This window comes from Phascolarctos cinereus, unplaced genomic scaffold (assembly GCF_003287225.1).
Source record: "Phascolarctos cinereus isolate Bilbo 61053 unplaced genomic scaffold, phaCin_HiC Scaffold_4;HRSCAF=312, whole genome shotgun sequence".
NCBI classification, from domain to species: Eukaryota; Metazoa; Chordata; class Mammalia; order Diprotodontia; family Phascolarctidae; genus Phascolarctos; species Phascolarctos cinereus.
In genome coordinates, this window is record NW_027555847.1 from 367,777,842 (window position 1) to 367,849,930 (window position 72,089).

Here is a 72,089-nt window from a genome sequence, read left to right on the forward strand (position 1 = left end):
TTTGTACATGTGGGTACTTTTCCCATTTGTATGATCTTTTTGGGATACAGCCATAGAAGTGCTATTGCTGGGTCGAAGGGTATGCACATTTTTATAGCCCTTTGGGCATAGTTCCAAATTGCTCTCCAAAATGGTTGGATCATTTCACAACTGCATCAACAATGCATTAGTGTTCCAATTTTCCCACATCTTCTCCAACATTTATAATTTTCCTGTTTTGTCGTGTTGGCCAATCTGATGGGTGTGATGTGGTACCTCAGAGTTGTTTTGTTTTGCATTTCTCTAATCAATAGTGATTTAAAGCATTTTGAAATTTATACGCTCGACAAAATATTTCATGTAAAAGAGCAAAAGATCTAAAATCTCAAAAGAAAAAGGGAAAGGTGGGAATGGGAGGGGAAGAAGGAGAGCATTTTCCAACTTCAAATTATATTGTAAAACAATAATCTTCAAAATGATTTCAAAATAGAAAAGCAGAACAGGAAAACAAACTAGATAAGCAATATTCAAGGAACACTTGAACACCCAAGAGTTCAATAAATCCAAAAACTTAAATTACTCTGGGAAGGATTATCTACTTGGAAAATGGGAGTAGGGACTGGATTTGTGATTTTATTGACATAAGAAATTCTGGCTAAAGAGGTTCCTTCTATTAATTCAGGTCAATGTCATACAGCCAGTAGGTGCAGAAGGCAGGACCTGAACCCAGGTCTTCCTGATATGGAGACTGGCTCTCTATCTACCCTACAACTCTGTCTCTGGGGAAGAGCTGCTGGGAAATCTTGAAAGCATTTTGACTACATATGCATATGGATATATGTATGTAAACACTCTTCTGTGCTTATGGTAAATGCCATAAAATGTTGATTTTCTATACCTGCGTGTCTGACATTTGTGTGTCTGTGTGGTGCATCTCGTGCAATTTACCAGAAGCTCTAAATACATCTTTAAAAAAAAGGCAACTTGACAATGATAGCTTTCACAAGTATAGCTACTGTAACAATTCTTAGCTAAACATGACAGGGAAGTGATCAAAAAAGATAAAATAGACAGTTTTCATAGCAAAAATTAAGCAGCTTTTGCATGAACAAAATCAGTGCAGACAGGATGAAAAAAGACACTCAACTGGGAGAAAAAAACTTTGCTTCAAATATATCAGATGTTTAGTGGAAATTCAACATATATTTGTAATTAGCAAAAGTATATAATCAAGAGGCATTTTCCAATAAATAATTCCTAAAAGGACATAAGCATGGTTCTCAAAAAATGGAAAACTTTTACTAACCATGTGAAAGATTGCTTTTAAATCACTGATAACAACAGAAATGGAAAATTGCCAATGAAACAGTAAAGACAGCAAAAAATGGAAAGTCAATATTAATGGAATTGCAAGAGTATGCGAAAAGGCAAACAAGCTAAAACACTGTTATGGAGTTGCAAATTAGGCTAACCATTTTGGAAAACTGTAGCTTTGTACATGAGGGTTTTGAAATAAATGAATCATCAATATCTGCTTATTAAAATGTCCAAGATATATAACTATGTACAAGACTGAACAAGACTTGTTCCTGACTAAAAACTTTGAAGTGGAAGAAAACCAGAGTTCAAGGAACACTTGAAATATTGTATTAAGGAGAATTATATGAATGTAAACTTTACACAGGTCCTGAGGAAATGGGGCAATGTGCTGCTGACAGATAAGGTGTACTACTTAAAGAGAAGAAATACAGGTTTGAGAAATACTGCCAGTGGTGATGGCTATGGCATGTTGCTGCCAACAGTTCCTCACATGAAAGTAAGAGATCTTGGCTGTTCCAGCCCCAGCCTCTAGCTCTTTTTCCCTATTTATTTATACTATTCTGTTTGTATGCCTAGCTCTTAGTATAGTGCTTATATAGGACAAAAAGGAAAATGAGTTCTTAAATTTTAGTGTGATAAAGGCAATATAAAAAATACACAGTTGTATATGCCCAAAGGGCTACAAAAATGTGCATACCCTTTGATCCAGCAATAGCACCTCTAGGACTATATCCCAAAGAGATCAAGCAAATGGGAAAAGGACCACATGTACAAAAATATTCATAGCAGCTCTTTTTGTGGTGGCAAAGAATTGGAAATTGAGAGGATGCCCATCAACTGGGGAATGGCTGAGCAAGTTGTAGTATATGAATGTAATGGAATACTATTGTGCTATAAGAAGTGATGGACAGGCTGACTTCAGAAAAACCTGGAAAGACTTAATATGGCCTGATGCTGAGTAAAGTGAGCAGAACCAAGAGGACTTTGTACACAATAACAGCCACGTTATGCGATAACTAATATTGTTAAACTGAACCCTTCTCAGCATTACCAGGATCTAAGACATCTCCAGAGGCCTTGGGATAGAAAATGCTGTCCACATCCAAAGAAAGAAGTTGAATCGCTATCACTTATCTTTATCTTCTGTTGAGTTTTGTTTCATCTTTCTGATGGTTCCTCCTATTGGTTTTAATTTTTACTTACAACTTCACTAATGTGAAAATATGTTTAATAGGAATGTAAATGTAAAACCGATATCAGATTGTGTGCCGTCTTGGGAGGGGAAGGGGGAGAAAAATTTTCGATTCAAAAGCATATGGAAGTGATTGTTGATAAATCAAAATAAATTAATAAAATTTAAAAAAAAGAAAAATACACAGTTATATACATAAATAACAGAAGTCTATATCAAAATATTTCTATTTAAACAATCAGTCTTCTCCTACATACATCTTAATAATCTTCACACAGTTGCCGCTGAGAACTTTCTTTGTTCAAGGACATTAGAGATGCAGCCAAACAGTTTACTTTCTTTACTTTTGTTTTTAAACTGAAATTCAAATAAATGCGCTTTCACTGAGCTAGCTGCATGGTTATTTGAAAAGATGAGATGACTTTGTACTTGAAACACTCTAACTGAAACCAAATGTTTCTTAGGAAAGAGGAGTAAAGAAGGAAAAGTAGATGTCAAGTCATCGGTCAGTCTAAGGCAAATTGATGGCTTGATCCTCAGTGAATCTTGGGATCTTCTTAAACTCACTCTGCTTCTTGAAGAAAAGCTGGGCCAAGATGTGGTCAGCTGTTGCATGGATATAGTCATCCGGGTCCAGGGTTTGAAGCTGCCAATGCAAGTCAAAGGACACCACATCAGGACTATCCCAGCTCAAATTTCTCAGATGAACTTTAAAACACGTTAGAGCATGTATTTGGCAAACTGGACAATACAGACACACCTGGCTTTACACAGCTGATGTTTCTGCAAAAAGATATGTAAAGCACCTCTTTCTTTAAATGTGCTGGGACAGGGGTGGGGAACCTGTGGCCCTGAGGTCACATACAGCCCTCTAGGTGCTCAACTCAGCCTTTTGACTGAAAGGGCCATACTTGAGGACCCAGAGGGCCAGATGTGGCCTCAAGGCCACAAGTTTCCCACCCCTCTCCCCTGCCCCAATAGAACCTTAGAGTTGGAAGGAATCTTAGAGGCCATATAGTTTAATTGTAGGAATCCCTTCTATAGCACCCTTGAAAGATGGTTTTTTTTAACCTCTCTTTCATTCCTTCAGTGACAGTGAGCTCACTCTCTGGCACAGCAGCCTATTTTCTTTTTTTTTTTTCAGCCAAAGACAAGGTTTATTAGAACATCCATCATATTGGGCAGAATCTTAAGAAGTCTGAACATTAGTAAGATATTGGCTAGATTTTAAGAGTCTAAGCAGTGGCTAGATTATAAGAATCCGAGCATTGGCAGCCTGTTTTCTTGCTGACAGCCCTAGTTGTTAGAAAGTTCCTTCTTATAGTAAGCCAAAATCTGCCCCCCTAGAACTTCTACCCATTAATCTTAATTCTGCCCTAAGGAGTTGTACAGAACAAGATTACTTCTTTTTCTTATCTGAAACACTCTGAAACATTTGAAAAGAATGATCATGATTTCCCTAAATCTTGGCATTTCTGAGCTTAATATCTTATAAGGTTTTGAGCTATTGCTTGTATGAGATAGTTTTTAGCACCCATCACAGCTCCCTGCACATAAGAGGCATGTAATAAATGTCTGCTGCACTGAGTTGAATCCCTTAAAATCTTGATTGTCTTGGCCTGCACACGCTCCAGTTTGTCAATGTCTCTCTAAAAATGCAGGACCCATATCTAACGTTCTACTCCAGATATGACCTGACCATCGTAGGGTACAACAGGTCAGACACTTCCTGTAACACTGTGATCTAGACACTATATTTCTATTAATGCAACCTTTTTTTCTTTTTTTAAGGAGTCACAATAGGAAACTGTTATTTCTTATTAAAGTTTTGGTGAGCTAAAACCTCTACATTTGGGTGTGTGTGTGTGTGTGTGTGTGTGTGTGTGTGTGTGTGTGTCCCCAGACCTGTGATTTCATCAGAATTCCTAGTAAGGAAACCCCCTCTACCAATACAGATTAATAGTTCTGTAATTTAGTCTTAAGAGAGTTGTCTGGGACTCTGAGAGGTTAAGTGATTTGCCTTGGATCAGTCAGCCAGTCTGTTTCAGAGACAGGATTTGAACACAGTTCATCCTGCCTGGGAAGCCAACTCCCCAGAAACTATATCACACTACTGCCAAGCCAGGTCTATCCTCAGCCCTGTACTTTTTAGTTTTTTAAAAATCAAAATGCAAGCCTTTGCCTTTATTCCTTATTAATGACATTCTGTTGAGTTGGGCTCAGATTTTATCCTGTTTACCTTCTATGGTAAGCATTTTTGTAAAGTAAATAATAGATACACACCCCTTTTAAAAGGCTGCCATTTACATGACCTTAGCCCATCTGAGGCTCACTGTTACAGAGGAGATCATATGTGAATTTCAGTCTGGTATTCATAGCATCATAGGTTTTAGAACTGGCATAGTCTAATGCAATTCCTCCATTTTATTTAATTCAATACAATAAACATTTATTAATCACCTACTATGTGCCAGGCATTTTACTAAGCAATGGGGATACAAAAAGAGACAAAAGAAGGTGCCTCTCCTCAAGGAGCTTACAATCTAATAGGGGAGGCAACATGCAAATAAATATGCACATTTTGATGATGGGATAAATCAAATCAAATCAAATCAAGATGTATAGAAGATAATCAAAAGAGAGAAGGTACTGGAATGCAGGGGTTGGGCAAGGCTTCCTGTAGAAGGTGGGATTTTAGTTGGGACTTAAAGGAAACCAGGAAGGTCAGTGGATTCCAGGTATGGGGGATGGCCAGAGAGAAGTCCTCCAGTCAAGAAATGGAGTGCCTTGTTCATGGAACAGTCAGGAGGCCAATGTTATTGTATTGAAGAGTATGTGTTCAAGAGTAACAAGTAAGAAGCCTGGAAAGTGGAGGGAGCTAGGTGGTGCAGTGGATATAGCACCGGCCCTGAAGTCAGGAGGACCTAAATTTGAATCCGGCCTCAGACCAAACACTTGACACTTACTAGCTGTGAGACCCTGGGCAAGTCACTTAACCCCAATTGCCTAAAAAAAAAAAAAAGAAAGAAAGAAAGAAGGAAGAAGAAGCCTGGAAAGGTAGGAGGGGGCTAGGTTGTGAAAGGCTTCAAATGCCAAACAGAGCAGTGAGGTAGGCAGACCCACCATCAGGCTATTGCAATAGTCCAAGCATGATGAGGGCCTGCATATAGCTTCCACAACTAAGCTGAGGTCCCCCCAAGCTAAGTGATTTACTTGAGCTAACAGAAGTAGTAAGTAGCTAGAACTTTAACCTAGGTCCTCCAACATCAAAGTCGAAGTTTTTTCTACTAGAACAGATTATCTACAGTTTCTTTTGGCCTTTTTTGTTTTTGGCATTAGAGAAGAAATACAAGAAATGTGTTTGCACAATAGTTTTAAGAAATCACCTTTCCACATCCACTGATGACATATCCCATTTCATTAGCGTTAAAATGAAAATGAGGCTGTCTTAAACCATTGGTGTAAATTCTGAGAGTTCCCAGAGTGAGGGAATTTTCATGCTGAAAGCAGAAAGAAATATGGATGTTTTAGTTAGTGTGCTCTATTAAAACATAATAGTCTCTTCAGAGTCACCCAAGTCAGATCACTCAGACCCCAAAATCCAAGGTGAGCCCTGAATTCCCTGCCCACATTGCTCTAATTAAAATGTTAATTGACAAACCTACTATTTCTGTGCACTCTGTGTGTGCACATGTACACTGACATATCTACACATACATCTGTGGGTACACAATACATATATACATGCATGCATGCATGCATGCACACAGCTTGAAAAATGTTTATTTTTAAAAGAGAAATTTGGATCCTACTCTGTTATAAATTCCAGGGCCCATATAAATAACATTCCCCAAATTACCTGATTCAAGGATTCACTGAAAACTTTCTCATTGTCACTTAGTTCACTTCCATTTTTTCGATACCGAGCCCATTGAATTATTCCTCCTGGAAATCGAAATTCTTTTGAACCTGAATAAGAGGAAGTTTGAAAATCACAAGACAAACCAAGAGACTTCCAGCCAGCAATACAAAAGATGGGAGCAACCACAGGACACAGTAAGACGTCAGCTTTGCTGTAGGAGGTCAGGTGACCATTGGATGGAATGATTTGAGGGATGTCACAAGACATCTACTGGGCCCCCAGACGTTGGCCTGCTCTAACACGTGCTACCTAGCCTAAACCTCCCATCATCAAAACCCTGGGAATGAGATCACAAAGGCAGGGTCATTTGTGGCACTGAGGTGCAGCAGGAGGATTTGTTATCAGAGGAACCAAATTCAAATCCCAACTCTGGCACTTAGTACCTATGAGATCCTGGACAAGTCATTTCATTTCTGTGACTTCTTTATTGGCTCATTGACCTCTAAGAAAGCTTCCAGCTCTAAATCTACGCTCCTATGATTGTCCCCAGAGGTTTCTGCTAAAATGCATACCACCCCAGTGGTCATGGGGGGAGAACGAAGATTTAGCCTTTTCCCATTAATAATCTTGCCACCAGTTAAAACATTTGTGTGTGACTGCACAAACCCTTACAAGTCCCAGTGGGGTAAGTAAACATAGAGTAGACTTTCTCCTACAAAAAAAAAGTGGGAGCTAAGGTTTATGTGTGGACTCTGAGAGAATAGAAGGAGGAGAGGAAGGAGGCAAGTAGGGAAAGGAGGGAGGCAGGGATGAGGGTTGGGATTTGCAGGAGCAGGGCAGTGATTCATGAAAGTGGTGGAAAGAAGAGCACAGTAATATTAATAAAAATAAGTATATAGCATTTTAAACCTTACAAGGCACTTTACGAATATTTTCTCATTTTATAGCATCCCAGTAATGTATTGCTGAAAACTGACTCCTATGGATATCATATGTTACAAATCCACATCCTTGGGCACAGTGCTCCTCTTTTGTTACATTCTTTTGTACCGAAGCTCCCCTATATAACCTTCTCAGAGCCTACTAACTCTGTCTTTGTCTATCCATGCAAAGCACAGAAGAATGCAAGGCAGGAAAAAAAGAAATCAAGTTATTGAGAAAAAGCATTTTTTTAAACTGAAATTCATTCATCCCAGAGGCTGCTACTTGGAAAACAGGAAGCCATGAAGCTTAAATTACAATTATATACAACTGTGAGTCACTGACATCCCATTTTGCTTGCACAAAAAAAGACAGAGGTTATTTCATATGTTTCTAAGTCCAAAGAGAAAATCCTACCAGATCTTCACACTGTGAATCTCCTCAATAATATCAGTTTCATAAAATCTTCATTTGTTTCATGTTTGTTGAATATATGGACTATATTACTGTATCTTAGATTAATTGGGTTTGGGCCTCAAGAAAAATATCACGTTGGTTCATCCCGTACCTTTAAGATCATAAAAGTATCGCCACACCAGGCTGTCTGGAGACTGCATGTAGCTGGTGTTCATAACCAGCTCAACCAAATTGGGAGGGAGATTGACAGCCTGATCCTCTTCTTGTTTCTGGAACGTTCTAATGAAATTAACTCCACCTTCAGGCTAAAATGTACAAACAGCAGCCCCATTAGTTATTTATTGTACCTCTTTAAGACATCAAAGACACAAACAGCCCCATCTAAACTCAAAATACAATTAGAGGTTTGGGAAGTATCTCACAAGCATTAAAAGGCCTATCCTAATTTTATGCTAGCCTTATGGGGCCTTTCTCTTGCCCACATTTCTACTAGCCCTTCTATTTCTTTCTCGTTTCATCAGGCCACTGGTGCTCAGAAATGTCAATCTTGAAACTTGACCTCATTGATCTCCCAGCAGGCTACCACTGCTCAGAGCCCTTATTGTCGCACTCTCCAAATCTTACCCCTTCCCTGGAGCAGTATCTGTTTTCTCACTAGTTCTCCACAGGTGATCTTAAGACTTTGGGGATGTCAAAAGTCACTACTCTCCAGCAAAAGAGTAGGGATCCTTGCATCAGACTAAGAGCATACAAACATTTGTGTCAAATATACTGTATTATTGCACACAGCAAGTGCTTAATAAATGCTCAAGTGAATTTCACATTTCTCCCCAGCACACACAGGATTCTATGGAAATCCCCAAGAAAGGAAACAGAAGCAATTCCATTTCTAGCATCAGGTAAGACATACCATAAGGGCTCAGGAAATGCTATCCCAAAGTGGAAAGGTCTGCCTTGAGAGGAAGTGGGTTCCTACCACTGACATTTCTAAGTGGATGCTGGAGGATCGCTTGGGAAGAAAGTTGTAAAAAGCATTTTTGTTCAGGTAGAAATTGTACTGGGAATCCTTCAAGATCCCTTCTCTAAGATCCTGCGGTTCTAGGGCTGATGGCCAGTATAGTGAACTTGAGAAATGTTCATTAAATTAAATGTCCTTAGACTCATTCAGGGCCACATTTCTTCTAGCCCCACCCTGAACACCCTGGCCCAGCTTTCATGGTCCATCTAAGTTAATCCAAATCTTCACGGTGGCATACACTTAAAGACATGGTACAAACCTTGAGGGACCTGGCTGCAATGTCCTCTGGGGTAGAGAAAAACACATCATCAACATCCAGGGTCTGAAGCTCATCATGAGTGGTGAAGAAGAGCAGGAAAAGGCAGTCCTCAGTTCCCACATTCTTTACCCAGTGCAGGATATTTTTAGGAAAGAAGATCACCTGACCAGCAGTAACATTGTATGTGGTGACCACACTGCCTCCATCATCAACTACACCAATCCAGGCAGTCCCCTACAGCACAAAGGGAAGAGCACCATTGGTGTGTGCACAGGTGGATAACTATGTTTTCCAAATGGTAAATTGTCTGGATGCTATATAATATTAATAATAATAATAATAATAATAATAATAATAATAATAATAATAATAATAATAACTTGGGCTTGCGTGGAACTCTATTTTTGAACATGTTTGTACATATTGTAATTCTTTCATTTGCTTCTTACAACGCCTCAGTGATGGGCAGTAGTAATAGCAGTCATAATACTAGTACTAGTAGTAATAGTTGTAATAGTATTAGTTGTAGTAATAGTAGTACCATTTTATAGATGAGGAAATGGAAACAGAGAAGTACACGATCACAGTACTGAAATTTCACAGCCAGCTCAAAAGCTGACCAGGAAGGAAGTTATATTTGCTCTCTTATATTTAATAAAACTCATGAACTGCCAGACAAAAAGGAGCCTGATAATGTAGAGGGAAGACAATGAAATTTTCAGTGTATCCTACTCCAGTGAAGGTGAAACTCAACCACAGTATGATTAAAGGCAGGTTTCAGCCAAAGTTGAAGTAAGACGTGAAAAGGATCTCAGATACCTAGGAGATGTATTCAAATGTATATATACACTTACATGTATACACATATGCACCCATATGTACTCACATGTATTTATTATAAGTATAATGTGTATGTATGTGTATGTATGTATGTATGAAGTGCTGCCTCTAGGAAGCAGCTGGGTGGCTTAGCAGATAGAGTGCTAGGCCTAGAGTCAGGAAGACCTGAGTTCAAATCCAGTCTCGGACACTCACTAGCTGTATTTCCCTGGGCAAGTGACTTAACCTCTTTTTGCCTTGTACTTAATGGCAAACTGCTCCAGTAACTTTGCCAAGAAAACCCCATGGATAGTATTGGTGTGATAGGGTCCACAGGGTCATGAAGAGTCAGCCACAAGTGAAAGACAATGAAGTGCTTTGCAAGTACCAAAGTGCTCAGCCATTTCACATTTTCCCACTGCCTTGTACCTAGCGAATGTTTGGTGAATTGAACAGAGTCCAGACACATCACTCTTCTCATCACTGGCTAACACCCCCGGCTCTCTGCACTGCTTGCCTCAGACAGACAAGGTGTGCTGCACTTTGATGGCCAGAGGAACAGGAGCATTGACAGACATCCCCTAGGGGTCTTCTTGAACTGAAGGGAACTTATGGAAAGGAAGTCAGTCCCAGAACTACCATGAGTCTGAGATCTCTATGAGAGCTCACTTGACCTTTTTCTGAAGCTTTCCTGTAATTGTCCTGTGATTAATATTCATCCTGACTGCAGCAGGATCCTGAGGTTTCCTTGCCTTTGCTTTGTTTTATCAGTCTCCTTCTCACCTGGGGCTTCACAAGTTTTGCTGGATGTATACATACATGTGTGCATGCATGCATGCATGTATATATGTATTGTGTACCTACAGATGTATGTGTAGACATGTCAGTGTATATGTGCACACACAGAGGGCACAGAAATAATAGATGGGGTCATGTTTCTGAGGAACACCAAGCAGGGCAATTTCACTAGGCCATCGCATACATGCAGAAGAGTAATGTGTAATAAGGCTGGCAAGTTAAGATGAGGCCAGGTTGTAAAAAGCTTTAAATGCTTTCGAATTAAAAAAAAAAAAATTATGAGGGGCAGAGCCAAGATGGTAGAGTAAAAGCAAGGACTTGCTTGAGCTTTCCCCCAAACCCCTCCAAATACTTGTAAAACATGACTCTAAACAAATTCTAGAGCGGCAGAACCCACATAAAGACAGAGTGAAACAAATTTCCAGCCCAAGACAGCCTAGGCAAAGACTGGGCCTCAGTAAACATGGAGCAGGCCTCAGGGGACTGAATCACTGGTAGCTGTGGTGGTTTCCAGAGTTCTCAACCCACAAAAGCTAATGACAACTCAGAAGGTCAGTGGGAAAGGTCCATCAGACCTGCATGAGAGAGGAGCGTGGTCCAGCCCTGGCCCTACCGCAGCCCTGGGGCAATGTGCCCAGCAGCAGTGGCTGCTTCTGGAGCTCTTGGCCCACAGATGGTGGGGAGATCAAACAGCTGATCAGAAGAGGAAAGGTAGGGATCTCTTTGCTGGCGCTGAGGCAGGATTCTCTTGCTTTGCCCATGCATGGATCTGCATCCTAGTCCTAGATGGCAGTCCTGGGGTAAGGAGGAGCACTGGCATAGAAAAGCTTGTGGCAGCAGTAGAAAGGTCCTCCTCTCATTTCCGGGACAGAAAAGAGTGCTTGTGGTCACTCACGGACCAGAGCACAAGTCAGGAGAGGAGTAAACACCTCTCCTTAGATTGTGCCACCTTAGAAGAACTGAAAATTTACAGGTCCTTAGAAGTATCTCTGAAAACAGCTGCACAAAACCCCTGAAACTTGGGACAGTACACCCTTCACACTGGAAGCAGAGCCGACCTTAATAAAGAGTTAAAAAGTCAAGTGACTGGCTGGAAAAATGAGCAAATGGAGGGAAAAAACTCGGACTATAGAGTATTACTTTGGTGACAAGGAAGATCAAGACATACAACCAGAAGAAGACAACAAAAATAGGGCTACTACATCCAAAGCCCCCAAGAAAAATGTGAATTGGTTTCAGGCCATGGAAGAGCTCAAAAAGGATTTTGAGAAGCAAGTAAGAGAAGTAGAGGAAAAACTGGAAAGAGAAATGAAAGTGATGCAAGAAAATCATGAAAAAAAAAGTCAATAGCTTGCTAAAGGAGACCCCCCAAAAAATACTGAAGAAAATGACACCTTAAAAAATAGACTAACCAAATGGCAAAAGAGGTCCAAAAAGCTAATGAGGAGAAGAATGCCCTAAAAAGCAGAATTAGCCAAATGGAAAAAGAGGTCCAAAAGCTCACTGAAGAAAATAATTCCTTAAAAATTAGAATAGAGCAAATGAAATTTAATGACTCTGAGAAATCAAGACATTATAAAACAAAACCAAAAGAATGAAAAAATAGAAGACAATGTGAAATATCTCATTGGATAAACAACTAACCTGGAAAATAGATCCAGGAGAGATAATTTTAAAATTATTGGACTACCTGAAAGCTGTGATCAGAAAAAGAACCTAGATATCATCTTTCAAGGAATTATTAAGGAAAACTGCCCTGATATTCTAGAACTGGAACATAAAATAGAAATTGAAAGAATCCACTGATCACCTCCTGAAAGAGATCCCAAAAGGAGAACTCCCAGGAATATTGTAGCCAAATTCCAGACTTCTCAGGTTAAGGAGAAAATGTTGCAAGCAGCCAGAAAGAAACAATTCAAGTATTGTGGAAACACAATCAGGATCACACAAGATTTAGCAGCTTCTACATTAAGGGATTGGAAGTTCTGGAATATGGCATTCCAGAGGTCAAAGGAACTAGGATTAAAACCAAGAATGTTCTACCCAGCAAAACTGAGTGTAATCAATGAGGAGAAAAAATTGATATTCAATGATGTAGAGGAATTTAATGCATTCTTGAGAAGCCAGAGCTAAATAGAAAATTGATTTTAAAATACAAGACTCTAGAGAAGCATGAAGAGGTAAACAGGAAAAAGGAATCACAAGCAACTTATTAAAGTTGAACTGTTTCTATTCCTACATGGAAAGATGATATTTGTAACTCATGGAACCTTTCTCATTATTAGGGTAGTTGGAGAGAATATATATAGACAGAGGGCACACGGTGAGTTGAATATGAAGGGAAGATACCTAAAAAAAGAAAATTAAGGGGTGAGAGAGGAATCTACTGGGAGAAGAAGGAAGGGAGAGGTAGAATGGAGTAAATTATCTCACATAAAAGAGGCAGGAAAAAGCTTTTACAGTGGAGGGGGAGAGAGGGAAGGTGAGAAGGAATGAGTGAACTTTACTCTCATCGGATTTGGCTTAAGGAGAGAATAACATACACATCCAATTGTGTATGAAAATCTGTCTTACTCTACAGGTAAGTAGGGGGGAAGGGGATAAAAGAGGGAGGTATGATAAAAGGGAGGGTAGATTGGGGTAGGGGATAATCAGAAGCAAACACTTTTGAGGAGGGACAAGAACAAAGGAGAGAATAGAATAAATGGGTGGATAGATAGAATGCAGGGAAATATAGTTAGTCTCTCACAACATGACTATTATGTAAGTGTTTCATATGACCACACATGTATAACCTATGTTGAATTGCTTGCGTTCTCAATGAAGGTGGGTGGGGAGGGACGAAGGGAGAGGATTTGGAACTCAAAGTTTTAGAAACGAATGTTAGACATTGTTTTTACATGCAACTGGGAAATCAAATATACAGGCAGAGGGGTATAGAAATCTATCTTACCCTACAGGAAATAGAAGGGGAAGGGGATAAGGGGGGTAATAGATGAGAGAACAGATTGGGTGAAGGGGGAATCAAGAATGCAGGCCATCATGGGGTGGGGAGAGGAGAGGGATGGGGAGAAATTTTGGAACTCAAAATTATGTGGAAGTGAATGTTGAAAACTAAAGATAAATTAAAAAAAAGAATTCTAAAAACATTATGTATATCATAACATACATATGCAGAAATGGCAGTTTGACCTTGGTCCAAGGTCAGATCCTGGCTCTGATATCTATTAACTAAGAGACATTATGGAAATCATTTAACATTTCTAAGACTCAGTTTCCTCATCTGTAAAACGAACATAATGATACACTTGACCTATCTCAATGAGTTGTTATAAAAGTCATTTTGTAAACTTTAAAATTATGTATCTTTATATGTCAGCTATTATTATGAAAGGGACAACTAGGTGGCACAGTGGGTAGAACACTGGGCTTGGAGTCAGGAAGACTCATCTTCCTAAGCTCAAATTGAGCCTTCAACACTGAGTAGCTGTGTGACCCTGGGCTCAGTTTCATCATCATCATCATCATCATCATATGAAGGAATTACCCTAGATGGTCTCAGAGCTCTCTTTTTCTCCAAACCTATGATTCTTTGAATTTCCTTTTTGTGTCTCCATTTTCTTATTTTTAAAATGAAGGGGTTAGAGTAGATGCTCTCTGAAGTGTCTTTCAGTCTTTAGTTTCTGATTAAGATAAATAATTAGAAGGGCACACTAAACATGGTTAGAATCATGAATTGTTTCTCATCATTGGCTGTGTATCCTTTAACCAAACCATCCAGTCACGTAAGTCTGATCTTTTCTAGAAGTGCCTCCCTATGTTCCATCTAAACTAGAAGAGAATTCTCAGGCCCTGACTCACAAAATGATCACTTTGGAATCCCATATCCTTGATCCCAGAGGCTCCAAGTTTCACCTTGGAAAACTTTGGCGCAGTGGATAGAGCATGGGCCTTAGAGTCAGGAGAACCTGAGTTCAAATCCAGCCTTAGATACTTGATGTTTACCAGCTGACCATGGGCAAGTAACTTAACCCAATTGCCTAGCCAAAAAAGAGAAAAGAAAATTCATTCTTTCAGTTACTGCTTTTCCTAGATAGAAATGACATTTTCTTTGGCTGTGTATCAGAATGGGCATTCATTGCTATTGCTGGCAAAAGTGTACTCTGTATAATCCTTTCTTATATCCTAGAAAGAATCAGCATGGAATAGGAAATAGTAATGGGACTTATATAGCACTTTAAAGCTCGCAAAGCCCTTTACAAATAATATCTTGTTTTATCCTCCAAACAACTGTGAGAGATAGGTGCTATTGTCCTCATTTTTTAGATTAGGAAATAGAGGTTAAGTGATTTACCTGTGGTCCTACAGCTATTGAATTCAGATCCTTCTAACTTTGTTTGCAGTGCTCTCTCCACTATATCCCTTAGATAAAATGTTAGATTTTGTGATAGAGTTTGGGTTTGACTTGTGCCTTAGATACTCTCAAAATCATCATGGTCAAGTCAGTTAGCTTCTAAGATCCTTAATATCTTCATCTTTTAAATGGAGATAAAATTAATTTCACTACCTACCAAATGAGGTCTGTTAAAGAGGGGAAGGAAAGGGAATAAGCATTTCTGTAGAGCCTACTATGTGTCAGGCACTGTGCTAAGTAAGCTCTTTACAAGTATTACCTCATTTAATGTCCTTTAATTTATGCATTGTTCTTATGAAGAATAGTATGTGGTAAATGATTTAGCACTTTGGACAAAAGTTCCAATTGCTGCCAGAAGTAATTTAAGCCAGAGGGCTAATGTTAAAGCTCTTAAAATAGATGACCCAAATCAGAGGGCTGACCTGCTTTCTCACGCAACAGGCATCTCAGCAATGAAAACAATACAGATACACATTATGAATGCTTGGTTTCCGGAGAGCAACCCAGACCTACCTGTGCAAGGTAGCCATGTTCATTGGCATTGAAGTGCCAATGTGGGGCATGGAGGCCATTACTTTTTATTCTCAAGGTTTCAAAAGTCATGTATGACCGCTGCTGGTTCAGGCTGGTGCCAAAGGTAGTCCTTGAGATTATTCCGGTATTGTGCCCATTGGATAGCACCACCTGGGGACTCAAATACCTAGAAAACCATGAATAAAGGAAATAACCATCAGTAGGAAGAAGATGATGCTTGAGGGTTAGAGCCACTGCAGGCCTGCATGTTTGGAAGAAGGAGTGGAAGATGACAGATCAAGCCAAAAAAATTCCAAATGTGTACTCTGTTCAAGGCCCTGTGCTAGGCACTGAGGATAGTCTGACACTCTGATGGGTCTGTGAGCTCACTGATATGAGTATTCTTATCCATGATGCAGGGTAAGAACCAAGGTAGGGATTAATTATTTTAGGGACTTGCCTAGGAAGGAAACTGGCCAATCATGAAGGAAAACAAAGTAGCTTGACTTCCTGGTGACTTCTACTTTCCTCAATAGGTCAGAATCCCTACTCTATTTGCTAAGAGATAAAAGGTCATTTAGCATGAGCAAGGGTGATAATGGTGTAACATTTTTGAGAAAAGAGAAGAAAATTTCTGGCTGGGCTACTTGAAGGGCAATTTTTCATGAAAGCAGAAGGATGAACCTTAGGTTCCTCCCTGAATATCTCCCCAACCCCATGATCCTCTACATTAATTAATTAATGCATTGGTGCATATGTGTCTTACATAACATCTATGTAATAGAATTCTTTTCACTCATGAAGAATGAAATCTGTCTATAATATAGCATCTTAAGGTGCTGCCTGAAACACAAAGAGGTTAACTGAACAGCCTATATGTGTCAGGAGAAGAACTTGAACCTATAGCTTCCTGAATCCTTATTCCTAAATCCATATGCCCTGTTGCTTCTATGGGATTCTATGTCAGAGTGCATACACCTCATACACTATGTGTTCAGCATGCTACAATGGATAATTTACCAATCACTTACTTAAGAGTAGATCTGGCAACAATGTGCTTGCTAGGCTCTGTCAATGTTAGGATTCTAGGGCTGTTTTGTTTTGTTTTTGGTTTTTTTATTTCTTTCTTGCTCTATAATGTAGTAATCAACTTCAATTAAAACTGACTCCAGAAAATATAATGATTGCATTAGAGAATGTCTTCTAGGAAAGGGTATATTCTAAACTACTGCTTTAGAGGCAATATGTTTAATTTGTTATAGTTATTCTATATATAAATTGTCAGAGATGCAAAGGACCTTAAAGAATATGTAGTTCACAATCCCTAATTAGGCTGATAAGGAAACTCAGGGGGAGAGACTAAGTGTCCCAAGGTCACACAGCCAGTTAATGGAAGAGCCAGGTCTTTGAACTCCTAATCCAACATTCTTTTCCATTTTTCCACCTGCCACTCTAACATGTTTTAGACATTATTATAATTTATGTTAATATAATCAAATCCAAGTGGTCTCAGGTATAACTTAGAAAATTTACATTTAGGTGTATAAAATATCAGTTATGTATATTTACACATAACAATCCATTCACAGACAATTTAAAAAAAAAATTTCAAAAAGCATTGCCACTACCACTCCCTTTCCCTTGCTCCCTACCCTGGAAACTAATATTTCTTCCTTAATTTAAAAAAAAAATTATTCCTTCTAACACACCCATTTGCACTGCCTACTAAAAAAAATGGGATAGAGATAGGGCTGGCCCTATTCATAGACAGACTAAGCAGGTGCCTGTGTGGCATTTTTTATAGGATGCCAGAGGTGAGACTATGGACGGGTATCTCTTCCACTGTCTTGCCTGAAGCTACTATCATTTGCATTGGTCTTCTGGGTTTAGCTATTGCCTGTTCCAAGAAAATTCCTGGTCAAAGCTCCCCTTTGAGATTTACTAGTTTTTGGTACCCTGCCTGAGTCATTTAGTAGCCTTTAGTCTCACATTACTAATCAATGAAATGTAGCTTATAATTTCTTTAGTACAAATTAGTATAATTTCTTCTTACAAGGTTTCTGAGAGGCTTAAAGGAGAAAATCTATGTAAAGCCTTCATAAATTGTAAAACTGTGTAAGTATTGACTATTGAAATACATAAATAAACAGTTATGGGGCAGGGAGGCCTTTTGGGGGAAGAAAAAGCTCTCAAGCCATTAACCTTACAGCATGGATTTACTGACAGACAGTAGGCCTCTGGAAGAACTAAATTAGAGAACCAAGAAGACAGACCTGGAGAGTGAGGGCCAAGAATGGCCCAAAGTAGGATGGGAGAGGGGTGTAGGGGAGGGGCTGCCTCAATTCAATTTCATTCATTTCAACAAACATTTTTTAAGTACTTTCTCTACAAAATACAGTGTTTGGTGCTGAGAGTGCAAAGACAAAATGAAACAGGCCTTGCCCTCAAGAATCTTACTTTGGGTGGTGGGGAGAGGGGGACTCTACCATAAATAAATGGGGGAGGGGTGAAGAAGAGATTCGAATATTCAAAATATTATCCTAGAAATTTAGAGCTGGAAGGGCCTTAAAAATCATTTAGTTTAACTTTCATTTTACACATAAAGAAAACTGAAGCCTAGTGAGGATGATAATAGCTGACAAATAGCAATTTAAGGTTTGCAAAGACTTAGCATATATTGTTTATTTAAGACTCTTAATAAACCTGTGAGGTGGGTAGTGCAGGTGTTCTACCCATTTATAGATGAGGAAGCTGAGCATGAGAGGTTAAATGACTTTTCCACGGCCCCATGGCTAGAAAATATTGGAGGATGAATTTTAACCCAGGTCATTTTGATCTCATAGACCTGTAAGCATCCCATTCTATAGATGGACAATTTGGCCCTAGTTATTTTGGACCTGCAGCTAGTTGACACAGTGGACAGAATGCCAGGCCTAAAATCAGGAAGACTCATCTTCCTGAGTCAAAATTTGGCTTCAGACACTTACTAGCTATGTGACCCTGGGCAAGTCACTTAACCCTGTACCTTTGCCTATATGTCACAAAGAATCAGACATAAATGAAACATCAACATCATTTTGGACCTAATCACGTTATATATCATGCAATTTCAACCTTACTCAGTGTTTTGTGATTAGGTCAGAAAATCTGAACTTTCATCAAGACATTTTGTCTGTTTAGACTCCCATTTCCTCATTAGTTAAATGAGGAGGCTAAATTAAATGTGATCTCTAACGTCTCTAACAGCTCTAACATTCATTAAGTCCCTACTGGAAAGAAAAAAGTACTAAAAATTATAATGAGTAGCCTACCAGACCAGAAGAGATGTTCACCTTCCCTCTAGATGGGGTAGAGAGGAGGACATTTTCATGCATTTCAAATGCTGAATTTTCCATTGGCCAGAAGATGTGGACTGGATGAATCACTAGAAAACTAAACTACCTGAGTCTGTAGGTGGGTTGAGAGGATTTCTGAGAGGGTAATGTCAGCATTCAAGTGAAGCAGTCTTATATAGTTGAAAGACAAGGAAATGCAATAAACTCCTCATCTCTAGCTCTGAGATAAAACCCTTTGAAAGAGCCAGCAAATGAGAGATGTGAAAAATGATTTCTTTTAGTAATCTATGTCTTGGAAACTCAGAGCTCCCATTCCCCCTGCCAAAAAATTTTCTGTCCAAAGTTCTTCAGAAGAACTTTTCTGATAATGAGATTGCACTGAATCTTCTTATCTTGATAAAAATCCAACCCAGGCCTGAATTAATTTTATCCTACTCAGGTTTGGGTGGAGACAGATTCCCAAGACCAGGGATGATATTTCCACTGTCCAGATGGTGGGTGATACCAGCCCCTGTTAACCAAGATTAAAGTGACCTAAGTCATGTACTCAAGACCTCATTTTAATATAACCCATATCTTAGTATGTCAATAAATCATGGTTGATTGGTATCCCATGAGAATACCTACTCTTTGATGGGAATGTGACTCTATACCCCAAAATCCCCAAACAATGCATATCAAGATAACTTGAGTAAAATTAAACTGTGGACATACCCACACTAATCTCATTTGTCTCTTTCTTAGTACAGACTCTGTAATAAATTGGGGTTCAACATTAAATGATGCCATATCTTCGATTTGGACTGGGATTTTGTACACTTTTAACCCCACCAGTGCTGGGGCTGGGTGCCCACAGGACATTTCTCCTGAAGTCCCAGCTCTGAAGCATGGGTAAGTCTTATCCCCTCTAAATCCTTTCTCCTTATCTATTGGACTTTCCATTTTAGGTTGCAGTCCATTTTTCTCCAAGTGGCTCTGGGGTTGAGGACATCAAAAAAAGGTCTCCTCTGAAGGATATCCTCTGTAATTGGCTAGTGGTCAGTTAGAATAAATCGGCATGTGATACCTACGAATTTTGACCAGTCTAATACAAATTATATTGTCATTTGAATTGGTTGTTCTAATTTTAAATTGGTTTATCTCAAAAACAAACTAAGCCTAAAAAGCCAACAAGAAAATTAGATCCATGCACACTTTGTATTGTCAAGCTATTTCTGTCTCTGTGTGTGTTTGTAAAATGTTTCATGTTTGTGGTGAAAGGTTTAAAATGCATCCAGAAAACTTCTAAGGAACTTCTAAGGTCTGTAATTAGAGAGAACATTAGGAAAGAACTCCCACCTTAGGCTTTCAGTGGGAGATTAAGACTCTTTGCTTTCCAACATTGAGATGTTGGAAAGGAAGTTGGAGATGCAAGATTGAAGTTCAGCAGAAAGCTTGGGGTAAGATAGGCAGATCTGAGAATCACAAGCATAGAAATGGTAATTAAGTCCATGGGAGCTGATGAGATCATCAAATGTAGTGTAGAAAGGAGAGAAGACAAGACAAGACAAGACAAGACAAGACAAGACAAGACAAGACAAGACAAGACAAGGCAAGACAGAACCCTGAGAGACACCTGAAGTTAGAGGGCATGATCTGGAGGACAATCTAGCCAAGAGACTGAGAAGAAGAGAGCAAGTAGGTAGGACGATAACGAGGAAAATACTGTGTCCTGAAAACTAGAAAGAAGGAAGTATCAAGGCGGAGAGCATGATCAGCAATGTCAAAGCCAACAGAGAGAAAGGGAAATGAGGATTAAGAAAAGGCCATTGTATTCATAAACTAAAATATCATTGGTAACTTTAGAGAGAGCAGTTTCAGTGGAATGATAAAATATAAATCCAGGGGCACCCTCCCACAAATCCAAACAGCTTCATGGGAAGAGTGGGCTCAGTAATAATAGCTGTCATTAATGCTGTCATTTAAGATTTGCAAAGTGCTTTACAAATATTGTCTCATTTTATTCTTACAACAACCCTGGGAAATTAGTAATATTATAATCTCACTTTTACAGAAGAAGAAACTGAGGTAGCCAGAAGTTAAATGACTTGCCTGGTAAGTGATTTTTTAAAAATTTTTATTTTTTAAATTTTTTTTCCATATGCTTTTGAGTTGAAAATTTTTCTCCCTTTTTCTCCCCCCCAAGACGGCGCACAATCTGACATAGGCTTTACATTTACATACCCATTAAACATATTTTCACATTAGTGAAGTTGTAAGTAAAAATTAAAACCAATAGGAGGAACCATCAGAAAGATGAAACAAAACTCAACAGAAGGTAAAAATAAGTGAGAGCGATTTGACTTCCATAGTTCTTTCTTTGGATGTGGACAGCATTTTCCATCCCGAGGCCTCTGGAGATGTCTTAGATCCTTGTAATGCTGAGAACGGTTCAGTTTAACATCCTTAGTCATTGCATAATGTGGCTGCTATTGTGTACAAAGTCCTCTTGGTTCTGCTCACTTCACTCAGCATCAGATCATAATAAGTCTTCCCAGGTTTTTCTGAAGTCAGCCTGTTCATCATTTCTTATAGCACAATAGTATTCCATTACATTCATATACCACAACTTGCTCAGCCATTCCCCAATTGATGTTGCCTGGTAAGTGATTGAGGCAGGATTTGAACTAGGATTTTTCTGACTGCAGGTCCAATACTCTTTCCCAGGGGTGGGAAACTTATGTCTCCAAGACCATATGTGGTCTTCTAGGTCATTGTGTGCAGCCTTTTGACTGAGTCCATGTTTTGTTTTCTTTTTTTATTAATTTATTTTGATTTCTCAACTATCACTTCCATAAGCTTTTGAGTTTTAAAATTTTCTCCCCCTCTCTCCCCAAGCTGGCTTGCAATCTGATATAGGCTATACATTCCTATTTAACATATTTTCACATTAGTGATGTTGTAAGGAAGAATGAGAACCAATAGGAGGAACCATAGGAAAGAGGAAACAAAACACAACAGCAGAAAAAAATAGCAAATAGCATGCTTCGATCTGCATTCAAATTCCATAATTCTTTCTTTGGATGTGGATAGCATTTTCCATCATGAGACCTTGCAGATGTCTTAGATTTTTGCATTGCTGGGAAGGGCTAAGTCTATCAACTATCAATGTTTAGTCATTGTACTGTGTACAACATTCTCTTGGTTCTGCTCACTTCACTCAGCATCAGATCATAATAAGTCTTCCCAGGTTTTTCTGAAGTCTACCTGCTCATCATTTCTTATAGCACAGTAGTATTCCATTACATTCATATACCACAACTTGTTCAGCCATTCCCCAACTGATAGGCATTCCCTCAATTTCCAATTCTTGGCCACCACAAAAAGAGCTGCTATAAGTACATGTACATGTGAGTTTTTTTTTTCCCATTTGTATGATCCCTTTGGAATACAGCCCTAGAAGTGCTATTGCTGGGTCAAAGGGTATGCACAGTTTTATAGCCTATTGGGCATAGTTCCAAATTGCTCTCCAAAATGGTTGGATCATTTCACAACTCCGCCAACAATGCATTAGTGTTCCAATTTTTCCACAACTTCTCCAACATTTATCATTTTCCTGTTTTGTCATGTTGGCCAATCTGATAGGTATGATGTGATACCTCAGAGTTGTTTTGATTTGCATTTCTTTAATCAATAGTGACTTAGAGCATTTTTTCATATGACTATAGATGGCTTTAATTTCTTTTTCTGAGAACTGCCTGTTCATATCCTTTGACTATTTATCAATTGGGGAATGACTTGTATTCTTATAAATGATTTAATTCTCTACATAGTTTAGAAATGAGGCCCTCATCAGAGACACTGTTTGTAAAAATTCTTTCACAATTTTCTATTTTCCTTCTAATGTTGGTTACATTGGCTTTGTGCAAAAGCTTTTCAACTTAGTGTAATCAAAATTATCCATTCTGCATTTTGTAATGTTCTTTATCTCCTGTTTGGTCATGACCAAGTCCAAGTTTTACAGAACAAATTCTTTTATTAAGGGGATTATTCTGTGAAGTTTAGTTTCAGTCAAAGGGCCACACTTGAGGACCTAGAGGGTCACATGTGGTCTTGAGGCCTCAGGTTGCCCACCCCTGCTTTAGAGTATGGTCTTTGTGAGATGCCAGCAGCAAACATTTCCATCACCAAGTGGTCCTCTTTTTAGAGATGTCAGAAATGATGCAGTTTGTGGGGTTCAGGGACCCCCCAAGGATTGAAGTAGAGGACAAGGTCATCTGGAATGAATTCACAGACTCAAGCATTCTTTAAGTCTATTTGGCAAAGGTTTATTTTTACAGTATTCAGCAGGCACAAGTTCTTAAGGAACCTGTGACCTTAGAAGGGTATAGTTAAAGATTATATAGGAAAAAACTATAGTAAAACATGTGCCAAGTATATTAATTAGGTGACTCAGCGTGGGCTTAGGTGGGATAACGTTCCTTTAACATGCACTTTTTGTATCTGTTGTGCAGGCATTTTATCCATCGTTCACCAGGAAAAGCCCAAGGTGGGACCATAACGAGGTGTTGTTTTTAGGTCTGCTACGTCACTAAGTTAACTAATAGTCAGGGCTGACCAAGGATTGTCCAGTCCGCCACTAATCAATGTCTTGTTTGATAAGATAGATGTAAGGAGTGTACATATGTCTTAAGTCTAGGATATATGTAATGAGGACTCCAGGATGCATATAATGAGGTAGGAAGCTGGTATAGACAGTCTGGTGGGTACCAAATATTTTTATAAGCCAGTACAAAGCCAGTTTAAACTAATAATTCCTACAGGTGCAGTTTGTTATTGTACCAGGGAGAGAGATAAGTGTTTTGCTGGGAACCACTCATGAGTAATTGCTAGGCATAGTGTCCTTGTGTTGGGGAGAAATTGCCAGGGATAGTATTTTTGAGGCTAAAGGTAAATATGGTCTTGGAATTGGGATCTGAGCAAAGGCACCCAAGCACCCCATCATATCAATCACCTCCAAACCCAGCTATGATAGTACTTAGAAAATAGACACAGTCTATTACTGGGATAAAAAATATAAAACCTTTCCAGTTTTGTTTGCTCTGCCAGGACATGGGGAAAAGGCAAGTAAATATCTTATCTACTTGGCTGATATTCCTAATTCTCATTGCTTTCTTAGAAGCCTGCCAGAGTGAGGGCCTACTACAGGTAGCTGTCCTTTCCCTAGTATTTTTTTTTTACAATTTTATTGATTTGTTGATTTATCAACAATCACTTCCATATACTTTTGAGTTGAAAATTTTTCTCCCCTTCCTCCCCCCCATTCTCCCCAAGATGGCGCACAATCTGATATAGGTTTTATATTTACATTCCTATTAAACATATTTTCACATTAGTGAAGTTGTAAGTAAAAATTAAAACTAATAAGAGGAACCATCAGAAAGATGAAACGAAACTCAGCAGAGGGTTTTCCCCTACTATTTTAGATTGATAGAGTATGATAAGAGGGCTGGATTGTAGAGCTGTGTAAGGTCAACCTACACAGTAGGTTGCTAATTTAAAAAAAAATAGAAAAAGACAGTAGCAATCACTCATAACCCAATTAGGACAGGTCATACCAAACTAATCTCATTTCATTTTTGATAAGTTCACTAGATTAGTGGATAAGAGAATTCCTGTAGATATAGTTTAATCTAGATTTCAACAAAGCATTTAATAGTTTCATACTATCCTTGTGGGTGAGATGAAGAGATGTCAATATAAGATAGCACAGTGAAGTGGATTAAGAATTGATTGAATGACCAAATGCAGGGAGTATTCACAGCTCCGTCAGTTTAGAAGGAAATCTCTAAGTCAGTGCCTTAGGGATTTGTCCTTGGTCCTAGTCTGTTCACCATTTTTGTCATTAATTTGGATGAAAACATGCTTATGAAACTTTCAGATAACACAAGACTAGGAGCAATAGCTAACATATTACATGATAGAATTGGGATCCAAAAATATCTTGAAAGCTTGAAAGGAGCATGGCTAGAATCTACTAGGATGAATAGAATTAATAGATTTTTTAAAAAATCTATTAATTAAATTAATGTAAAATGTAAAGCCCTACAGTTGAATTAAAACTTTTTTTGACATGTACAAGATTGCGGAGAGGGTGTGAGTAAACAGTGATTCATGCAAAAAAACAAACAGAACAGTGGGTTTTCGTGGGCTAAAAACTCAGTATCAGTCAATGGTTCAATGTAGAAACCAGAAAAGTTAATAGAATTTTAGGCACGAGGGCAATAATAATCCAGATATGATATACCCTTATTAGGCACTATTTAGAGTAATTTGTTCAGGTCCATGTATGACATTTTAAAAAAGACAGAGAGTTTGACTAAGATGTTGAGAGACCTTGAAGCTAGACTATATGAGAATCAATTAAAGGAACTGGAAATATTTAGTCTTGAAAAAGAAAGAGAGTAAGGGGCATGATAACTATCTTCAAGTATTTGAAGGGCTGATTTGCTCTAGAGGCCCAAACTAGGAACAGTGAATGGAAGTCAAATAAAGATAGATTTAGGCCTAGTAAAAGAAAAAAAACAACATAACAATTAGTGATATTCAAATATGGGACTATCTTGGAACAGAATAGTCTTCCCTGAATAAGAAGACTTCCAGTGAAATCTACATCCTTTATGGGTGATGATGTAGAAGAGAGATCCTGAACACATAAGGGTTAGATAAACTAGACTTGAGATCCCTTCTACCACTGAGATTCTGTGATTCTATGTTTCACATTCCCATTCTGATCCTGTATGACCTTCAGAGGGTCATTGCTTCTCTGGACCTCAGTTTCCTGAATGCAGGGAATTGGATGAGGTGGGCTTTGATATCTTCCAGCTCTGGATCCTATGGTCCTATGACTGTGCCTTAGTTGTCTTGTATACCCTATGACACAGACACAGCTTTGCATATAATGAGTACTCAATAAACATTCAATGAATGAACGCACTTCTTTGCCCTATGACTCAGGTTCAAATTCTCATGTATTCAAATCCAGAGTTTAAAGGTATATGTAGTACAAAGACAGAAAAGAGTTTCCTCCATCTCACTCTTGGAAAGTGTGCTTTGGTGATGTCATTTGAATGTCAGGATTAGATTGTACATCTTATTTAAAATGGTTCATGATCTGGCTCCATTGACATCAAGATACTAGTGTATCCAATAATTGTAGTGATGTACATTTTAAAAGAACCTAGGCAGCTAGATGGTGCAGTGGATAAAGCACTGGGCCTAGAATAAGGAAGATGAGTTAAAAGCCAGCTTCAGACATTTACTAGCTCTGTGACCCTGGGCGAATCACTTCATTTCTCTCTGCCTCAGGTTCCTCAACTGTAAAATGTGGACAATAACTCCTAGCCCCCAGGGTTGATGTCAAATTAGATCCTGTTTTTAAAGCATCTGGCACATAGTAAGTGCTTAATAAACATTTGTTTCCTTCATTCTTTAACTTCAGCTTAAATCACAGAAGGATATCTGCCAGCATCATATAATGTCAGATTTAGAAGGGCCTTAGAGATCATTTAATTCAACTCTCCCATTTTGTAGATGGGGAGCTGAGGTTTAGATGATTTAAGGGGTTTCCTGAGGTAACACATGTACAAATCATGATGTAGGGTGATGAGTGCTGAATTTGGAGTTAAATGTCCTAGGTTGGAATCTTGGCTCTATTCCTTAATAAATGTGCAATCTTGAACAAGTACACTTGCCCTCTCTGAGACTCAATCTGCCTTCTCTATAATATTTCCACTACTCACCTCACAAGGCTGTGCTGACAATTAAATGAGGTAATGTATATGAAATATTCATATGAATGTGTACAGTTATTATTGGTGGTAGGTATGTGAGTAGAATCCAGGTCTCTGACTACGATTAGCCACAGCAACAAGTATGATAACTCCTGTTTGTATAATGCTTTATAAAGTTTTTGTAGCAAATATGCCTAAATGTGATTCTAAAAAGAGAGGAACACTAAAGCCTATTCTGGAACTGTCCATAGTACTGAAATAAATATTAAACTTGGCTTTCTGGTTATAAAATGCTGTGTAAAAAGTTCCAGCATGCACATTTATCTTAAGGAGGGGATGTTAAATTCTTTTATCATATGCACATGGAATAGCTAGAGACTGATATAAGTATTCCTCTTTGAGTCATGGAGAGGCAGCATGACATTGATTGCAAGCTCCTTGAGGACAGGGACTCTGCCTCTTTATGTATCCCTAGCTTTTAGCACAGTGCTTGGTATATACTAGGTGCTTAATAAATGTTTCTTTAGTTGAACTTATGAAGTTAAAGAGTAGATAACAAGTTGACCTCAGAACTATATAGACCTGGGTTCAGGTCCTGTCTCTGACACAGACTGACTGTGTGAACTTGGGTAAGTCACTCAGCTCCTCTGGCCTAAGGTAGCTCTCTGAGAGTTTAAATTGGAGAGAAGATGCTAGCTTACTTTGGTAAAGGGTGTTCCTCATTTAGAAACCACCTATACTAAAGAAATCACAGGTTCAGGCCCTATCACTACCCTTACAGTCCTGACTTCAAGAAGATTAAATTCTAGTTCACAATATGTATTTTTGTTGTTCAGTCATTTCCAGTCATGTCGGACTCTTTGTGACTCCATCTGGGGTTTTCTGGATGCTGGAGTGGTTTGCCATTTTCTTCTCCAGCTCATTTTACAGATAAAGAAACTGAGGCAAACAAGGGTTAGTGATTTGCCCAAGGTCATACAGCTAGTAAGGGTCTGAGCCTCGATTTGAACTCAGGTCTTCCTGACTCCAAGCCTGACACTCTATCAATGTGCCACTTAGCTTGAAAACATGTATTACATTATATCATCTTTTAATTCTTCTATCTTAATAACAGTAGTGGTAACAACCAACATTTATATAGTGTTTTAAAGTATGTAAAGTATGTTTTATAAATTATCTTATTTGAGTAGATTGGGCATTAGCAATTAAAATAACTTTTTAATATTAGTCCAAATTTAAATGATGTATTTTAGATTATAGACACTGTGATAGCTTGAAGCTGATTCAACTAGAAATTAAGACAATTTCTTCATCTGTAAAATGAGTGGATTGGATTAAATGGCTTCTAAACTTCCTTCTATTGCCTTCTCAATGAGGGGAAGGGTGGGGAGAGAGGAAGGGATGGAATTTGGAACTCAAATTTTTAAAAATGTTTTTACATGAAATTGGGAAAAAATAAAATACTAAATAAAAGAAAAAAATCAAGTCTCTACTAAGCTCTAAATATGTAATAAACTTGTAATACATACCTGTTCTCCAAATTTGAAATTCTGTCTTCTGTCACCATCCCTGGAATGCATTCCCACCTCACCCCTAGCTTCCATCCAGATTCAGCTCAGAAAAGAAACCTTTCTTGATCCTATTCTCCATCCCTGTCCCCTCCCTTCTCCAATTATCTTGAATTTCCTTATCTGTATATGTGTTGTGTCCTCCTCCCTCTATTCCCCCATATATCCTGTCAAATGTAAGATCTTTTTCATTTTTGTCTTTGTATCTCTGGTGCCTAACAAAGAACTTTGCATGTCTTAGGAGCTTAATGAATATTTATTGAATTGAATTAGTCTGTTCATTAAAGCATGTCTCGTTATACTCACACTATGTATGTATCTATTTTAGTTGCTTACTGAGTATTCATAGCACTGTGCATGTGGAAATGTTTCATCTTACTCTCTCTCTCTCTCTCTCTCTCTCTCTCTCTCTCTCTCTGCCATCTCTTTAGTCACTAACAATCCTAGGAAAACCCTCTAGACTTCTCAGGTCCTGCTGAAGGTAGAACACGGAATTCCTGTTAAAGGTGCCATGGTCAGTAGAATAGGCCCAGTGTTTCCTGCCTCCTGACTCCAAGCATATGCTTTTATGGGAAGCTGCTAGTCCTCACTTTAAATGTGGGAGCTCCCTCAAGTGATTCCTTTCAGGTCCAGCCTTAGCCTTGTGTACCACAAGTCCCTATCTATCCAAAAATGTTAACACACTGCTGCCCTTTCCACTGCCACTGGAATTATTTCTATAGGCTTAAAGCATCATGTCTGCAGAAGATCTGTCAAAATGCAGATTTGCTGCATGGACATTACCAAAGTGAAATGCCAATGATGAGCAACAGAGTAAGGATCCTCAACAGGCAGACACAGCATAAGGACCCTAGATACTTGAAGACAAGGATTCCAAGATGAAGGACTGGGGGTGGTATAAAGAAAGGGAGATGAAGAACATTGACCAAAAACAAAACCCTGCTTTTTTCATTCATTACATATGATTCCAATTCCTAGAGCTCTCAGATACCTAGACATTTAGAGATAGAGCTAGGATTTTCCCAGGATTCTTCCTCAACAAATTTGAATAAACTAAAAATGCAGCACTGAAGTCTCTCCCTTCCATATGCACAGTGTTCTGTTAAATGTTGTATAAGCAATTAAAACATGCAGGGTGTGACTATGTGTAGAACATTGCATATACTGTCAGACTTAGTTTTTGTGTTGGTTAATTTTGCTGAAATGTTTCCCACCCCCAATCCCTTTTACACTCTTTGCTAAGGAAGTTAACTCTCAACGTAAATAGGAGAAGGGAAGACAAGAAGTATCCATAAAATCTTTTTTTAAAGTAAATTCTAAAAAAGAAAATCATAAAGAAGGATGATGAGGTTTCTCTGGCTCCAGGGAGACTTACCCAGAATGTTAAACTGCAGTAACAAGGGCTTCTGTTTGGGAAAGTTAGAGTAGTTACTCTGATGATTCAAGAAAGGTACCCTAGGTCTTGGAAGAACCATGATGGTTCTGTAATGAAGAAATAGAAGACTGGCTTAATCTCCACTATTGGCCTAGTTCATATAACAAACCAGGTTTAAAAAAAAAGTCAGAAAGAGAAAAATTCAGTGTAGTAGATGCCCTTAGATGTGGAGTCAAGAGAGACCTCCTAGATTCCAGCACTTAGCACTGTGCCTGACAAGATAGTAGGTGCTAAATAAATGTTGATTGATTGATTGGATTCAAATCTACCCTCTAACATTTACTAACTGTGTGACCAATGGCAAGTTACTTACCTCTTTTCAGTCTTAATTTCCTCATCTGTAAACTGAGTATAATACTTATAATAGACATTTTATAAGTTTGATGTCAGGACCAAATGAGACCATGTATGTAAAGCATTGTATAAATGTCCACTATTATTATTAGAATATCAAATGTGGAGTATATGTCTTATGTGTCAAAAGGCTGTCAGCTTTAAACTTTAGCAGTTATCCAGCTATTATAATGGAAGCACAGACATATAATTTCAATTGCACATAACAAACATAAAGAAGAATAGGTAGAGAGGAGGGAAGAACGAAACAGGGAAGGGACAGGAGAAACTATCATTGGTTTTTTTTTCTTTCTCAAGAGCTGTTTCCTGGGAATGTTGTTGCTTGCAATCTGCTTTTCATCTTGCCTATTTCTCCTGCACAATTAGTCCAAATGCTTGTGAAGCCAATGGGAAGCAAAAAAAGAAGGCCTTGGGGCTGAGAGAATGAAGTGAAGAATAGAGACAGTTTTCCATTAGGAAAGGACCAGAGAATAGCACTCATCCTATACATGAACCAGTTACCTCACACACAGAGCAAGGCAGGACTAACCTAGACATAGTCCCAGACATGACTAGAGCTAGCGTTGTGATCCTGGGTAAGTGATTGCTCTTTGGGCATTAGTTTCTTTATCTATGAAAGAAGAGAGCTAAACTAGGAGTCTAGGAATTCTTTCAGCTCTGAAAGAATCTTTTTTTAAAAAACAGTTTTAACATTTAATTTAAATTTTTTTTGTTACATTTAAAGTTTTAAACTATCTCCGTCTTTCCCTCCTCACCCTGCGCTAGAGCAGAGCTTCTTTAACTTTCTCCACTTGTGACCCCTCTAGGCAGCATTTGTTGGCTTTGTGTGACCTGAAAGCATGTGCAGTGCAAAGTGTGCATGGCTCATTTTCAGAACTAAAGCTGCAAACGCTGGCTGCAAGAAACAAGAAACATGTCAGATTCATTACCCATTTGATTTTGAATTCATTTTTGATTGTTGAATGTTCAGAAACCTTTTGCCATGGCCAAAGTTTTCATGACCCCGAGACCCACAGTTTATGAAGTGCTGCACTAGAGAAAGCCACCATTTGACACAGATTTATAAATATATGTAAAACTATGCTGTGCATACTTCTATTTATCAATTCTTTCTCTGCAGGTGGATAGCATCTTCCTTCACAGGTCATTTATAGTTGATTTGAGTATTTATGTGGCTCAGAATAACTTGATTGTTCACAATTATCCTTCGAACAATATTGCTGTTACTATATACAATGTTCTCTTGGTTCTGTTCACTTCACTTTTCATTATGTCATGCAAGTCTTTCCATGCTTTTTCTAAAATCAACCAGCTCATTTCTTTTTTTTCTTTCTTTTTTCTTTTTCTTTTTAAAAATTTTATTAGTTTATTTTGATTTATCAACAATCACTTCCATATGCTTTTGAGTTTAAAATTTTTCTCTCCCTTCCTCCCCACCACCCTCCCCAAGACAGTGCATAAAATGATATAGGCTATACATTTACATTCCCATTAAGCATATTTTCACATTAGTGAAGCTGTAAGTAAAAATTAAAACCAATAGGAGGAACCATCAGAAAGAGGAAACAAAACTCAACAGAAGAGAAAAAAAATGATAGCAATTCAACTTCCATAGTTCTTTCTTTGGATGTGGATAGCATTTTCCATCACGAGGCCTCTGGGGATGTCTTAGATCCTTGTAATGCTGAGAAGGGTTAAGTTTATCAATATTAGTCATCACACAACGTGGCTGTTGTTGTGTACAAAGTTCTCTTGGTTCTGCTCACTTCACTCAGCATCAGCCCATACAAGTCTTTCCAGGTTTTTTTGAAGTCAGGCTGTTCATCATTTCTTATAGCACGATAGTATTCCATTGCAATCACAACTTGCTCAGCCATTCCCCACTTGATGGGCATCCTCTCAATTTCCAATTCTTTGCCACCACAAAAAGAGCTGCTATGAATAAACCAGCTCATTTCTTACGGCACCACAGTATTCCATTACAATCATATATCACAACATGTTTAGCTATTCCCCAACTGATGTGCATCCCCTCAGTTTCCAGTACTTTGCCACCTAAAACAGAGCTGCTGTAAATATTTTGGAATAATACAGATTCTTTTCCTTTTCCTCTGATCATCTTGGGAAGCAGACCTAATAGTGGTATTGCTGGGTCAAAGGGTATACACAATTTAATAACTCTTTGGGCATAATTCTAGATTGTTCTCCACAATGGTTGCATCAGTTCAAAGTTCCACCGACAATATGTTAATGTCCAAATTTTTCCACATCCCCTCCAACATTTGTTATTTTCCTCTTCTATCATTATAGCCAATATGATAAGTGTGAGATGATATCTCAAAGTAGCATTAATTTGCATTTCTCTAATCAATAATAATTTAGAACATTTTATATGACTATATATTGTTTTGGTTTCTTCATCAAAAAACTTCCTGTTCATATCCTTTGACCTTCATCAATTGGAGAATGACTCATTCTTATAAATTTGACAAAGTTCCCTGTATATTTGAGATATGAGGCTTTTATCCAAAAAACTGTCTACAAAAATGTTTTCCCTATTTTCTGCTGACCTTCTAATCTTGACTGTATTAGTTTTATTTGTAAAAAAAGTTTAGTTTAATGTAACCAAAATTATCTATTTCCCATCTCACAGTGATCTCTATCAGTTCTTTATTCATAAATTCTCCTATCCATAAGTCCAATAGATAATATGTTCCATGTTCTTCTAGTTTTCTTATGATATCTTCCTTTATATCTAGGTGATGTATCCATTTTGACCTTATCTTGGTAAATGGTATAAGATATTGATCTATACACTATTTCTGCCAGACTGCTTTCCAGCTTTCCTAACAAGTTTTTACCAAATAGTGTATTTTTGGGAGGAGGGGAGGTGAGGCAATTGGGGTTAAGTGACTTGCCTTGGGTCACTCAGCTAGTGTCAAGTGTCTGAGACTGGATTTGAACTCAGGTCCTCCTGACACTACAGCCAGTGCTCTATCTACTGCACCACCTAGCTGCCCCCAAATAGTGATTCTTATTCTAAAAGCATAAATCTTTACATTTGTCAAACACAAGGTTACTATAATCATTCACTACTGTGTATTGTATGTCTGCTCTGTTGCACTGATCTACTTTTTTACTTCTTAGCCAGTACCAGATAGTTTTGATAATTACTGGCTTATAATATAGTTTAAAATCTGGTACTGCTAAAACTCCTTTTTTTTTTTTACATTTTTCATTAATTTATTTGATATTCTTAATCTTTTGTTTGTCCAAATGAATTTTTTTTAGCTCAACAAAATAATTTATTGGTTGTTTAACTGGAATGGCATTGAATAAGTAGATCAGTTTAGGCAGTTTTATGTAGTCGTTTTAGTTTAGTCATTTTTATTATAATGGCTCTGCCCACTCATGAACAATTAATTTATTAATTGTTTAAATAATTTAAATATTTAAAATTCAATCCAATTATTTAAATCTGACTTTATTTGTTTGAAAAATGTTTTATAATTGTGTTCATGTAGTTCCTAGATTTGTCTTGCAAATATACTCCCAGGTATTTTATAGAGTCTATGATTATTTTAAATGGGTTATCACTTACTATCTCTTCTTACAGGGTTTTGTTGGTGATATATGGAAATGCAAATGATTTATGTCAGTTTATTTTATATCCCCTGCTACTTTGCTAAAATTATTGTTTCATCTAACCTTTTAATTGAATCTCTAGGATTTTAAAAGTATATTATCATATCATATGCAAAAAGAGACAGTAGTGTTACCTTATAATTGTTTCAAGTTCTTTTTCTTGTCTTCTTGCTAATGCCAGCATTGTTGAATAATGTTGGTGATAATGGGCATCCTTGTTTCTCTCCTGATCTTATTGGGATCAGCTTCTAGCTCATCCTCATTACAAATAATTCTTACTGATGGTTTTAGGTGGATGTTTCTCATCATTTTAGGAAAAAATCTGTTTATTCCTATGCTTTCAAGTGTTTTCAATAGAATAAGTGTGGCATTTTGTCAAAAAGCTTTTTCTACATCTATTGGTATAATCGTATGACTTTTGTTACTTTTGTTATTGATACAGTCAATTATGTTAATAGTTTTCCTTAAGTTAAACTATCCCTGCATTCTTGGCATAAATCCGACTTGGTCACCATGTATAATCTTTGTGATATATTGTTGTAATCTCCTGGCTATTATTTTATTTAGAATTTTTGCACACATATTCATTGATGAAATTGTTCTATAATTTTCTTTCTCTGTTTTTGCTCTTCTTGGCTTAGGTATCAGCACTATATTTGTTTCACAAAAGGAGTTTGTTATGACTCCTTCTTTTCCTATTATTTTAAATAATTTATTTAACATAAATTAGTTGATCTTTAAATGTTCAGTAGAATTCACTTGTAAATCCATCCACTCCTGATGCTTTTTTCTTAGGAAGCTCATTTATAGCCTGTTCAATTTCTTTTTCTAAAATAAACATATTTAGAATGAAATATCATTCTCTATTTTCTCATCTGTTAATCTGAACAGTTTACATTTTTGTAAATATTCTTCTATTTCACCTAAATTGTTATATTTATTGGCATATAACTGGGCAAAATAACTCCTAATAATTGCTCTAATTCCATCTTCATTAGTGATATATTCAACCTTTTCATTTTTGATACTAGTAATTTGGTTTTTTTCTTTCTTTTTTATCATACTGACCAATGGTTTATCTATTTTATTGTGTTATTTTTATAAAACTAACTTTTTAGTTTTATTTATTAACGGTTCCCTAGCATTCAATTTTATTAATCTCACCTTTAATTTTTAGGATTCCCAATTTGGTATTTAATTGGGGATTTTTAATTTGTTCTTTTAAAAAAATTTTTTAATTGTGTATGCAGTTGATTGGTTGGCGCTATGTTATTGATGTAAGCATTTAGAGATATAATTTTTTCTCTAATTACTGCTTTTGCTGCATCCCATAGGTTTTGGTGTTATTTCATTATTATCATTCTCTTTATTAAATTATTTATTGTTTCTATGACTTGTTCTTTAACACACTCATTCTTTAAGATTAGATTATTTAGTATCTAATTAATTATAATGTTTCCATAGTTCCTTATTAAATGTAATTTTTATTTCACTATGATCTAAATGAATGCATTTAATATTTCTGCTTTTCAGCAGTTAGCTATAAAGTTTTGATGCTCTAATATACTGTCAGTTTTTGTAAAGATGTAAGAAAAAGGTGTATTCTTTTCTATTCTCATTCAATTCTCTCCAGATATCTATCATATCTACTTTATCTAAGAGTCTACTCAGCTCCTTGACTTTTTTCTTTTTAATTTTTTTGTTAGGTTTATCTAGTTCTGAGAGGAGAAGATTGAAGTCCCCCACTATTATAGTTTTTTTTCATCTGCTTCCATCTTTAATTCATCCTTTCTTTTAACAATTTGGATGCTATAGTATTGGGTGCACATAGTTTTAGTATTGACAGTGCTTCATTATTGATGATGCCTTTCTAAAGAATTTAGATTCTAATCAAGTGCCCCCTGCCTCTTAATGTTTTACCTTCTCCTCACTTTTTCTGAATTGATAGATTCCTACCTTCATGCTGCTCCAGCCCCACTGATGAACACCATTACACCAAAGTATTAGTAATCTTGGGGGTAGCTCGGTGGCACAGTAGATAGGGTGCCAGGCCTGGAGTTAGGAAGACTCATCTTCCTGAGTTCAAATCCAACCTCAGACACTTGTACTTACTAGCTGTATGACCCTGGGCAAGTCATTTAACACTGTTTGCTTCAGTTTCCTCATCTGTAAAATTAGCTAGGGAAGGAAATGGCAGACCATTCCAGTATCTTTACCAAAAAAAACCCCAAATGGGGTTACAACAATTTGGAAACAACTGAAACAAGTGAACAAAATCAGTAATTCTTAATGTTTTACTTTTCTCCAGAGTATTTGGTCATTATACAGGAGCATGGGAGATGAGAGGTATTTAAAAAAACAACAACAAATCTTACACTTCTGTTTAAAAATCAGTTTCATATGTACAAGATTAAAGATTTATGTCTAGGCAACATTTCATGTGAAAAAGAACCTAGAGATTTTAAGTGGAATACAAGCTCAAACATCAATAGTAGAACATCAGAGCCAAAAAGAAAAAAAGAAAAAGAAAAACCAAGCTAGTGTGATATCAGGCTATATTACTAGAAGCATAAGAAGCCACTGAAGTTTATTAAGGAGGTTAGTGATTTGGTCAGATCTGTGCTTAAGGAAAATCACCTTGACAGCAGTGTGGAGCATAAACTGAAGTGGGGAGAAATGAGAGATACCAATTAGGAAGTTATTGCAATACTCCAGTTCAGAGGTGATGATGGCCTGGAGTAGGCTGGTGGCTGTGAGTAGAGAAAGGGGAATAGATATGAGAGATGTCATTTAGGTAGAAATTATAAGGCATGGCAACTGCTAGTCTGTGAAGTAAGGGAAAGAAAGGAATCAGAGATGACTCAGAGGTTGTGAACCTGGGAGACTAGGAAGGTAATGGTGCCCTAAACACAAATAGTGAAGTTTGGAAGAGGGGTGGGTCTGAGGAAGAATAGAATGGGTTCTGGTTTTGGACATTCCATTTGAATTATCCACTGGGAAGTTGATGATGTAGGGCTGGAATTCAGGTGAGAGACTAAGGCTGGATATATAAATTTGAGAACTATCTGCATAGAAAATATATCTAAGCTGAGCTGATTTAAGTCACCAAATGTTCTAGGAATCCCTCCAGATTGATACAACTTTTCTCTCTTCTTCTAAATGTTTTTCCCCCAGTGGGTAGCATACCCTTATGGTCACAGGTCACTACCACAAGTGTAAAAGGGCTGGACTGATTATTTGGAAGGTTCCCTCCTCCTGAGGGAACCAACTAGTCATTAGGCACATTCAAAAAATGTTTAAGTAAATTATCGAACAATCTTACTTGGCATATAACTTCCTATGCTACATAAAAGCATAGGAAAAAATAACACCCTCATAGAAGAAAGGAAAAATTCAGTCAGTAAACCTTTATTAAGTGTGTCAGCCACTCTGCTAAGCAGTGAGGATACAAAAAGGTAAAAGTCCTAAAAAAAAAAAACCTGGCCTTAAAGTGCTCACAGTCTAATGGAGGGAGACAATATACAAACAACTATACATAAACAAGCTATATATAGGATAAATTGGAGATAATCAATAGAAGGAAGACCCTAGAATTGGGGGATCTAGAAAGGCTTTCTATAGAAAGTGGAATTTTGTATGGGACTCAAAGGAAGCCAAGAGGCTGAGATGAGGAGGGAAGAACATTTCAGGAGTGTGAAATAGCCAGTGAAAATGCGCAGTTGAGAGATGGAGTATCTTGTTTGAAGAACATCAGGGTAACCAGCATCACTGGATCACAGACTAAGTTGAAAAGATAGGGAGAGTAAGATGTAAGAAGGCTGGAAAAGTAGAGGGGCCAACTCATGAAGAGCTTTGAATGCCAAACTAAAGATTTTATATTTGATCCTGGAGGTCATGGGGAGCTATCAGAGTTTATTGAGAAGGGTAGGGTGATACAGTCAGACCAATGCTTTAGGTAGATGATTTTGACAGCAGAGTAGAGAATGAATTGGAGAAGGGAGAGACTTGTGTTAGGGAGACCAGCCAGCAATGAGGTAATGAAGGCCTGCACCAAGGTGGCAGTTGTGTCAGAGGAGAGAAGGGGGTACATGTGAGAGATGTTAGTTACAAAGGTAAAATTGACAGGCGTTGACAGCAGATTTGATATAAAGGGATGGAGAGTCAGAAGTCAAAGATGGTACTGACCTTGTGAGTTTGGATAACTGGGAAGCTGGTGGTATTCTTGACAGCAAAAGGGAAGAAAGAGTTGGAAGGGGAAAACAATGAGTTCAGTTTGGGACATGTGTTTAAGATGGCCTAAAGGCCATCCTGTTTGAAATGTGCAAAAGGACAATTAGAGGTCAGAGGTTGGCAGAGAGGTTAGGAATAGATAAGTAGATTAGAGAATCATCAGCACATGAGATAACTAAGAAATACTTTGGAACCATCTCATAATGCTGGTGCTTGAGGACAAGTCTAGAAACCTATTTGCACATGCCATTATTTAATGTATAGCTAGGAGAGGATTTGGGACTCATGTAGCAAGAACAAAAAATAACAAACAGATTGATAGATGCACATTCAAAAAATTTTTAAAAAGAGGAAAATTTCTAGTGCATGTAGGCAGAGGATTTACAGAAAAGCATCATGATGCTAGTAGTAGAAACAGGAATGGAAGCTATTCCCCCAATAGATAAATAGTTGAAAGATATAAACAAGCCATTTCCAAAAGAACTGCAAGCTTAGCCATATGAAACAATGCTCTAAATCAGTAATGATGAGGGAAATAAAAATCAAAACAACCCTCAGGTTTCATTTCACACCCAGAAAATTGGGGAAAAAAGAGGGGATAGTCAATGTTATAGAGGTAGTAGGAAGATCGACACATAAGTAAATTGTTGTTAGAGCTGTGAATCAGCACAATTTTGGAGAGCATTTTGGAGTAATACAAATAAAGCAACTAAAATTCTCATACAATTTGACCCAGAGATTTCACTACCATAAAAAGATTACTAACAAAAAGAAATTCCCCATATATACCAAAATATTTAAAGCATAATTTTTTTGTGGAAATAAAGATCTGGGGGGGAAAGTAGTTGGTCATTGTGATACATGAACGTAAAAGAATTTTATTGTGCTGTAAGAAAAGATGATGCTGATGAATGCAGAGAAGCATGGAAAAAATTGCATAACTGATACAAAGTGAGGTAAACAGAGCCAAGAAAATAATACACACAATGACTACAACAGTGTAAAGGGAAAGAACAATTACAAAACAATTGAAAATGAATGGTACAAAATTACAAAGAAGGAGTAAGCATGGCTCTGAGAAGAGATATGAGAAGATACCTCCCCTCTCCTTTATAGAGGTGAGAGGTCCCCAGTTGTAGAACATTTCTTTTTTTTTTCCAATGAATTAATTTTTTAAAATTTTTTTTCTCTTCTTACTCTTTTTCTTAAGGAAAAAGTATTTATTATTTGGATAACTCTCTTGAGGCAGGAGGTGAGGGATATGGGGAGAAATTTAGGCAATGTAAAAATAAAACATCAATGAAAATATTTTTGAAAAAGCAATAGATTTGGATTTAGGGGCCCTGGGTTCTAATCCCTGTTCTGCTATTCACTATTTACATGACTTTGGGCAAGCCACTTAGAGCTTCAGTTTCCTCATCTTCAAAATGAAGGGGCTGGGCATGCTCCCCAAGGTCCTTGTTAGCTCTACATGCTATGATCTAGTAAATCACAAGGATACAAGGCATGGAGGGGTTACTCTGCTCTGGAGGATGGTATACCCAAAAGAATGTTATCGAAGAATCAAACACTGTATAAATGAGGTGTTTGATTCTTTGATAACATCCCTATAGGTATACCCTCTACCAGAATAGAGTAACTCCTCCATGCCTTGCATCCTCATTTATATAGAAAAAGCAGTCTTTTAGATATCACTATTCACAGGGATTAGCAATTGGGACTATGGTACATGCGTTTTATAGTGGGGTTCCCCTGCATCGACTATGTTTATTTGATAAAACTCTCAGCAGGGAGAAAGACTTCAAGCACAAAAGTTTTCTGAACTCAGATGCAGCATGAGCAAGCAGAGCTACTCCCATACATTTATGCAGTTCTTTGGTGGGACCTTGAAGTCTCCAGGCTAGGACAAGGGAAGTAATGGAAGGAGACAATAGAGACCAGTTTGGCAGAGGGAGAGGGAGATGGGGAAGGGACATAAAGAGAGAGAAAGGAATGACTTCTGTTCCAGATTCACCAACCAGAAAGGTAGCAGGATTGGTTGGGGAGATTGGTTGAAGGAATTTGGAATATTTAGCCTTGGAGAAGAGTAAATTTAGTGAGGATGAAACAGCTGTGTTTGAATGGATTTCATACTTATACTTTTTCTGCTTGGACCAGAGATTGATTTAGTCTCAAGGTAAGGGAAAATGTCACCAGTAGGGCCATTCAAAAATGGAATGGGCTGCCTTGGAAAGTAATGAGTCCCGCATATATGTATAGACTTTCAAACAAAAGCTGGGGTCCCCTTACCAGGGATGCTGTAGAAAGGATTCTTCTTCAGTTAACAATTCAGAGTCAATGGCCTTCCTGGCTCTTTACAATTTTACAATTCTGAGATTTCATGAGATAGCAGCTTCATTTCTTGTGGTGCTTTACCACCACCTGCTGGTCACAGGCAGAATAACTTCCCATCTTAGGCTGGACGTCCAAAATACAAAATTGTACCATATTTGAGAACAGAATGTCACCCACCCTTAAATAGCCAGAGGCTGGAATGGAAATTGAACATTGGAATGTAGGATCATGATGGGGAGACATTTCCCTCTTTATCTGAATGTCAGGAATGAAAATATGTCATTTCTTTTTATAGCTTTGGACATGTGTGTGTTTAATCCAATTGCTAAAAGACTCATTTGAAAATCCTCACTGTTTTGTTTAATATGGATGCTACCTTATCCTTATCACCCAGGGTTTAGCAAAAGATACAATGTCATAACTATAATAATTCTGAAGACTCACTATGGTTAATGATTGGTTCAAAAGAACATCAGCAAGAATACAGAAGTACCAAGGAAATTGTTCACAAGGAATCCCAAATTGTATAAGGCACAAACTGGGGGCTGGGATCAGATTGTTCTTTGCGAAGTGCTATAAAAATGGATTGTCATCATCATTACTTGTAGAGGAAGAAGGCTTGCTTGCAAAGAAATTATTAGTAAAGTCTCACTTTTGATCTAGCTTGGAAAGTTGAGGGTGAAAGGAAGGGAGGGACTGATTTGCCAAGCTACAGGTGGGCAAGTTCACAGTCTTTGTGACTTTATGACAGATCTGTTGGGCAGCCCAGCTTTGGCAGACATTCAGTACCCTTGAGAAGCTGTTATCAGCATGGGCAGCCTGCCCAGTGTAGGTTCTCATGGGGAGAATGAACAGGAAGCCACTGTTGTCTTAGAGTGGGATGGGAGTTTCTACAGTATGACTTCTCACAAAAGTTATAAAGGGGAGGATGGGAGGAAGCTGCTAGATTTTTAGCTGGAAATCTAAATGGTTACAAGTTATAATTCAAAGAAAAATCTGAACTCTTTACAACAGGTCAAAAAGGTCAGAATGCACTATACTTACTACCAGTGTTTTTTCTCTTGAGAAAGGGATTTTATCAAAATGGGAGCTGCATTTGGGTGTCTCAGCATACAGCAGGCAATAAATGGATATAAACCTCATACTAGGGCTTTGATCCATCCTTTAGAGTTAATTCTACAAGCAGACACTCATACATCAGGGGACACCTTAAATCATGAAATGCACTATAACAATCACAAAAGAAGAAGGTCCCCCATAACACCTATAAACTAAGGTTTGTCAATGCCATAGAGATCTAGGCTATATGCCAAGAGACCATTCCACAAGTAAGGCTGTGACCAATTAAAAACATCCAAATAGTCAATTAGAATGTATTTATTAAATATCTACTATGTACCAAGCATAGGACAGCTAGATGGTACACTAGACTATAGCAGCGTGTATAGGGTGCCAGACTTGAAGCCACAAAGACTCAAATCTGGCCTTAGACAATTACTGTGTGATCCTGAGCAAGTCACTAAACCCTATTTGCTTGAATTCCTCATCTATAAAATGATCTGGAGAAGGAATTGGAAAATCATTCCAGTAACTTTGCCAAGAAAACATCAGATGAGGTCATAAAATGTTGGACATGACTGAAATGACTGAAAACATTAACAACAACGTACGAGGCACTTGAGATGCAAAGAAAGATACAAAATAGGCCCTAACTTCAAGAAGCTCACATTCTAGTGGGAAAGAAAACCTAGAAATAACTAGATTTGGACAAGATATATTCAGAGTAGTTAGGAGGTAATCTCAGAGGGGAAGTATTAGGAAAGCCCTCTGCAAAAGGGCTGAAATCTGAATGAGCCCTGAAGGAAGCCAGGTGAACTGAGAGCCAGAGGTGATGGGGCAGAGCATCCCAGGCACGGAGGGTAACCAATGCAGAGACATTGAGAGGAATCTGAAGTGTTCTGTGTGAGGAACAGCAAGTAAAAGCCGGTGTGTGTGGAGCATGAAGTGCACAGTGGGGGAAAAATGTGTAAGAAGCCTGGAAAGATAGGAAGAGACCAGATTGTGAAGGGCTTTAAAAGCTAAACAGGTGACTTTGTATTTGATCCTGGAAGTAATAGGACTTAGGTGACTTAACAAACTCAAGTTTATTGAAGAGGGGGGTGGCATGGGCAGATCTGTGCTTTAGGACAATCACTTTGGCAACTGAGAGGAGAATGAATTGCAGTAAAGAGAGACATGAAGGAGAGACCAATAAAAGCATAAAATGAACCAAACAAAGGTCCATAAGTGAGCAAGGGAGATAGCACCTCATCTTCCCATCAGTTGAAATACTGGAATGTCAAACAGAGATCAGTCTAGAAGCAAAGTTCGGAGAGAGCACCCGAGAAAAGAGTAAGAGATTGAAGTTGAATAGTTTGACCTGCACTGTTCCTGTTCATTTCAATGTGAAACTACACAGGTCCAGGAGATTTACCTCGTTAGGAATTGAACTGGCCCACATCAGGGGGCCAAGGGCAACCCATCTCACTTTACCAGGACCAGCCAGCTGTGAAGTCTGTGTCTTTGTCTTCTCACTGATTCAAAATGGAACCAAGGCCATATAAAGGGGACTCTGTGCATGCGCGTGTGTGCGTGTGTGTGTGTGTGTGTGTGTGTGTTCATATTATTTCCATGCTAAGGAGAGCATGATGTTTGACTACAGAGTACATCTTGAAGGTGGGAGGGCCTGATTACCTCATGTATAGAGCTTGACACAGAACTCACAGACCAGATGCTATGAAATAAACTTTTGCAACATCTGAGCATCTGGCAGAATGGAGAGCAGCCATAGACTCGAGCAACTCCTATCTAGTGAGGAGAAATAGGAGGAAGCCTCAAAGCTTCAGAACATCTAGGGGAACAGTTTCAATGTGGATAAGTTAGATGAACTGTTTAATTGAGCAGAAGCCTGGAGTGGGCTTGAAGCTGAAAGGCAGTGTGGCCAATAGTAAGAGGGACCTTGGTTAACCCAATGACAGTGTTTTCTGGTTCTCCTCCCCTCCCCTCCCCTCCCCTCTCCTCTCCTCTCCTCTTCCCTTTCTATACTGTCTCATTCAGTGATCTAATCATCTCCTATTGAGTCAGTTATCATTTCTATACAGATGATTCTCATCTCTATCTATTACCCCTAACCCCTCTCCTGACGTTTTGCCTTGTATCGCCAACTACTTAACAACATCTTGAAGTGGATTTTCCACAGACATCTCAACATGTCCAATACCGAATTTATCTTCCTCTCAAAACTCTCCTCTCTTCCTAATTCTCCTATTGCTGTTGGAACCACCATCCTCCCAGAAACCCAGACTCACAATTTCATTGTCATCCTCAACTCTTCATTTGCATTCACCCTACATATCCAATCTCTTGATAAATTCTATCATTTGTACCTTTACAACATCTCTCATCAAAATGTCTACCTTCACACCTTCTCACCCCTCTGGTGCAAACTCTCATAACCTCAGTCCTGGCCTATTGTAATAACTCTTTAGTGTCCCTGCCTCAAGTCTCTGCCCCCTCCAGTCCATCCTCCACTCAGCTACCAAAATTATCTCCCTAAAGCACAGGCCTGACTTTGTCCCTCTTTTACTCCTTAAATTCCAGTGACTCAAATATAAAGTCAATTGTCTTGTATTTAAAGCCCTTCATAACCTGGCCCCTTCCTATCTTTCCAGTCTTCTCACACCTTCCTTCTTTTCACACACTCTGTGATCCAGCAGCACAGACCTTCTTGCTGTTCCTCACACATGACATTCCATCTCCTAACTCTATGCTTTTTATGACTTTTTATGACTGTCCTCCATCACTGTAATACACTCCCTCCCTGCCTCTGCTTCCTGTCTTCCTTGGCTCTCTTCAGGTCTCAGCTCAAATGCCATCTTCTACCTTTTTTGGTCCTCCTCAGTGTTAGTGCCTTCCCTCTGGGACTGCCTCCCATTGATCCTGACTATATCTTGGATGTGCCTGGCATATTCTCCCCCATTAGATGTGAGATCCTCAAGAATGGGTACCATGTTTTTACCTTCCATTGTATCCTCAATTCTTGGTGCTGTGTCTCACCCATAGTAAGCACTTATTGAATGTTGGATTGACTACATAAATATTAGTTAGTATTAGGGGCAGCTTGGAGTCAGGAAGACCTGAGTTCAAATCCAGCCTCAGACACTTGACACTTAGTAGCTGTGTGACCCTGGGCAAGTTACTTAATCCTATTTGTTTAAATTCCTCATCTGTAAAATGAACTGGAGAAGGAAATGGCAAACCACTCCAATATCTTTGCCAAGAAAACCCCAAATAGGGTCACAAAGAGTGGGACACAACTGAAAAATGACTGAATAACAATTATTATTGAATGCCCAGGATAGCTGCCATGCCAATACAAACAAATAAACTCCAACTTCCCACCAAAACTGTCACTGAGTGTTCCAGTCCCTCCATTTATTGATCTTTTTGCTAAACCTCCTCCAAACATCAATAGAAATAGTTGCTCTCACTTTCTATAATTAGCTGAAAAAGGAATTGCAGGTGAGAATGTCCTTTAGCCTGGATCAGGTTCTTTTTTTTTTTTAATTCATTTTTATTTTCAGATCTGAAAACTTTACTGAGGTCGAAAACTAATGGAGATAGGATATTGCAGGATGATGAGATTTTCCCAATGAAGAGAAGTCCTAAAGTAGTACAGCCAGGTAGGAAATGAGATGTTCCAAGCTGAGCTCTCTCCTTTAATGGAGATTCCTCCAAGCTGTATTTTTAGCTTAGCTTTATTTAGAGTTAGAAGACACTCTATACCAGAAAAGTTGATCCTGTATGTGAGCTGATTGCTACAGACAGCCTTACCTCAAGAGGAAAACTAACATTATCAGAAAAACTCGAGTAGCACTAACCAAGTTGACACTTATATTTCCCTTTTGAAGAGAATAGTGGAAATTTTACTACTTTGTAGATGGAAAACAAGATTGTTAACAGGCTCACACTGATAAGACATCAATATATAACAATACTATCTCTTTTTTTCCCTTTTGGTAGAAGAAAAAGAATGATAGAGCCAGGTAATGGAAAATAGACATCATTTTCCCCTCTTTTCTGTCTCTATTGTTCTTCAAATAGATAGAAAGGCAAACTTACCAAAACAAGCAGCATCACTTTTTGTGGTAGCAACAAACTGGAAACAAAGTCGATGCCCATGGATTGGAAAAGGGCTGAACAAATGGCTATGTACGAATGTAATAGAATGTTATTATGCAGCAAGAAATGACAAAAGTGTGGAGATAGTGTGATCTAGTGACTAGAGAGCCAGCGTCTGAATCGGGAAGACCTAGGTTTGAGTCCTGATACATGCTGGCCATGGGACTCTGGGGCAAACACTTCCCAGTGCTCAAGGCAAGGAGGGGACATCAAGGATCTAGGACAGGCAGGATAATTATAGAGAAGAAATAGGACGAGTTGGGTGACAACAGAGGCATAATGGGCAAACATACATAAGTGGAAAAGCATGAAGTATACACAAGAGACAAATCTGACTGCAGTAGTAATCTAATGTGATGATGTAGAGGGAAGGGAGTAGTGTGAGCTAAGGAGGGAAAGGCAGAGTGATGGAATGCTGAGATTGTGTACATATTGCTTGAATGCCAGGAAGCAGTTTGAACTTTATTTGGTAGCCAGCTGGGAAAAATTAAAGGATTTTGAAAAGAATGACATGACCAAATTTATATATAGGAAAGATAATGTGGCAGGTGTTTGAAGGAAGGTAATTACATCTTCCTTTATTTCCTGCAACAAACATACCCTCTGTTCTAGACAGATGAATATCCTCACCATGCACTGCACACATCACACTCATTCTTACCTTTGTTCATGCTTTCCCCCCTCTATGGAATTCCCTCTTATTCCTTTCTGTCTATGCAGACTCATCATCCTTCTGAGTCATTTCTAATCCACTTCCATACTGTAAAGTAGGCACATCTCCTTTCTGTCCCTCAGCTCTAACTGTCTGGACCATTTATTTTGACATTTAATTCCATTCTGTCTCACAGTGACCAAGGATACTGACCTCAACAGTTGTTTGCTGGAGGACAAGATGCTGTTCCTGTAACTCTTTCTTTCAGATTGGTTTGTGCCTGAATATGACTGGGTGGACCAGCTATACCCTAAATTCCTCGCAACCAAATTAAAAAGGTCCTTTCTGGTGCTTCTATCAGAGGTAGTAGGAACAAATCCACGGGAAAGGAAGTGGGCTGGGTCTGGGGTGAGACACTAATGTATTCTGGCAGAAAAATCTTCCTATAAAGGAATTATACAGTATTTGAGAAACTACTTGAACTGGAGGAATCACAGAGAGACTTCAGAGATTTGAGGATTACTGAGGAGGTATGAATAATTTTGTTGAATTGTAACACCCCACTGCCACATTCATATTTTTATTTTATTTTTTTTTGGCGAGGCAATTAGGGTTAAGTGACTTGCCCAGGGTCACACAGCTAGTAAGTGTCAAGTGTTTGGTCTGATGCCAGATTTGAATTCAGGTCCTCCTGACTTCAGGGCCGGTGCTCTGTCCACTGCACCACCTAGCTGCCCCTACATTCAGATTTTTAAAGCCTGTTTGGATTCACCATCTCTTCACTGGGATTTGTGTGTCCTCGATGGTCTTTGAACCTCTCCAGACCAGCCAGCACAATTCACGTAGCATGACAGAAGCACCAAAGGACATTTGTTTAAAGCAGAATGCAAAGTTTATGACAACAAACAGGAATCAAGCAGCAGACATTCTTGCCACCCTTTTCCCAGCTGCTGTTGTTGTTGTTCAGTCATTTGGAATTTTCTTGACAGAAGTACTGGAGTGGTTTACCATTTCCTTCTCCAGCTCATTTTATAGATGAGGAACTGAGGCAAACAGGGTGAAGTGACTTGCCCAGGGTCACACAGCTAGTAAGTGTCTAAGGCCGGATTTGAACTCATGAAGATGATTCTTCCTGACTTCAGGCCTAGCACTCCATCCACTGCCAATTAGCTGCCTTTTCCCAAACTATGACCTCCCAAACTTTTAAGGAATTTATGCTGTCTGTTTCTTGACTTCATTTCCCTCAATGGCTTATCAACTCTGCAGGGTACACTAAAGGAACAAGATAAACAAGTTTGAGAGCCCACTTTCTCTGTGTGCTTCATATTTCTACATCAGTACGCCCCAGCAAGTTAGGGAAACATAAAGGGATGTTAGCCCCTTGCCTAGCGATTAAACTCAGGAACCTCAAGATGTAAAGGGCATCGCGTATCTCATTCAATGAAGTACTGACATCTTGTAAGGGTGGAGGAGGATCCATGGTCAGGATGGTGGTTGCAGCCAATGCTTCGGAGTGTGCACAAGGAGAAGCCTCCTGTTATGAGCGGCAGCATTTAGATGCAGGTGTTGGGCAGCTTACTATCTCTATGCCCATTCCACTCCTCTCATCTGCCATTCCACTTGAATCTGCATTTGTTTCTCTCAATATAGTTTGAACCAGTCTTCCAACAAGTATTCTGAAAACACTCCCTTCCAACTACAGTCTGCATTAGAGTGGCATCACAACCATCACCACCACCACCACCATCATCGTCATCATCATCATCATCATCACCTGCCATACTCCACACAGGTTTATGGGAAATGTAGTTCCCAAAGAGAACCTCTCACCCTACAGCATATTTTTAAAGTACAATTTGCCATTTATACAACATTGTTTTAAAGTTATCTCAGTATCATAATTTTATCTTTAATGAAAATTGTATGCATACATATATAAATATATATATACACACACACACATATATATATATATATACATATATTTCCATGAGCGAAGGTATTTGTGTCTCTTGTGTATAAATTATTCAAATGCTTTGTACTTTTTATGAGGGAGGACAATTTTACTCCCCAGGAATTATGTAACATGTATTATTGTGAGCATTCATGTGCTCATCATGAAATGGTTCTCTGGATCTAAATGGCACAGGAAATATGGGACTGTTCTTGAGAAACTTTTCTCATACAAACATCACTGTTGTGAACGCTAATGGTTCTTGTAACAACGAGACAGGAGGGATATGAGTTATGCACAATTTTAGACCCTCAACAAATATTTTTTGATTTGAATTTAACACCACTACTCAGTGAAAATACATAATTCAGGAAGTCTCACTTGGAAAAAGGAGGAAAAAATTGGTAATAATATTGCTATAGCCCTTAACCAAGGAATTTTCTCTTTAAACTGAAACTATGGTTTCATTGGATTAGTGAACTTTTGAAGAGGAAACTTTCCACCAATGCAGACCAGCACCTAGCTTGTAATCAATAGTTTTAGAGAGTTGTCTGGGACACTGAGAGGTTGTGACTTGCCCAAGGACATGTGGCCAGAGTGTGTCACATGAAGACCTTGGGTCTTCCTAACTCACAGGACAGCCTTCTACTATACCACGCAGCCTCTTATAACCAAGTGTGCCAGTGTAGCCCATGGGGGTGGTGTACCAATGATCTCCACCCCTCTCTAGGCTTTCATTTTCTAGACTGAGACTGGTTCATTCACTCTAACCTGTACTCACACAGGCAGGTCAGGGTGGTTCTCCAAAAGAGCAGCCACAACTAGAGCAGAGTGAGCTACAACTCACTCTAAGAGTCCAGGGGCAAACCTAGTAGAAGGGACACAGATCTACTATGACACTAGCTTCTGAGCCCCTGTCAGTGTACTTCCAGTTTAAACAAACCAACCAATATGACACCATTAACTCTTAATCATGAAATCTTTATTAGCAGTAATGATAACCATAACATAACCTACCCATGAACCTCCCATAAATGCAGATAGTTTTCTTTGGGGAAAGAATGGGCAGAAATTTACAGATACCTATCAGGGAGACACATGAGTTTGGAAACCTATATGCCCAGAACAACTCACAATTATGGATTGTAGGCCTTGGTTTTGTTAGGGAGCTGCTTGTACTATTTGCTGGGCAAAACTGCTCTCCCCCTGGGCCTCTCCATGCTCCTGCTGGACAAAGCTACTTCTCTGCTATTTTTGGCCTCAGATGCCTTTTCTTCATTTAAGCTCTTTTGGCAAAGAGCAGCGATAAACCTGGGATCTTCAAAGTTACCCAGCTATGTTCTCATGGTCATATATTACCCTTTAGGGGAAAAGCAGTCCCTTTAAGTCTGATATCTGCAAAACTATTCAGATTTAAGTCAGCTCTGCGGCTTTTGAAATGTTCCTCCCCTACCTTAATGCATAGAAAGTATTAAAGGGCAATGCCTCTGAGGGTCTTCTCCTCTATGAAGCTGTAGAAAGCCCTAGAGAAAAAGGCAGCCTCTCCTTGGTCAGCTCTTCAAACATTAGGAGATTCTTCTCTCTCCAATCAGTTCCAAGCCTCAGAGCTTCCTCCAGTCAGATCAGCCTAATACATCAACTTGTGGACTTCTCTGTTTCTAGGAAGCTGGTGCACCCAGGCTTTGCTTCTCTCCCCTCCCTGTTTCTCATCTTTGAATCAGCTCCACAGCTCTGTTGTCTTCTGCTTTTCGGCTTCTGACTTCGATACTGTCAATCACCCTCTTTTCCTTGATGCTTTCTCTTCTCTTTCTGTTTCCAGACTGCTGTCTCTTGTTTCTCCTTGCGAATCTGACTGCTTCTTCTCTGCCTCCTTTGCCAGATCTTTATCCACCCAGTTAGTCATATTCACTAAGAGTTAGGATCTTCCAAAGTTCTCTGCTGGGTCTTCTGCATTATCCTGCTTGGTGATCGCATCAGCTCCCTTGGTTTCAATGATTAACTCTGCATTGATGGGTCTTAGATCTACTTGTCTAACCCTAAACTTACTTCCAACCTCCTCCCTGTCATCTCCACCTACCTATCAGACATCTTGAAGTGGATATCCCAGAGCCATCTTAAACTCAGCTGTCCCTAAACTATCCACAAAACCTTCCCCTCTTCCTAACTTCCTCATTATTGTTAAGGGTACCATTATCCTCTCAGGTACCCAGACTCATAACCTAGGTGTCATCCTCCTTTCCTCATTCTTTCACCTACCCCCATACCCAATCAATTTCCAAATTCTGTCATTTCTACCTTCAATATCTCTAATAGATGCCCTCCTCTCTCCTCAGACACTGCCACAACCCTAATGCAGGTCCTCTATTGCAATAGACAGTCTACTGCAATAGTTTACTGTTTGGTCTCCCAGCCTCAATCTAATCCATCCTTCACTCAGCTCTCAAACTGATCTTCCTAAAGTGCATATCTGACCATGTCACCCTAACCTACTCAATTAACTCCAGTGGCTCTCTATTAGTTCCAGAATCAAATATAAAATCCTCTTTTTTCAATTTAAAGCCCTTTATAACTGTACCCCCTTCCTGCTTTTCTAGTCTTATTACACCATATTCTCTTCCAAATATTCTGCAGTCCAATGACACTGGCCTCCATACTATTCTTTGTACATGATACTCCATGTCCCAGCTCTGGACATTTTCATTGGCTGAGCCCCAAGGCTGGAACTTTCTCCCTCAACATCTCTGTTCCCTGGCTTCCTTCAAGTCTTAAAACCCCACTTTCTGCAAGAAGCCTTTCCCAGTCCTTCTTTATCTTAGTGCCCTGCATCTGAGATTCTTTCCAGTTTATCCTTTATAAAGCTTGTTTGAACATAGTTATTTTTGTGTTGTCTCCCCAATTAGATCATGAGCTCCTTGAAAACAAGGACTGTCTTTTGTTTTCCTTTTTATCCCCAGTGTTGGTGCAATGTCTGTCACATATAAGCACTTCTTGCCTTGACGACATACATAGCTTATACTTTGAATTTCCCAGATTCTCATCTACCTTCTCAAGTGGCTCTCTCGCCTCAAATCGGGCAACACTTCTCAATTCTAGTGACCTGCCTCTGTCTTACGACGAAAAACCTGAAATATGCATTTCTGTCAAATTTGACACCAGTAGTCAATATATAGTTTTCTTATAGTACCTAAACAATCATTTGATTCAGAGTTTCCCAAAAAATAAACTTCCAAGTCATAAAAATAACCATAAAGTTTAGCTACTGAACTAAACAATGAACTTCATTGATCAGTTAGCAGTTTTGCTTCAGTAGGGGGCTCCTTTCACTCAGATTCTCTCAGAACTGTCTGCGTCACTTTCATAGGCATTTTTATCTTTTTCCCTCAGGTATTCTCACAACTCAAGCTGTATTTTTTTCCCCATAAGTGTCCTTTTTCTTTTATTCCTTTTAGTAAATAAAATGTCCATATAAGAAAGAGGCAGTACCTCACAGTAGTCTTTAAAATTAAGCATGCACATGTGCATCTCTCTCTCTCTCTCTCTCTCTCTCTCTCTCTCTCTCTCTCTCTCTCTCTCTCTCTCTCTCTCTCTCTCTCTCTCTCTCTCTCTCTCTCTCTCTCTCTCTCTCTCTCTCTCTCTCTCTCTCTCTCTCTCTCTCTCTCTCTCTCTCTCTCTCTCTTTCTCTCTTTCTCTCTTTCTCTTCTCTCCTCTCTTACACACACATACACACACACACACACACACACACACACACACACACATACACAAAACCCTCCTCCCTCTATGTTAACAGTTTCTAACTTTCCATTTCTCTCTTAATTCTATAGTCATTTTGCTTGTTTAATTCTGTCTCCTCCTCAACAAACCTTCTTCCCACCTGGCAGACTAGTGAATTCAGTGGGATCTCTATGCTGTGGAATATATAAAGCCAGCCTTTGTCTTAGTCCACACATCTGTAGAACAGCTGATTTTACAAGATGTGGGAAGACCTAGACCTGCATACTGAAAAAGAGCCTCCATCCTGGCACCTGGGAAGTTGCCCGTTTCTGTTGTACTGGGCAGAATTTTTAATGAATACAAATGAAGTCTCCACAGAGGAGAGTCATTTGAGCAAGCTTTTATTGAAGAAAGAGGTTATCTCAGCCACTGAAGACATTTGAAGACCATAGACGAATCATTTGGGGCCAGTTTATTCACAGTTGTTCTACTTTCATTTTAATTTATTTTGTTCCCATCCAACAAAACAATGTTTCCTTAATGGAGGGAGAAAGGGTCTTCTTACCTGCCAAATTTTCAGAAGACAAATTAAGATAGAAGAAATGATTACTGATTACTTTGCATGCTTTTACATCTTAAAATCATGATTTCATATCATGATTTCACAAATCTTTCCATTGACCTGGCAATAAAGCTTTCTCTTTCTAGGTACTAATGAAACTGCCAGAACCGTGAGAGCACAGATTACTTCAGTGCCTCCTCACTTCATCATTGAGAGTTGAGATGTTATGATGGTCCATTCTGCCTTGTCTTTGGTTTGGGATTGAGATCGCAATACTCTGATCTAAGGAACATTCTTAATAAAAAAAATTGGGGCACCAAGCTCATAATAATTGCAATGGCAGCAGGATGCAATATGTCATTCACAAAACTGAGAAGGAAGATTTATTTGATAGAATATAAGGTCCTTCATATTCAGGTTTGTGCTTAACATCAAGGAGCTCCAGGACCCATGTTCGTTCTTGATTTTTATTTGCTTTCCAACATCATGTGTTCAAGTAAAATGAACAACAACAAAAAAGACCAAAATCATGGATGAAGAAGGAAACAATATTCAATGAAACTTTGGCTAGATAGAAATTTAGGAAGAAGTTCCTGATATCCAGGATTTTCAGACACTGGAATCAGAGCAAAAATGAATTACACCTGGGACTTCATCAGTGTGGGGAAAATCCTTGGTATTATAACTTTCGTGTGCCTGAGAGATGTCTTGGAGCAGTGAGAGATTAAGTAACTTACAGTCACACAGCTAATATATAAATATATTCCTACATATATGTATATTATCATATATTATACAAGCATATAAGCATATGTAAATATATATATGCTATAATTATAATGTGTAATGAAGTAATAAAGTGATTATGCATTATGTGAATATGATAGTATTTAATAAATTATAATGTGTAATGTTATAATATATTTTATAAACGTATATAAAATAAGTATATTAAGCATATATATTCATGTACATGGTGTCCCAAAAGTCTAGTGCAGTTTTAAAGCTATTACAGCTTATTACATATATATGTATACTGTATCCATGTATTACATATGCATGTTTATGCACATACATATACATTTGAAGAGAGCCATCAGATTGGGAGGCCTGAGACCTGAGTTCTTTCTGTAGCTCTGTCATTACTTTGCTGTGTGACTTGGAGCAAGTCAGCCTTTCTGGTTCTCAGTTTCAGCATGTGCACAATAAGGAGGCTGGACTAGGTGATTTCTAGAAGGCCCCTTCCTACTTTACTGTTTACAGTGAAACCAGTATTGAGACCAGTTGTTGACCCTGGTCTTTTATAACATTGCAGAATCCTGCAGGCTTTGATTTCATTTGATTTTGTCATTATAAGAGCATTATATTTCTGATTTATAGTCAGCTTGGAGTTAATTATGACCCTCCCACCCCACCCTATGCCATAGTCAAGAGAAACTTAGTTATATATTAACTATAACTAACCAGGATGATTTGTAAGTAAATCACCCAACATAATGTTCTTTGATTCTTTGATAAAAATCCTTTTGATTATCAGCAAGCAAAGAAAAGGACTGGATTATGAACAAATGAAATGTTTCATAAACCCTTTCCCTTATTGGTGAGAAATCAAGAACAAACAGATTCATTTCCAAAGACTTATAGAAGTGCTTTGTCCTCCATCTGTGAAAATGAAAAATTCTGATCCTTTAATTCAAAGTCACCTTTAATAAATTAATGTTTCTGCTCACTTAGCATTCACTGTCAAACATATGGTAATTCATATTGTTTTCAATGAACTAAACAGTCTAATCACACAGATTTTGCTTATACACAAAACCATTTTCATTGACTTCAGTTTAAACACCTCCCTGCCAAAATCTTCCACCAAATGACCTTATCTCTCTATAGAGTTATAGATTTATAGAACTGGAAGATAACCTTTGATAGCGTCTAGTATAGTGTGATGAAAACCAATTAAACAATAATTTTATTGTGTTAAAATACTACAGAGAAGAGTAATCTGACAAGAAAAGAATTGAGGTTGACCTGGCAGGACCAGCTCCTGATGAAACAATCATGAAACTACAAACTCTTTGTAGTTATGGATTCCTTTTCTGTATGTTTCTACCTCTCTTTAATGACCCATTCCAGAATTTTCCCAAGAAACTAAGTCAGTCTCACTGGCCTATAATTTGCAGATTCTGTTCTCTTCCTTTTTTTCCAAAATTGGGACAACATTTGACTTCTGCAGTCTTTCGGTGTCTCTTCTGCTTTCCACAATCTTTCAAATATCAATGACTGGTGACATCTACCACTTCTTTCAGTATCTGAAGATGTAATTCATCTGGATCAGATGATTTGAATTCATTAAGGATAGCAAGATGCCTTCTTATCTTGTGTATCGACTCCCTGTTTGTCACTTTTATTCTGTCATGTCCTTTCAAAAGTCATTCTCCTTGGCAGAGGAAAAAAAGCAAAAGAAGTATTGAACAACTCTGCCTCCTCTCTGTTGTCAGTTATCATCATTTCATCCACTCCAGTTAAAAGTCCTAACCCTTCCACAAGCTTTTCTAGTCTCCCAATAGAGCTTTAAGAATACCTGTTTGTTGGGGCGGCTAGGTGGCTCAGTGGCTAGAGCACTGGCCCTGCAGTCACGAGGACCTGAGTCCAAATCTGGTCTCAGACCACACACTTGACACTTACTAGCTGTGTGACCCTGGGCAAGTCATTTAACCCCAATTGCCTAAAAAAAAAAAGTCTATTTGTTGTTGTTAGCTTCCCTGTGCAGCTTCACCTTAGCTAAAACCTAAGTTTTAGCATTTCTGATGTTATTTTCAGGACTGTGCCATCCTTATATTCACCCTCTGTTAGCAGGTCTTGTTTCCATCTTCTGTACATTCCTTTCTAAAATCTTAAATTGGTTAGTAAATTCCCCATATATCCATGTGGGTCTCATCATAAAAATCTCATTATGCCTCTTCATTGGAATTGTTTCCCTTTGTGTTTTTAGAATTTCATTCTTGAGCTTCTCTTAGCCCTCCTGGGCTGACTTCTCCTATTGCATTTTAGTTTAGAATAGAATTTCTTCTTATTGATTGCTCCAACTTTTGGGATGGTTAAATTATAAATAAAACAAGTCTAGAAGTTATTTTAGAGGGCAGCTAGGTAACACAGCAGATAGAGTACTGGGCATGGAGTCAGGAAGACCTGAGTTCAAATCCAGCCTCAGACACTCTGTGTGACCCTACGCAAGTCACTTAACTCTGTTTGCTTCAGTTCCCTCATTTGTAAAATAAGCTGGAGAAGGAAATGTAGACCATTCCAGCATCTTTGCCAAGAAAACCCCAAATTGGATCATGAAGAATTGTACATGATTGAAATAACTGAACAATAAGAAGTTATTAGCTATTCTGCGTATGAGAGAAAGACAGAGAGCCAGAAGATGTCTGGATTATTGAAATCCCTCTTCATTACTATATGTATTGCTTCTATATCAGGCTTGTGATCTGTTTCACAAGCTCTTTATTTCTTCTTTCTGTCCAGGTAGTCTATAGTATACTTCATTAACAAAATTATTTCTACTTTCACTTCATCAATTTCTACCTAAACACTTCTAATCATGCTTCTCAGCTCTGGTTCCTGGATTTCTCCACATGAGCATACCTTCACAATGCATAATGCTACTCTACACCACCCCCTTTTACTTATACTGTTCTTTTAAAGTACACTACTCATCCAGAACCATGGTCCCATCCCACCAAGCCTCAGTGATAGCTATAAGGTTTGATTTGCCTTCTTGTGTTAAGATTTCTGGGTCTTGTTTGTCGTCTAAACTTTGGGCATTTATATGTTGACATTTCAGGCAATGAGGTAACTATTGGTTCCTTTCCTGGATTTTGTCTCTTATCAACTTGTGAGTGTCTTAACCACTATTTTTCTTCCCTTTTTAATAACTGCTCTCTATAGAATAAAGCTTAGGGGTGCACTTAAGTATTCTCATCTTTCCTCTTACCTTTTTCAGTTTAGAGTCCTTTTGATAAGATAATCTGACAAAAACATCTTTACTAGCCTTTGCTAGGTATACCCCATCTCTGGCCAATAAACTATTATCCCTTTAGTTTTTCTCTTCTTCATCCTTTGTCTTCCCTAGACATCAGTGATGAAACTACAGTCTCTGCCCTGACAGTCTCCAATTTCTTGCCCAAGACTTCATGATCTTTTGCAATACTTTTTGGGTTCTTTCAGACATGTCCTAAAGGCCCACATAAATCATCAGCAGTGGATAGCTGTCATCTGTTTTGAGAGCTCTTAGGAGGTTTTCTGTCCTGTCTTAGGTACATTCCCCCAGGAAGCCAACACCTCTCTTTTTGTTGTCACAGGTTAACAAATACCTGCATGAGTAACCCTGAGCAGGAAATCACCAACTCCTCCTCTTCTTCCTCCAGGCCTTGATGGATGATCTTTCACCTGACAACTTCATTGTCTCTACTATATCCTTTTTTGAAGGACAAGCATCTTTCTTCTCAGAGCATCCAGGTCCATCCTCTTTAGGAAAAGCCTCAAATCTGGTTTTAAATTCTAACTGTCCTTTTCCTTCTCTTTCTTCTTTAGCATAACGCACTTTCACTCTCCAACATCCTTCTAAGTGTCAAATTTCCCTTGCTCCAACTTATATTTTTCCCCATTGAAGCCTTACTTCTGGTTCCTTGAGGGATACATCATTCTCCCTAACAGCCTGGGATGTGGAGAGGCATTCTCAAGTCCCTTCACTTTCTCCTCTAGGAGGAAAATCAGCCTACTCTTAGAACACAAATAACAGTCGCTAAGCTATGGTGGAAATACAAACATCACAAACTTGATGCATGTCACTGAACAATTTCCTCTTCTCTCGATCTTGGCTGAGATTTTCAGCTTTGATTTTTAGAAATACTTGTGTGTGCTTGCAACTCTGTCCTAAGCACCTGATCCAAACTTTTATAGCCAATTATCATAGCTTACAAAGTAGACACTCAATTTGCTTTGCTTAGTCTCAAGAGCAATTCTTTAGCCATAACCACTTTCTCTTCAACCTTACACTCACCAATCCAGCTCCATCAATTAGCTTTACCCTTTAATTATTCCATTTACCTGCTGTTACTTCCCTTGCTTTGTTTTTCAGCTACCTTTCCCTTTTCCTTCTTTACTCTTCCTCTTCAGGGTCTACTCCCTAAACTTTCTTGACCCTCCTTGATCCTGTTAATACTTTCCTCAATTGTTCTTGATTTGGTCTTTTTTCAGCTGAGAAGCAGAATATGGATAAGTATCTAATACTAGAGATGATTCTCCTTTGAAATTTCTTTAGGTTTTTTCCAAATTTCTCTTCCCCAAATTCAGTCTCTGACCTACTTCACTAGTCAAAATGCATTCAAGTCAATTTTGTGTTTTCTTTCTTTTTATTAAGCATCTATCTCTCCTTTTCACTTTTTAGTATCAAAGTGTTTTCTTTTTAAAATTTGTCTTTTAAAAAAATTAACAAGCATGTTTTATTAATTGATCCCTCTCTACCTCCCCTACTGAGCCAATTAAAAAAAAAAATAAAGCCCTCTATACATAGCTGAATCGTTTGGCAATAAAATAAAATAAATTCCTCATTGGCCATTTTTGGAAATTGCATGCCTCTTTCTGCATTTTAAATTCATCACCTCTCTGTCAGGAGATGAGTCATGTTTCGACTTCATTCTTTTGGACTCCTTGTTTATCATTGTGTTGTTTGATCAGAGTTCTAACGTCTTTCAAAGTTGTTTTTCTCTTTAGTGTTGTTATCATTGTATAGATTGTTCTTCTTACTTCATTCTGTATCAGTCCATAGAGGTCTTCCAAGTTTCCTCCGAAATTGTTCATTTCATCATTTCTCATTACACAATATTCTACTACATTCATATACCACAATTTGTTGATCCATTCCCAAAAAGAAGCTCTCTCCTTATTTTTCAACTTTTGGCTAGCATGAAAAGAGCTGCCATAAATATATTCTTTGATGTCTGGGGTATAGGCCTAGTAGTAGTATAGCTTTGTTAAAGGGTATGTTCAGTTTGGTAATTTTCTAGGCATACTTCCAAATTGCTTTCCAGAATAGCATTCTGTGGCAATTTAGTAAAACATTTTATTTCAGGGGAAGAGAGATAGGGGGCTTAGTCAAGGAAGAAAAGTGGAGTATTTGGAATGCAACTAGCAGGATTTATTATTTTTTAAAAAATTTCCTGTCCAAAGGCAGGAGACAGTGGGAAGTCACTAGATACTTTTACAATTCTGAAAGAAGTCCTTTTAGACAAAATTTCAGTGTCTCTTATCCAAGGACAAGGAGTTATTTTATGAGTGGATAAAACCATCTACTTTACCTTATCCTGCGTGGTTTTTTTATTTTTCCTTCAATCACATTTGGGGATTTTCTACTATTAGGTTACTAGGTGTTTGGGGGATTAGTCCATCAAGATATTGCAAAATGATTGTGGTTCCTATTTTCACACATACACACAATAGACAAAAAAGTCTACTTACTAGTCTCTATCAGTTTATTTTATTTTATTTTTAAATATTCAGAAAGTTAATTTGAGCTTATGTAGGTTTTATGATAACTCAACTTGTAAATCTATTGTAATTTTTAAAAAGTGAAAGTTCTGAGGCAGTAACATTTTCCTTTAGATAATATCTTATATTTCAAGTAAACACAGAAAAAACACTAAAACTTTATCTTTACTATACAAATGTAATTAAAACAACAGATTTCATTTCTGAGCATAATGATATGGTTATATATAAAAATGCATATCAAATTTACTATTGGCCTGTTGTGCTACTACTAAAAGCTTTTAAGAGGTTATGTGACTGAATGTGTCACAAGTGTTTAGCCTAAAGCAGTCTCTACCAGTATATACATACAACCTTTAAACAAGATTTTATGGAGCCAGATGCCAATGGTTCACCATACATATATACACACTGACAATTTCCACACACAAATATACTCTCTTTCTTCTAGTGTGGGGTGAGCTGAACATTAGGACAACCCAGACAGTACAGTGTACTTCAAATGTAGAAACTCCTTCTATCAGTCTTGGGAATTCTTCTATTACTTCTAGTCTTAGCAAATCACCCAGGGCCCTAAGAGATTGTGAATTACCCAGTGTCATCCAGCTACTGTGTATCAGACAGAATTTGAATTCAGGCCTTCCTGACTCTGAGACTTATCCTGTTTCCACTACTGCCTCTTTATAGGAAATCAAAGGATATTTAGAAAGAACAAATGCACAGCATTCAATTTTAAAGATGCCAGCACCTACCACTGCACCTGAAACATAGAGAGCACTTAATAAATGCTTGTTGATTGTTTTATGAAAGGATGGCTATAGGAAAATGAGTTTGTAAATTTTGGTGTGATAAAGGCAATATGAAAATACACAGTTGTATACATGAATAACAGAAGTCTATATCAACATATTTCCATTTAAACGATCAGACTCCTCCCATACAGATCTTAATAATCTTCACACAGTTGCCGCTGAGATCTTTCTTTGTTAATGGACATTAGAGATGCAGCCAAACGGTTTACTTTCTTTACTTTTGTTTTTAAATTGAAATTCAAATAAATCCACTTTCACTGAGCTAGCTGCATAGTTATTTGAAAAGATGAGATGACTTTGTACTTGAAACACTCTAACTGAAACCAAATGTTTCTTAGGAAAGAGGAGTGAAGAAGGAAAAGTAGATGCCAAGTCATCGGTCAGTCTAAGGCAAATTGATGGCTTGATCCTCAGTGAATCTTGGGATCTTCTTAAACTCACTCTGCTTCTTGAAGAAAAGCTGGGCCAAGATGTGGTCAGCTGTTGCATGGATATAGTCATCCAGGTCCAGGGTCTGAAGCTGCCAATGCAAATCAAAGGACACCACATTAGGACTATCCCAACTCAAATTTCTCAGATGAACTTTAAAATATGTTAGAGCATGCATTTGGCAAACTGGACAATACAGCCAGGTATGGCTTTACACAGCTGATCTTTCTGCAAAGAGATATGTAAAGTACCTCTTTCTTTAAATGTACTGGGACGGGGTGGGGAAACTGAGACCTCGAGGCCACATATGGCCTTTGATTGATTCAGTCAAAGGGCCTCACTTGAGGACCTAGAGGGCCATGTGTGGCCTTGAGGCCACAGGTTCCCCAGCCCTCTCCCCCCAGGAAACTTAGAGTTAGAAGGGATCTTACAGGTCATATAATCTAATTGTAGGCAACCCTTCTATAGCATCCCTGAAAGATGGTTGTTTAACCTCTCTTTCATTCCTTCAGTGACAGTGAGCTCACTATCCAGCATGGCAGCCTATTCTCCTGTTGAACAGCCCTAGCTGTTAGAAAGTTCCTTCTTATAGTAAGCCCAATCTGCCTCCCTACAACTTCTACCCACTAATCTTAATTCTGCCCTAAGGAATTGTTCAGAACAAGATTACTTCTTTTTCTTATCTGAAATACTCTGAAACATTTGAAAAGAATGATCATGATTTCCCTAAATCTTGGCATTTCTGAGATTAATATCTCATAAAGTTTTGAACTATTACTTGTATGAGATGGTTCACAGCTCCCTGCACATAAGAGGCATGTAATAAATGTCTGCTGCACTGAGTTGAATCCCTTAAAATCTTGATTGTCTTGGCCTGCACACACTCCAGTTTGTCAATGTCTCTCTAAAAATGCAGGACCCATATCTGAACCTTCTACTCCAGATATGATCTGACCATCACAGGGTACAACAGTTCAGACACTTCCTGTAATACTGTGATCTAGACACTCTGTTTCTATTAATGCAATCTTTATTTCTTTTTTTAAGGAGCCACCATAGGAAACAGCTTTTTCTTATTAAAGTTTTGGTGAGCTAAAACCTCTATATTTGGGGGTGTGTGCGTGTGTGTGTGTGTGTGTGTGTGTGTCCAGACCTGTGATTTCATCAGTGTAGGACTATTCCTGGTAAGGAAACCCTCTCTACCAATACAGATCAATAGTTCTGCAATTTAGTCTTTTTTTTTTTTTTGTAATTTAGTCTTAAGAGAGTTGTCTGGGGCTCTGAGAGGTTAAGTGATTTGCCTTGGATCAGTCAGCCAGTCTGTTTCAGAGACAGGATTTGAACACAGTTCATCCTGCCTGGGAAGCCAACTCCCCAGAAACTATATCACACTACTGCCAAGCCAGGTGTCTCCTCAGACCTGTACTTTTTAATTGTTTAAAAATCAAAATGCAAGCCTTTGCTTTATCCCTTATTAATGACATTCTGTTGAGCTGGGCTCAGAATTTTATCCTGTTTGTGTTCTATGGCAAACATTTTTGCAAAGTAAGTAATATCAAATGTAAAATGAATAATCCTCTCTATCACACACCCCAAAATGTTATTTTCATATAAATGAATGTTATATATAAATATACACACACATATATGCATATATATATATATATATATATATATTTGTAAGTTAGGCTTGTTTAAAGTGAAGAAACTATATATATGGCAGATTAGATTTGGAAACTGATCTCACATGTGTTCCATGTTCTTTCTTCCATTCACAAGTGCATCGATTTTGAGGATCTTTTGAACTGTCTGTTACATTAGCAATGTAATTCTTACCTGGTTTCCAGTGGTGAAGGCGAGAATGAAAAGCAGATCCTCATCACATGTGCTCTTGATGTAATGCTGGGTTCCAATAGGGAAAAATACTACATCTCCAATACCAATATTAAAATCAGTGGTACCTTGGGTGCTAATAATTCCCACCTAAAGCAAAATGAAATATAAAGGTTTAGCAGAAAAACACAAATATCACCACCAAGAATACTGTTTTAGGGCAGCTAGGTGGTGCAGTGGTTAGAGTGCTAAGCCTGGAATCAGGAGGACCTGAGTTCAAATCTAGCCTCAGACACTTACTAGCTGGGTGATCTTGGGCGAATCAATTAATTCTGTTTGCCTCAGTTTGCTTGTCTATAAAATGAGCTGGAGAAAGAATCAACAAACCACTGCAATATCTTTGCTAAGAGAATCCCAAATGGGATCACAAAGAGTTGGACATGCCTGAACATCAACAACATGCTATTATAACTGAGAGGCAGTAAATACAACCTGATCCCATAGTCAAGAAGAACTGAATTCAAGTCCCATCTTGATACACACTGACTGTGTGCCCTAGGCATCTTATTGCTCTAGGCAGCTCTTAATGACCATAAGTCAAAAAGCAGGGGTCAAATTGTGAATTACTTAAAAGCTGGGACTATTTTTCACTTTTCTTTATATGTCTGGCACTTAGCCCAATGCTTAGCACATAGTAGGCTCTTACTAAATGTTTACTGACTGACTGATAATTTGTATTGGTAGAGGGAATTTTTTCATGGAGAGGTTGCTCTGCCAATGAAATCACAGTTCTCTTCTCCTCCCCAAAATTTCTTATAGACTTTTACAAAGGAGTAGTAATCAAGAAGAGCTGAATAAAAGTATATAGTTATAAGAGACCTTTCTCTAGAGGAAGTTAGCTATTCTGCCTTTCACAATCAATACTCTGCCTCAGAGTTCAAAGGGCACAGCAGTCATTACCTAACTGGTTTTTTACAGTCTTGCTTTGTAAAACATAATCAGCCTAAGATGTTAATACATTTTAATTCAGAAATAGGCACCCAGACTAAATTTGTAGGAGTATTATGTAGTACCTTTGTTACTAGTCAGCTCCTTTCCTCACCATTTTCTAAGGGCTATCTATCCCTAACTGGGAGGGTTAGTACATTAACAACCACTGACAGAGTCAAAGACTACCATGGGGACATATACTTGCTTGATACAACACCCTTTTAAAACGCTGCCAGTCCTTCCTAATTTATATGACCATAGCCCGTCAGAGGCTTGCTGTTACAGAGGAGATCATGTATGAATTTCAGTCTGGTATTCATAGCATCATAGGTTTTAGAACTGGAAGGGACTTTAGGCATTGTCTAATGCAATTCCTCCATTTTATTTAATTCAGTTCAATAAACATTTATTAATCACCTACTAAGTGCCAGACATTTTACTAAGCAATGGAGATAAAAAAAAAAGAGACAAAAGATGGTCCTCGCCCCCAAGGCAACATGCAAATAAATATATACAAAGCAAGTGATTTGCAAGATGAATAGAAGATAATGAAAAAAGGAAAGGCAGTGGAATGCAGGGGTTAGGGAAGGCTTCCTGTAGAAGGTAAGACTTTAGTTGGGACTTAAAGGAAGCCAGGAAGGGCAGAGGATTCCAGGTATGAGGGATGGCCAGAGAGAAGTCCTCCAGCCAAGAAATGGAGTGCCTTGTTCATGGAATAGCCAAGAGGTCAATGTTGTTGGATTGAAGAGTATGTGTTCAAGAATAACATGTAAGAAGACTGGAAAGGTAGAAGGGGGCTAGGTTGTGAAAGAATTCAAATGCCAAACAGAGCAGTGAGGTAGGCAGATCCACCATCAGGCTATTGCAATAGTCCAAGCATGATGAAGGCCTACATACAGCTTCCACAAGGAAGCCTAGGTCCCCCCAAGCTAAGTGATTTGCTTGAGGTAACACAGGTGGTAAGTAGCTAGAACTTTAACCTAGGTCCTCCAACATCAAAGTCAAAGTTTTTTCTACTAGAACAGATTATCTACAGTTTCTTTTGGCCTTTTTTGTTTTGGGCATTAAAGAAGAAAAACAAGAAATGTGTTTGCACAATAGTTTTAAGAAATCACCTTTCCACATCCACTGATGACATATCCCATTTCATTAGCGTTAAAATGAAAATGAGGCTGTCTTAAGCCATTGGTGTAAATTCTGAGAGTTCCCAGAGTGAGGGAATTTTCATGCTGAAAGCAGAAAGAAATATGGATGTTTAGTTAGTGTGTTCTATTAAAACATAATAGTCTCTTCAGAGTCACCCAAGTCAGATCACTCAGACCCCAAGATCCAAGGTGAGCCCTGAATTCCCTGCCCACATTGCTCTAATTAAAATGTTAATTGACAACCTCCTCCTGCCTGTTGATCTATAGACACAGCTTGAAAATATTTTTAAAAGAGAAATTTGGATCCTACTCTGTTATAAATTCCAGGGCCCATATAAATAACATTCCCCAAATTACCTGATTCAAGGATTCACTGAAAATTTTCTCATTGTCACTTAGTTCACTTCCATTTTTTCGATACCGAGCCCATTGAATTATTCCTCCTGGAAATCGAAATTCTTTTGAACCTGAATAAGAGGAAGTTTGAAAATCACAAGACAAACCAAGAGACTTCCAGCCAGCAATACAAAAGAGGGGAGCAACCACAGGCCACAGTATGATGTCTGCTTTGCTGTAGGAGGTCAGGTGACCATTGGATGGAATGATTTGAGGGATGTCACAAGACTCTACTGGGCCCCCAGACGTTGGCCTGCTCTAACACGTGCTACCTAGCCTAAACCTCCCATCATCAAAACCCTGGGAATGAGATCACAAAGGCAGGGTCATTTGTGGCACTGAGGTGCAGCAGGAGGATTTGTTATCAGAGGAACCAAATTCAAATCCCAACTCTGGCACTTAGTACCTATGAGATCCTGGACAAGTCATTTCATTTCTGTGACTTCTTCATTGGCTCACTAACTTCTAAGAAAGCTTCCAGCTCTAAATCTATGCTCCTATGATTGTCCCCAGAGGTTTCTGCTAAAATGCATACCACCCCAGTGGTCATGGGGGGAGAACGAAGATTTAGCCTTTTCCCATTAATAATCTTGCCACCAGTTAAAACATTTGTGTGTGACTGCACAAACCCTTACAAGTCCCAGTGGGGTAAGTAAACATAGAGTAGACTTTCTCCTACAAAAAAAAAGTGGGAGCTAAGGTTTATGTGTGGACTCTGAGAGAATAGAAGGAGGAGAGGAAGGAGGCAAGTAGGGAAAGGAGGGAGGCAGGGACGAGGGTTGGGATTTGCAGGAGCAGGGCAGTGATTCATGAAAGTGGTGGAAAGAAGAGCACAGTAATATTAATAAAAATAAGTATATAGTATTTTAAAGCTTACAAGGCACTTTATGAATATTTTCTCATTTTATAGCATCCCAGTAATGTATTGCTGAAAACTGACCCCTATGGATATCATATGTTACAAATCCTCATCCTTGGGCACAGCGCTCCTCTTTTGTTACATTACCTTGTCCCAAAGCTCCCCTATATAACCTTATCAAAGCCTACTAACTCTGTCTTTGTCTATCTATGCAAAAGCACAGAAGAATGCAAGGCAGGAAAAAAAGAAATCAAGTTATTGAGAAAAAGCATTTTTTTAAACTGAAATTCATTCATCCCAGAGGCTGCTACTTGGAAAACAGGAAGCCATGAAGCTTAAATTACAATTATATACAACTGTGAGTCACTGACATCCCATTTTGCTTGCACAAAAAAAGACAGAGGTTATTTCATATGTTTCTAAGTCCAAAGAGAAAATCCTACCAGATCTTCACACTGTGAATCTCCTCAATAATATCAGTTTCATAAAATCTTCATTTGTTTCATGTTTATTGAATATATGGACTATATTACTGCATCTTAGATTAATTGGGTTTGGGCCTCAAGAAAAATATCACGTTGGTTCATCCCGTACCTTTAAGATCATAAAAGTATCGCCACACCAGGCTGTCTGGAGACTGCATGTAGCTGGCGTTCATAACCAGCTCAACCAAATTGGGAGGGAGATTGACAGCCTGATCCTCTTCTTGTTTCTGGAACGTTCTAATGAAATTAACTCCACCTTCAGGCTAAAATGTACAAACAGCAGCCCCATTAGTTATTTATTGTACCTCTTTAAGACATCAAAGACACAAACAGCCCCATCTAAACTCAAAATACAATTAGAGGTTTGGGAAGTATCTCACAAGCATTAAAAGGCCTATCCTAATTTTATGCTAGCCTTATGGGGCCTTTCTCTTGCCCACATTTCTACTAGCCCTTCTATTTCTTTCTCATTTCATCAGGCTACTGGTGCTTAGAAATGTCAATCTTGGAACTTGACCTCATTGATCTCCCAGCAGGCTACCACTGCTCAGAGCCCTTATTGTCGCACTCTCCAAATCTTACCCCTTCCCTGGAGCAGTATCTGTTTTCTCACTAGTTCTCCACAGGTGATCTTAAGACTTTGGGGATGTCAAAAGTCACTACTCTCCAGCAAAAGAGTAGGGATCCTTGCATCAGACTAAGAGCATACAAACATTTGTGTCAAATATACTGTATTATTGCACACAGCAAGTGCTTAATAAATGCTCAAGTGAATTTCACATATCTCCCCAGCACACACAGGATTCTATGGAAATCCCCAAGAAAGGAAACAGAAGCAATTCCATTTCTAGCATCAGGTAAGACATACCATAAGGGCTCAGGAAATGCTATCCCAAAGTGGAAAGGTCTGCCTTGAGAGGAAGTGGGTTCCTACCACTGACATTTCTAAGTGGATGCTGGAGAAACACTTGGGAAGAAAGATGTAAAAAGCATTTTTGTTCATGTAGGAATTGTACTGGGAATCCTTCAAGGTCCCTTCTCTAAGATCCTGCGGTTCTAGGGCTGATGGCCAGTATAGTGAACTTGAGAAATGTTCATTAAATTAAATGTCCTTAGACTCATTCAGGGCCACATTTCTTCTAGCCCCACCCTGAACACCCTGGCCCAGCTTTCATGGTCCATCTAAGTTAATCCAAATCTTCATGGTGGCATACACTTAAAGACATGGTACAAACCTTGAGGGACCTGGCTGCAATGTCCTCTGGGGTAGAGAAAAACACATCATCAACATCCAGGGTCTGAAGCTCATCATGAGTGGTGAAGAAGAGCAGGAAAAGGCAGTCCTCAGTTCCCACATTCTTTACCCAGTGCAGGATATTTTTAGGAAAGAAGATCACCTGACCAGCAGTAACATTGTATGTGGTGACCACACTGCCTCCATCATCAACTACACCAATCCAGGCAGTCCCCTACAGCACAAAGGGAAGAGCACCATTGGTGTGTGCACAGGTGGATAACTATGTTTTCCAAATGGTAAATTGTCTGGATGCTATATAATAATAATAATAATAATAATAATAATAATAATAATAATAATAATTTAGGCTTGCATGGAACTCTCTAATTTTGAACCACGTTTGTACATATTGTCATTCTTTCATTTGGTTCTCTCAACACCTCAGTGATGGGCAGAGTAAGTAGTAGTAGCAACACTCATAACACTAGTACTAGTAGTTAAGAGTTGTAGTAATAGTAGTACTATTTTATAGATGAGGAAATTAAAACACAGAGAAGTCCAAGATCAAATACTGAAATTTCATAACCAGTTGAAAAGCTGACCAGGAAGGAATTTATGTTTGCTATCTTATATGTAATGAAATTCACAAACTGCCAGACAAAAAGGAGCCTGATAATGTAGAGGGAAGACAATGAAATTTTCAGTGGATCCTGTTCCAGTGCGGGTGAAACTCAACCACAGTATAATTAAAGGCAGGTTTCAGCCAAAGTTCAAGACACGAAAGGGATCTCAGAAACCTAGGAGATGTATTGAAATGCATATATACACATATATGTATATACATATGTACCCATATATACTTATATATATTTATTATAGGTATGATGTGTATGTATGTACGTACAAAGTGCTGGATCTGGGAAGCAGCTAGGTGGCTTAACAGATAGAGTGCTGGGCCTGGAGTCAGGAAGACCTGAGTTCAAATCCAGTCTCGGACACTCACTAGCTGTGTTCCCCTGGGCAAGTGACTTAACCTCTTTTTGCCTTGTACTTAATGGCAAACTGCTCCAGTTACTTTGCCAAGAAAACCCCATGGGTAGTAGTACTGGTGTGATAGGTTCCACAGGGTCACGAAGAGTCAGCCACAAATGAAAGACAATGAAGTGCTTTGCAAGTACCAAAGTGCTCGGCCATTTCACATTTTCCCACTGCCTTGTACCTAATGAATGTTTGGTGAATTGAATAGAGTCCAGACACATCGCTCTTCTTTCTCATCACTGGCTAACGCCCCCGGCTCTCTGCACTGCTTGCCTCAGACAGACAAGGTGTGCTGCACTTTGATGGCCAGAGGAACAGGAGCATTGACAGACATCCCCTAGGGGTCTTCTTGAACTGAAGGGAACTTATGCAAAAGAAGTCGGCCCCAGAACTAGCATGAGTCTGTCTGGTCAATGAGTCTGAGATCCCTATGAGAGCTCACTTGACCTTTTGCTGAAGCTTTCCTTTAATTGTCCTGTGATTAATATTCCTCCTGACTGCAGCAGGATCCTGAGGTTTCATTGCCTTTGCTTTGTTTTATGAGTTTCCTTCTCACCTAGGGCTTCACAAGTTTTACTGGATGTATATATACATGTGTGTGTGCATGCATGTATATATGTGTTGTGTATCTACAGATGTATGTGTAGATATGTCAGTGTACATGTACACACACAAAGGGCACAGAAATAGTAGATGAGGTCATGTTTCTGAGGAACACCAAGCAGGGCAATTTCCCTGGGCCATAGCATGCATCATTGACTTCAGGACAGCAACTCAGGCCTACCTGTGCAAGGTAGCCATGTTCATTGGCATTGAAGTGCCAATGTGGGGCACGGAGGCCATTACTTCTTATTCTCAAGGTTCCAAAAGTCATGTGTGACCGCTGCCGGTTCAGGCTGGTGCCAAAGGCCTCTTCTTCAAGACTGAGGTAGTCCTTGAGATTATTCCGGTATCGTGCCCATTGGATAGCACCGCCTGGGAATTCAAATACCTAGAAAACCATGAATAAAGGGAATGCCCGTCAGTAGGAAGACAATCATGCTTGAGGTTTAGAGCCACTGCAGGCCTGCATGTTTGGAAGAAGGAGTAGAAGATGACAGATCAAGCCCAAAAAAATTCCAAATACTTACTCTGTTCAAGTCCCTGTGCTAGGCACTAAGGATAGTCTGACATTCTGATGGGTCTGTGAGCTCAGTGATATGAGCATTCTTACCCATGATGCAGCTTACTACCCAACCATGCCTGCCAATCTTATGTAATTCTCTTCCTTGTCCTCCCACAAATTCACCACAGGAGAGCCACCCCATGTACCCAGGACCTTCCCTCAGGTCTTTGGACATTGCGAAGATACCAGTGGAAAAACAATACAAGAAACTTACCATTTAATTCAAGGGTAAGTTGTTATTCAGTTGTGTCTATTTGTTACCTCATGTATCATAGCATGCCAAGCCCCTCTATCCTTCACTCTCTCCTAAAGTCTGTCCAAGCTCATGTTTGTTACTTCCATGATACTATCTGTCCATTTCATCCTCTGCTGTCCCCTTCTCCTTTTGACTTCAATTTTTCCCAACATCAGGGTCTTTTCCAATGACTCCTGTCTTCTCATTATGTGGCCAAAGTATTTAAGCTTCAGCTTTATTAGGTAACCTTTCAGTGAATAGTCTGACTTAAGTATTGACTTATTTGTCCTTCTTACTGTCCAGGAGACTCTCAAAAATCTTCTCTAGCACCACAATTTGAAAGAGTCAATTGTTGAGTCATGTTTGACTCTTCATGACCCCATATGGGATTTTCTTAGGAAAGACACTGGAGTGGTTTGCCATTTCCTTTTCCAGTGGATTAAGGCAAACAGAGGTTAAGTGACCTGGCGAGGGTCACACAGCTAGTAAGTATCTGAGGTAAGATTTGAATTTAGGTATTCCTGATTCCAAGTCCAGTGCTATATCCAGTGAGCAACCTAACTGCCTCAGGGGAAAAACAAAACAAAACAAAACAAAATACAAGGTAGCTTTGACTTTATAGACCTTTGCTGGCAAGGTGCTATCTCTGCATTTTAGTACATTGTCTAGATTTGCCACAGCTTTCCCTCCAAGGAATGTCTTTTGTTGCAATCCACAGAGATCTTTGAGCTAGATAATTAAATGTAACACTGTTTCCATTTCTTCTCTCTTTCTGTTTGCCCAGAAGTGATAGGACCACTTGACAAGATCTTAAGTTTTTTGATGTTAAGCTTCAAACCAGCTTTTACACTGTCATGTACCAAAAAAGCATGAGAGAAGATACAACATAATGAGAGCGATTGAGAGAGCCAAAATGGGCTAAGAGCTCAGAGCAGGAAGAGCTTGATTTCAGTGAGGGAAGATAAGTTATGGTTCATGGAAGTGGCAGTACCTAGAGAATGGTAAGCAAAGATAAAGGGGGAGTTCATTCCAGATAGGGACTATGGCTGGTAATAATGCACAGAGGCTGGGAAGGCAAGATGTGAATAAAGAACAATTAGGAGACCAGTTTGGGTGAAACAAGAGTAAATCAAGGGGAGTAGTGTGTAAGAAGGCTGGCAAGGTAGGTTGCAGCCAGCTTTACCCTATAGGCAGCAGAGAGCAATTCAAAGTCTTTAAGCAATGTTCAGACTTAGGTATTTGAAGCTTATTTTGACAGCTATGGGAAGGGTGGGTTGGAGAAAGGAGAGGACAAAGGCAGGGAAACCACTTAAAAGGTTTTACAATAATTTTGATAGCCCAGGTAACAAGGGCTGAACTAGGGTAATGGCTATGTGACTGGAGAGAGCAGATGTGAGAGCTGGCAGTGGAAAGATTGTTGACTTCAAAGGAAAAAATTAGGGGGGAGGGAGGTGGGGAAAAACAGCAGAGACAGAGCCAGAGGGTTTCTCAAACTGTGTTCTCAGAAAGAGGGAGACTGAGGCTTAGCAGGCCTTGGTGGGGCTCACCAAGCTCACCTGCTGTAAGGATCCTTCAGCACAAATGGTCTTATCAAAGGCCAGAAGGGAAGACTGGCCGTGTCAGCCGCTACTGGGACTGCAGGCCCGTCCCTGTGCTGCTCACTCTTGCTGGATTTCTGTGGTGTACCTAGAAGCCAGCCAGGCCTTTTGATTCATCCCTTAGATCTAATGCTGACTGCTAAGGAAATGAGGCCTGGCTTCCGGTTTTGTGGTGTTTTGTTTTTTTTTTCTGATTCAGCTTTGATCTGCCCTCAAACCACAGTCCCAGACACCCAGGACCCTCTCATCTTCCTAGTGTTAGGCCTGGTTGACAACAGAGTAGAACATGGCTGGCCCCCAAATTGGGGCAGATATGCCCCTCTGGCCAGTCAGCTTGCAACCTGGAGGACATAAGATAACAACAACAACAACAACAACATACCCTCTAAGGTTTACACAAGACTTTACAAGTGTCTCATTTTATCCTTATAACAACCCTGTGAGGAAGGGGCTATTATTATCCCCATTTTATAGATGAAGAAATTAAGGAACAGAGAGGCTATGATTGACTGGAATTTGCCCATAGTCACACAGCTAGTATCTTTTTTTCCCCCTTTTTATTTATTGGTGAGGCAATTAGGGTTAAGTGACTTGCCCAGAGTCACATAGCTCGTAAGTGTTATGTGTCTGACGCCACAGTTGAACTCAGGTCCTCCTGACTCCAGAGCCGGTGCTCTACCCACTGCCCCACATAGCTACTATCTTAATGCTGCATTTGAACTCAGGTCTTCCTGACTCCAGGGACATTGCTCTATATATTGTGCCACCTAATCTATGTCAAATGTTGATCCACCTGACCCTTCTGTTCAGGCAGGGCTCAGCTGGTTACCTCCTCGAACCCAGAAAGAGATTCATTTATTGAAATGTTTAATAAGAACCCAAGTTGTTTGACTGTCTGTTAGTTTTATGCAGAGTGTTGCTTCATAACATGTAATTCCTACCTTGGATTTATGCAAACGATTAAGAAACTGGAATTTAAAGTCAACAGGATTTTCACTCTTTGGGTCAGTGGGAGTTTCTGGTGCTTTTGG

At 38.8% G+C, this 72,089-nt stretch overlaps 2 protein-coding genes across 3 annotated transcripts in view; both read right to left on the reverse strand.

The window, feature by feature from the left end:
- Positions 1 to 3,002: 3,002 nt before the first annotated feature.
- LOC110213356 (uncharacterized) lies at positions 3,003 to 48,705 on the reverse strand. Its single transcript, XM_078151761.1, is given in 9 exon segments — positions 3,003 to 3,137; positions 5,878 to 5,991; positions 6,351 to 6,460; positions 7,843 to 7,996; positions 8,969 to 9,202; positions 15,513 to 15,636; positions 15,638 to 15,699; positions 47,511 to 47,591; positions 48,646 to 48,705. Coding segments are annotated over 9 exon segments (1,074 nt in total).
- A 9,867-nt stretch (positions 48,706 to 58,572) lies between these two features.
- The window catches only part of DYNAP (dynactin associated protein), a 19,462-nt gene continuing 5,945 nt past the window's right edge, over positions 58,573 to 72,089 (reverse strand). Inside the window, exons 2-9 of one of the 2 annotated variants that reach the window (NM_001371804.1) lie at positions 72,000 to 72,089; positions 68,845 to 69,051; positions 67,021 to 67,254; positions 65,895 to 66,048; positions 64,403 to 64,512; positions 64,016 to 64,129; positions 61,914 to 62,060; positions 58,573 to 60,168 (exon numbers count right to left, since the gene is read on the reverse strand). The exon at positions 72,000 to 72,089 is cut by the window's right edge and continues 156 nt beyond it. In NM_001371804.1, the coding sequence (NP_001358733.1) occupies positions 60,034 to 60,168; positions 61,914 to 62,060; positions 64,016 to 64,129; positions 64,403 to 64,512; positions 65,895 to 66,048; positions 67,021 to 67,254; positions 68,845 to 69,051; positions 72,000 to 72,089 (1,191 nt within the window). In that variant the 3' untranslated portion in view covers positions 58,573 to 60,033. The remainder of the gene's footprint in view (positions 60,169 to 61,913; positions 62,061 to 64,015; positions 64,130 to 64,402; positions 64,513 to 65,894; positions 66,049 to 67,020; positions 67,255 to 68,844; positions 69,052 to 71,999) is intronic. The other variant, XM_020994281.2, reaches the window with a different exon arrangement.